This window comes from Camellia sinensis, chromosome 11, assembly GCF_055761805.1.
Source record: "Camellia sinensis isolate YWXY chromosome 11, ASM5576180v1, whole genome shotgun sequence".
NCBI lineage: Eukaryota > Viridiplantae > Streptophyta > Magnoliopsida > Ericales > Theaceae > Camellia > Camellia sinensis.
In genome coordinates this window covers 51,635,579-51,707,667 of record NC_138971.1, presented here as the reverse complement: position 1 = coordinate 51,707,667, position 72,089 = coordinate 51,635,579, and the positions used below count along the sequence as shown (strand labels likewise).

At 40.1% G+C, this 72,089-nt stretch overlaps 1 pseudogene; it reads right to left on the bottom strand.

Moving 5' to 3' along the window:
• Nucleotides 1-42,229: 42,229 nt before the first annotated feature.
• On the bottom strand, nt 42,230-63,869 carry LOC114300084 (glucan endo-1,3-beta-glucosidase-like; annotated as a pseudogene).
• Between the last annotated feature and the right edge of the window lie 8,220 nt (nt 63,870-72,089).

Here is a 72,089-nt window from a genome sequence, read left to right as displayed (position 1 = left end):
AAGAATGTCATCAAAACAAACATAATACTTGATACAAAAATTAGAGGATAATCATTCATGCTTGATCAAATACTTTTTCAAAACAAAGCAAAGCACAGCTTTTATCAAAACATTAGAACATAGCTTTATTAAAAATACCACTCACTTAGCTCTTCAGATGTAGGGATTAAGGCAAGGATCCAAGACCTACAAATACATGGCAAAGTCTATTGAATGCATTTCAAGAAGACAAGAAGAAATGCTCAAAGATGGTTGTGCAATGCATTCTTAAAACAAGCCTTACATAAATGAAAATGATATTGGCATTTCTTTCCAAAACCAAGTCAAGACAAAGCAAAACATGCGCTGGGAGTCAAAACACTGTTTTTCTTCTAGGGAAAACATGTTGGGTACCAACCAGGTCTTGGAATGGATGCACAGAGATGATGTAGGCTAAAATGGCCTAGCTGGGTGAACTCAGGGAGTCTTGGCCAAGGTCCCACACCTTTTGGCCGAGGTCCCACACCTCTTAGCCGAGGTGTGGTCTCCTAGGCCTAGGTGTTCGGTTGCCTGCCGAGATGTTACAAGGTGTCGGCAAGGGTGTACCATGGTCGGCCTAGGTTTGTGGTGGTCGGCCTAGGTGTGCATGCAAGATAGGCTAAGGTGCAAGTGATCATGCAAGGTAGGCCAATGTGAGATACGATGCTTGGCCTAGGTGTGAGATCTAGGCAAGAGTGGTCTCGGTGACCACACTTAGGGAAACAATGAAGTTTGGGTTTCCTCTTGAAGAACATGAAGAACATGAACATGAAGAACATGAAAAACATGAATGTTAAAATCATAACTTCTTATTCCAAAATCTGAGATTTCATGATATGAGTTCAAAAACATGGACTTGGGTACCCGTACTTGGAGATTTCATAAAAACAAACACAAAAACATGGATCTCGATACAAACTTTCGGATCAAAACATGGTTTTTCTTTAAGAACACATGAACATCACTTTCTCTTTCTAACACAAACTTTAAATCAATGCATGGCTCATGAATCATGCTAGATCATGCAATGTGATCATATCAACGTAAAGAACAACAAGAGTAGATCAAGAATCTAACCTCAAAACACAAATCAAAATGGTTCAAACTCTAAGGATCAAGCTTGGAAATTTATTCTCACTCTAAGAACTCCTTCTTCCTCTTCCTAGAGCTTCTCTCTCTTCAAAGGCAAAGATATGGTAATGATATGTTTTCTCTACTGCCAGCTGACTTAACCCTCTGCTGGGACACGTGGCAATGTCTGGTTGGATCTCCTAAAAAAGGTGCCAGAATGACAAGACAAGAGTATGACAAAGTGTGTATAACAAGCAAGGTGGCATAGGCACTCTAACAAGGAAATGATCTCGGATCAAGACATAGGCTTTGGGCAAGTAAGGTCTTCTTGATCTCGGCTAGGGAGGATAACACTTGACCTAGGTGTGCCACACCTCGGCCTAGGTCATACCAGTCTCGGAATAAAAGGTTGCTAGGTTCAAGGATCAAGGATCTAGGACGCCTAGATGATGACATCTCAGCCTAGATGATACATATCTAGGCCTAGGTGATGCACACCTCAGCCTAGATGATGACATCTCGGCCAATATGCCTAGGTGATGGGGGAGGTCAACCAAAGTGGTTCCAAGATGGTCCTAGGTGTTGGCGCTCAACAGCCGAGGTGTAAGAGGTTCAAAGGTGTGACCTAGGCTTGAGATGACCTAGGCTTAAGATGACCTAGGCTTGAGACACCAAGCAAGGAACAAACATGCATGTAACACTTAGGCAAAACACATAAGCACAAAACATGACAGGGACCTTTACTTAGGCAAAACAAGTCAAAGTCTACAAATGCAAGCTTAACAAGACAAAATCATGCAAATACACATGAACGTCGCTAAGACAAGAATGAGGGTTATTACATACATAAACAAAATACAATTCATATTTTCTCTTTGTTAGGCTTGCAGTTACTGTTGATAATATATGTCTCTTTTATCCACAATTCCAATAGGAATTATATATCCATATATATTTTCTTTCTTTGTAATCAGACACAATTAAAAGGTAAACTAAAAATGTAGTGATCCCAGTTTTGACCCTTCTTTCATGTTTTTCCACTTCAACTAGGCAGGTCGGGGATCGATTTTGACTCGGTCAACTTACGAGGGTCGAGCTCGAGCGAGGCATTCGAAAGCAAAAATGCTCGCTTTTAGAGTCCCGGTCAACTTACGAAAGCAAAAATACAAAATGCATTCGAAATTGCTTATGGGAAAGTGTATTTGATGCTCGAGCGCGGCTTTCCACGCGCGAGCGGACCCTGTTATATCAGTCCGTAAAATTAGGGTTTCATATCATTTCTTGCAACCCCTCTCTCTTTAAAACTCTCCAAAATCCTGATCTAGAGCTTCTCTCTCTAGAAGTCACCTTCTCTCTTTGATTTCTCCAAATCCATTGGGACTTAAGCCTAAGTTCTTCGCCAAAGTTGGTCATCACCTCGAGGGCTTCATTCTGTGCGGTGAAGATCGAGTTTCGACATCGTTGATTTTGGAGGTTTCATCTCATTTCTTCTTCAAAACTTGAGGTAGGGATTTTCTTTGAGTTATATATATATATATATGCAAGATCTAGATGGTTTTTGAAATCATCCTTTGATAGCTTCTGAAAATTTATTTTTTGATTTAAGAAGTTGAGTGATTTTAAAAGTGGGTTTGTCTCTTATTCTTTTAAAATAATTTTATGGGTTTTGATCTTTGTTGATTGAAGAAAAGATGATTTTCGAGAGTTTCTTTCCAAAAGATTTGAGCTGTGTAGTTTGGTGAGAAAACCTAGAAATTGGAGATTTTAAAAAGAGATTGAAAATCCATGGGTAATATTGTTATATTTATTTTTGTGTGCCAAAATAAATGATGTTTAGAAAATTTCTTATTTATATTTGTATAAACGATTAATTTTGTGGATTATGAGAATTGTTGTTCATTTTAGAAATGGTTATTCAGAATGTTGTTATAGTCTTAAAATGACTAAATTGTTGAGAATACTTGAGAAGAGGAAATTGTGTTGTCCCTTGGATGAATTGAAATAAAAGTATTTTTCATCTTGTGAAATTGCATTGAAGTGAGAAATGAGAATTTTGATCACAATGGGAATATTGTGTGGAGGTATTGAAAGTGGAAGAAATATTGCATTGCATTTTTAATTATTGCATTGGCATATCAATTCATTTGATAATGAAGAGCTTTGAAATTTGATTTGAAAACGTGCATTGAGAAAAGAATGCTGAGAAATAAGTTTTGATGAAATGGTTTTGGGGTAAATATGTTGGTAAGTCTTGATAGGTGGTGTAGATGATATTGAATAAGTTGGCCTGCGGGTCTGGGGTGAAAGACCGAAAAATCCGCGCGGATAGGTGTCGAGCCTTTTGGTTAATACCGGTAAAAAGGACAATTTGGTAGTACTCGTATAGTCTACTTGCAGACACCAGCCTAGGGATTACCAGAAATGTATTTACCGCCCTTGAAATAAATTGTTAAGTTTTGAACAATTGAAATTGCATGACATCATTGAGTATGATGATTTTCAAAAGATGAAAATGTAATTTATCTTCAAAAAGGACATAGCATGGCATGTGCATTTCATTTCTTGAGACTTGTATAAAATGTATATACTTTGTTAAGAATTTTCTACTGGGCTTTATGATCACCCTACGAGATTTTTATGTAGGAGAAGATGTGGTGATTCCACCCAACTAGAGGCGTGGAAGTATGTGTGTTGGGAGTACAATGCTCTCATTTTGCGTGACTCTGTTTTGTAAGCCCAGGGCTGTATTTGTATTGAGTTGAAACTCTATTTTGTATAACCAAGAATGTTCTTGAATAAATTTGCAAGCCTGTAGGGCACTTATTATTTGTTTTGCTTCCATTTCATACTTGTTATAAAATGCATGTTTGGGATTAGAACTGGGGCATTGGGATGCAAACAATATGTATTTGGCATTTGGAATTTAATGGAAATGGGCGTATGGATTAGTTAGCTATATATATGTGTTTGTCTATCAGATGGGTTTTGTTGCATAAAAAGATATATCATGCCCAATTTTCGGGGCGTTACAAAAATATAAATTAAATTATTTAATAATATCTGCATTTGCTGTTATTTTTTACGATAAAGTAACAGAAAAAAAAATTATAATAAAAAACTTATTATAAAGCACAAATAAATAATTAAATAAATAAAACAAAAATGAAGAAAACCAGGACATCTTGGAGTGAGATTGGTAACAAAATGACAATATGAAATAATTGGACTGTAATGTTAAATTCATTGTAGTGGTTGATGCATAATGTCTTCAGCATGTAGGAGGGTCTTTATAGCTCTTTTGGATCAATATTCTTTCATCTTGGTTTTGGTGTTTTGTTTATTTATTATTTATTTTGAATTTTTTACAGCTTAAAAAATTATTTTCATATTAAAGTTAATATGTGAAACTTAGTAATAATTTTCCCCATATTTACATTCTGAAAATTCATAGAAGAACTAAGACCTAAGGTAAGGGACTATATACATGTTCTTAGACAGAATCAATCAAGTAGATGGGAGAAACTAGTGCCTGTGACAATGCACAAATCTTTTGATATGTAACATTTGTTCTTATCTTACTCTTAATTATTATTTTTATTTTTCTAGCTCTTGGACAATTGAAGTTAATTGACTATAAACACAACATGACACAGAATGATTCATCATTGAAAAGTGATTACCTGTATCTACTTACTGCTGTCTACCTTGTTGTTTTTCATAAATCATTGTAATTATATTCTTTTTCTTAAAGTGTTTTTTGGTTGGTGAATTCTTTGAAATATGATCTATTTATTTCTTATCCTTTCATTACACAATGAGTGTGTTAAGATTTGCACTTTTATAAGTGTATTTTGTTTCTTTAATCCAATTGGTTGTGTCTTAATTAAAGGTGATAATCTTAGTGTGTTTCACTATTCTTATCCTCTTCTTTTTTTTTTTTTTGTCTCATTGTCCAGATTCCTGTGAACAAGAAGAACAAGAAAAAAGCTACAAAGAGGAGTTGGAAGAGCACCTTGTATCGCTAATTGCATCATTATTTGGTAAGGACAATTGGTTATTGACCCGTTCTGTAGCTAGCTTGTTGGATTATATAATTTTACAAGGAATTGCAGCTTCAATAGCATTTTTTAAAGCCTAAAACTAGAGATGGTTTTGCCAAATTTGTCTCAAATAAATGGTTTGGTTCTATTGTTTTTAGCAAGGTCTTATTTGGTAGATTTATTTCAAAATATTCGTCGCTTGAAGCTAGTATTGTACTATTTATAAAATATCATTGAAAATTATTTGCGACAGTAACAAGATGGTCGCTAGTACATCGTTGGTATTTTTTTTTTTACTTTTTTGCAATGGCAAAACATTAGTCGCCATAAGTAAGTTAGGCGGTTTCAAATAGTTCGCGACTACTATTTTGTAATTGCAAAAAGCATTTACCACCCCCACATTCACGACCCCCATTTGCAGTTCCATGGGTCGTCGCAAAAAGTCTTTTATGACTGTATTTCTATTATTTGTGATGGCATGCGGCAGTTGTAAAAAATGCTTTTTATAGTAGTGGTAGAAAATTTTTTAATAAAATATCTAGTTATTCAAAGAACCATATAGCATCATCACAACCAATCATGTTTAATTCAACTCATTATATTACTTTAAAAGAGAAAGTAAGAATCCACAATTTCTACAAATTTGATAAATTCAACACTGGGGGTAAATACACCATGAAGTCCCTAAAGAGAGTCCAAATATATATGTATACATAGGTTTACATCCAAAAATATCCGTACATTTTCCGGCTATTAATACGGCAAGAATGGATACCCAAAATCATTCATTTTTCCACTTTTACTGATTACAATATGGCAAGACCAGTGGGCACCTAAAAATATTTTTCTATATTCGTCCGGCGATAAGCTCTAGACATGGCAATTGGGCACATAGACTTCCCCGCATGGGTACCAACCATACACAACACTTTCCCAAAACTGACTCTCTACCCAGACTCACATGCTCTTTGCCTTCGCCTTGATAATCTTTCCAAAGTTTCAAAGTTATACATTCACTAACATAAAAGTTGTCTTTCACCATCCAAGCTATTATGGCAAATATGAAGTGACAATATCCAACATCTCAACAACATTCCAAGTTCACAATTTTCCTTTCAAATACCACTTTAATATTAGAAACCAATCATCAATTTAAAAAATTAAGGATCAATTTCATTTTCATTTCACTATTTCTAAAACTTCAAAATTAGGTTTTTTCCTTTCTTTTATTTTTTTTATAGATAGAATTTGGGGCTTTTGCCCCTCCAACATATATAATATGTATTTGGGGTCACTGCTGTGGTAAATACACAGCAGTGACTGTTGTGGTTCATTTTGTGGTGCATTATGGGATTATTTTTATGATCTGAACCGTTCATTTTGTAAGGTTTGTTGAGTACTTCAAGCCTACCAAAAATCATATTAATCGGATACCAATAACTATATGATTGATAACCAAAAAAACAAACAAGAAGTTTTTCTTTTAAAAAATAGTATAAAAATATGCAATTCGGTCATATAGTTGTTGATATCCGATTAATATGCTTTTTGGTAGGCTTGAAGTACTTAACAAATCTTACAAAATGAACGGTTCAGATCATAAAAATAAGCCCATAATGCATCACAAAATGAACCACAACAGTCACTGCTGTGTATTTACCACAGCAGTGACCCATAATCCATATAATATCAATCTTCATCAAAAACTTCCATAATCCATGGCTAAGGCCTTGTTTGGGAACTGGCTATTTTAGTTACTTTTTAGCTAAAATATGAGGTAAAAAAAATTTGTATGTTTGGGATGATTTTTTTGGCTTTTTACGAAAAGATGTGCAAAAAGTAGAGAAAAAATAGAATTTTTGACATTTTGGCATAAGTTATTGGCTTTTTGGTTTTTTTAGTAACTTTTTGGCTTTTAGGCTAAAATAGCCACTTTCCAAACAAGGCCTAAATGTAGAAATCTTAAGAAAATTGTAGGAAAAATACTATTTTTATAAGAAAACTTCAATTTATAAATTCAATTATTCATCAACTCATCAATGTCATGGCAATACCACATAATCATCTTCAAATCAAAGAGATACAAGGTTAAAAGTAGTCATACCTCAAGAATCAAGACAAAAAAGCTAGGTGTTTGAGGAACTCTTTGAAGAATCCAAATCCAATCAATAGAATCCAAGATCTCCAAGTGAACTTCACTTTTTGCAAGAGCTTTTAGCTTGAATCTTAATGTAATGAGAGATTTCTAGAGAGAAATAGCTAGGGTTTTCAAAGCTAGAGGGAAAGGAAAGAAGAGAGAAAAGAAAAAGTACATAAAATTGATCTAAAAGTCACTTTTTAAGTAGCTGATATCATGCAAACTACTTGAGTGGTCGTTTCACTGCTCGAGCGATAAATGAAACCTCTCAGTATCTTTGCCTACTAAACGAGATATTGGGGACCCCCTCATCTTTACTCAAGCAACCACTTGTTTGCTCTAGCAATCCTTAAACCTGTAAGACAAACTACTAGGAGCACCTCATCTCTGCTCGAGCGGTCTTTTCACCGTTCGAGCGGTCACCTAAAACGTATTGTCACAATTTTTCACTTTTCAGATCCACTCAATCTAAATATTTTGCCAAATTATAAAATTTAGAGAGTTGTTATTTAATCAAAAAATTAGACCCTCCCTATTTGTACTGCAAACTTAACGATAAACATATAAAAACTATCCAAATTGAATTTAATAATAAGTTTTGCTAGAAAATTTTATTTTTAACAATAAGCAAATTTCAATAGTATCATTTTGATTATATAATATTTGAACTCAAATTCTCAATGCAAAAATAGTTACATTTTTGTTCGTCAAACAGAAATTTAAATGACCAAAAATGGTGGTGTCCATGATTAGTAGTGGTGGAGGTAATATGATGGAAATTACTGCAATTTATCAAGAAAACATGAAAATAGTGATGATAGAATTACTTTTTTATACTCGTACAAATGCAAACAAAGACCATATCACCAAATATTTACTATTGTAGTCTTTTTGTTTTTTAAACCCACCTACAATTTACAACAGAAAATAAGCACTTTATTACTTTGGCCAACAACAATACCCAATTGAATTTCTATATACCACATTTTTTTAGAGAGTGAGCTTTGGTTGAAAAAAAGAAGAAGAGAGATCTCATAGCTATAGTTTTGCATCAATTTTAATCTAATAGTTGAAATCAACCAATTTCTATGGTTTGGTGGTCAGTTTACTGTGAAAAAAAATTAAATAAATGAATAATAAATAAATTGTATGCTGCTTGGTAAATAAATAAATTTAAACATAAATTTTCAAAATTTATAGGTAAATGAAATAATGAAATGTAAACACATAAATGCTACGTAAAATTCAAGCACAACAAAAGTATAATATTTTAAACAAACACCAACGAGTGAGTCTCACAACACAAAAACATATAAAAAAAAACCAGACGAAATATACCAACCAATGCTCTGCAATAGAAAAAAATAAATAACAAATTAAGCATACCATCCAGTGCTTTGCAGTACAAAGAAAATGCCAAAACAAATTAAGTACTCCAGCCAATATTCTGTAATACAAAGAAAATGTAAAGCAACAAATTAAGCACACCAACCAGTGCTCTACAATACAAAGAAAATGATAAATAAATAAAGCACATCAACCAATATTCTACAATACAAAAAAAAAAATGACAAATAACAAATTAAGCATACCAATCAATGCTCCACAATAGATAAAAAAATGACAAATAAATAAAGCACACTAGTCGTGCTTTGCAATACAAAAATAAAATAAATACATAAAATTGACAAAAATTGCGCAATGAACAATTATTTAATAGATTAATACGTATACAATCCAATCCTATATGAAAATAAATTATCAACTTAATATAAAAGAAACACCCTTCCTGACAAAAATATATAGAAGCAAAAATTCAAATTCAATCAAATAAAAATATGATTAATTTTCTTTAACCAAATTCAAGAGCACATTAGGAAGAAAAAAGAAAAAAGAAAAAAGAAAGAAAGAAAGAAAAAGACTATATCACCTAGTGTGTTACATTGACAAAAACAAACTCATAACATAAACCAATAATTCAAGTGAATATTATCTAACTATGTTGGCTTTTTGGCTTTCGAAGGTTATTTTTGTAATTGCAAGCGTGCCAGCAAGGATCAATCAGTCCTTACAGAAAATTAATTGCCAACCAATTATCAGACGATTGTGTTTTAGTTCTTTTAGCCTCAATGAAGAGGACTTTTACTGGTGGCTTGATTTAGGAGAATTAAGCAAGATAACAATTAAATGAAGAACAATTAAAGCATTTCATAAAAATGAAAAACACTTGCAATGATCCAAACTCAGCCTCGTAGAGGTTTACAGCAACAATCTACTACTTGAAACTACTCCTATGAATGAAGTGCAGTGTAGGAATTTAAAGTATAGGAATGTAAAGAATAGGAAATGTAAGACTGGAAATGTAAAATAAGTAGAATATGACTGGTTTTTTGGATCTGAGTCTGGGCTTTTTTTTTCTGAGCCTTCTCTGCTATTTATACTTTTCAAGGATGACCATCGAACAACATTTCAAACCATTGAATTGCTTCTCCATGATCGCTGATCATGTGGCCTTATAATTAGCTCCACTATGCCATCACTCGCAGTTAGGCTTCCCTCCTAAATTTGAATTTAAATGTGAGTAACTGTTGAAGCCACATCACCTTGCATCTCTTTGTTGACCCACTTCTACTCAGATCTTGTAATAACCAATACTAACTGCCACGTGTACAATCAGGATCGAAGACTTGAATAGTCTTCCTGTATTACCCTTATTCTACCACGCATCGAATTGTAATTGGCTTGTACAAAATATGTAGCCAACATTACTCCCCGCACTAATACACCCAATACTTGGTGATATTAGTGGATCGAGGTCTTTTATCCACGTCTTAGAACGTGCATGGGCTTTGCATTCTTCCAGAAATGTAACTGTCATTCATTATCTGCATTAAACTCTCCTTCAATATTTTGAACACCCCCACCACCTTAGTAATCGAACAGACTGATACTTTTTTATGGCCGAATCAATTTTCTCCTCCATTGATCGAGCACATGAAGAGTCATCTAATGATGTTGTTCCTCCTCAAAAGAACCTTCATGCATTAATTAGCCATCTTTACCCACCTTTCTATATTCAGGTCATGGATGCCGTCGCAAATTATCAACCATTGGACTATGAACACATTGCCCTTAATCTTTTGATTCAGAAACTTACAAATATGGACATGAGAAGTTCTTCTTCTGACTCACCCTTGGACTATGAACAAACTGCTCTTAATCCTTTGATTCAGAAAGTCGCAAATATGGACATGGGAAGTTCTTTTTCACAACCCTCTGCATGGGATAAGGCTGCAGCTTCTTCTTCCTCTGGGGTTTCTGACTAGACAAGCTGGTCAAAACCTGAGGCCTGTGATTAAAGGGAGCGAATTAACCATCACTTTGTCGAGTTTACTGACCTTTTAAAGTTCCTTTCCTATGCACGAAGCTCAGTCGTCTATCCTTACGTGCCCATCGACCGTCAACGCAGTTTGGAGGAGAATCTGCTTGTAGCATGGTACACATCCTCCATGCCTACAAAGATAGTGCATACTGCTCGACGTCCCGAAGAGGTACAAGGGTATAATCCATCGTTCTTAGCCCAGAAGGCGAAGCTTTGCTCTTCTGACTGGCTCGATTATATTAATGCCCTTGTTCCTTCTGCCCTTGCTCCTCCTCCTGAAGTGGAGGCTTCCTTACCTTCTCCTCCGCCAACTCCTTGCTGGACAGAGAGACTGAGGCTTGCTCTCTCTGCAGATAAGGTCTTTCCACCTTACAAGCCTCCACCTCCCCGTACTCCAGCTGAGCGGAAGCAAGCCCAATTCCTGTTTGCGGCCTTCTCTCACTTGCCTTTCAGTGTTATTAAGGACGAAGTCCCTCTCAAGAACCTTCGATGGGCTTGTGATATTCTGACTCGGGGTCATGTCCTCAATCCTCTCGCCCAAGCAGAGCTTCACATGTTTTTGGACCAACTTCCATTACTTCTCCACTGGCATCAGACCTCTATAGCCACTACTCAATCTTTGGACCAACTTTCGTCCCTTCGAGTTCATGCCCAGTATGAAGCAGAGTACTTCATTGAAGAATTCAAAAACTTCAAGAATAAAGATTCTGCATACTGGGATGACTTGGATATAGACGAGTTGGAACAAGGATTGAGAGAAACAACATTCGAAATAAAGGCTAAAGAGCTCTTTTATGAAGTGAGAGCACATCAACTTATGCAGCCAATCCTAGAAGAAATAGAGGATAGAATCAAGAAAGAACATAAATTCATTGATCATAATTGGACCAAATTTCACGATCTTGTTATTTATTCTATTCCCTACTTTTATGAGCTTGAATTTGTACCCAAAGAGGGCCGTTCAATGTAATTGCCTTTGCTTTAATACAACTAAGACTTTTCTTTGTTTGGCATTATTTCATCTTGTTTCCATTTGTCTTTAAAAGCAAATTTAGGGCTTCGAACTAGACAATCTTATCCTTCGAATCTGGACTCAATCATTTTAAATGAAACACTAAAAAACCAATATGAACTTTTCCAATTTATGAAATAAAGTTGACAGTTTTTGCTGATTTTCATTTAGAATTAGTACTTCGAATTTTAACAATCTTACCCCTTAAAGCTTGTTTTAATCATAACCAACATATGGTCATGGTTAGTATGATCAATCAATTTTAAATTGACATTCTTTCCTTCGAACAACAGTCCATACTTTCAAAAATATAGAAGCTCATTTTGAGGGCTGCACTATTTTAATTTGAAAAGACAATCTCTTTCTGTATATATATATATATATATAATCCAACTAATGCTTTTGATGTTTCGAACACCAATTCCTATCCTGAAGGGGTCTCAAGTTTTGCTTCGAAGGACATTACTCTCATTTAAGAAACCTAAAACAGGTCTTTAATCCCTTTGAAATAAACAAATACTTGAGCATTCTTACATTCTTAGGTATGGAATGTGCTTCGAAGTCGGCTTCTCTGTTTCGAAGCCGTTTGTTATTTGAATTTTGGCGCCAGAATCTGGTTTTGAAGTAAAATATTTTACTTTAAAGCTGGCATCAACATCTGGGATGTGTTTTTTTCCCTCCAAAAATATCAATATTGAAGGAAACTCTTTGTATTTGTACTTTTAGTACTTAACGAATTACGCGAACAAATACTTGAGCGTTCTTACATCCTTAGGTATGGAATGTGCTTCGAAGTCGGCTTCTCCACTTCGAAACCGTTGTTATTTGACTTTTGGCGTCAGAATCTGGCTTCGAAGCCAAATATTTTACTTCGAAGCAGGTATCAACATCTGGGATGTGTTTTTCCCTCCAAAAGTATCAATATTGAAGGAAACTCTTCGTATCTGTACTTTCAATACTTGATGAATTACACGATACATTTTCCAGACACAAAGGTTTTTAAAACCCTTTTATTTCGTGTTTTGAAATCACTTGCTTGTTTAACACACAAACCCTTTATCTCTACTGACTCTCTACTCCCTTTCCCAACTTCGTCCTCTAAGAAAGCTTTCAATTAATGGCTTCTTCTTCATTGAAAGTACCAGTTGTAGAGCGCGCGAGCCCGTCTATAAACCTGAAACGGATCATTGAGGCAGAATGTGAAAAGTACAAGGCCGATGAGAAAAGCGCCATTGATGGACGCATCTTCATCCCTCGACGTCATGAGCAACAAGACTATGTGCTTGGGCCCATCTTCAAGGAGATTCTTACTGAGCTTCCAGCATTATATCCACGTCTAGAAGACCACTGCCTCCTTTACGATGGTGGTCTTGACTGGGGAACCTGGAGGATGAACCATCCCTACCGATGCTGGCCCACGGTGAGACCGGAGTGGAAAAAATGGTATGATCGGGTTGTCCCTGCTAGGACTTTGGACCTTTAAGAGCTCTGCCTTCTCGATGTCCTTCGACTATCCAGGTTTACCATCTCAGAGAACCCTTTCCTAATTCCTACTGCCCTTTGCTTCTGGAATTTTGCTTTTAATTTTTTTCAATTCAGATATGGGATGATGGCCCCTACTGTTCTTGATATTTGCCATCTATTAGGATTGTCTCCCATTGGTACCCCCATTGGACCAGATTATCCTGACTTACCAGGCCCCTTTCCCTCCCCTCCCTTAACTCATCCTACAGTGACTTTGTCAAGGCTGAGAATAGAAGGGAGGGCCCTGTAACTGATAGGGAATTCTTTTCTTTCATACTATATTGGCTTTGCAAATTTCTTTTTTGCACTTCTTCTCAAAGAATTGTGCCTGAATTTGCCCCTCTTGCCAAAGTTCTTCTCCTACAGAAAAAGGTGGCCTCAACTCCATATGTTCTAGGTCATATATATAGAGCTTGTTCTCTTTTTTGTGAGAAACCCTTGGATGCCAATCAGGGAGGTCCATTTTGGATACTTCAGCTTTGGCTTTTTGCTTATTTTGCTGAACTACAGTCTAAGTGCCTTAAATTTTTTGAGCCAAACCCTTCTACTCATGGCATGAGGCTAGCCAATGCTTCACTTTATCCTTCTACTTCTGCTTTTTACTTCTCTTTCTTTCACTAACTTCTAGCTTCCATTCCTTCTTACAATTTTCGTCCCTTCAAACCCATTACTATTGGCCCATCTTGGTTGAAGAATTTTCTAAGTGATAGGTTCTGTACCTCACCTCCTCACAAAGATATATGGGCTTCTATTCTGATCCCCAGAGAGTTATTCATTGGGACTATGAACCCCAGAGCCTATAAATACATTGCTGAGCCCTATTGTCCTGCTCAATTTGCTAGACAATTTGGCTTCTCACAAGGGGTCCCAATACCTCTCTGCAGTAACACCAATCTAAGTCTTACTAGCAGGTATTTAAAGGTTCGAAGGTCCAGACTAGAAGAAGCAACTTCTAAGTTTATACAGGACTTGATCGATTTTGAATACATCCCTTTCATTCCTTAAGGTAACCCATTGAAAAGGTACCAAAACTGGTGGGTGACCAACTTGGAAGTATACTTGGCCATTGCTCCTCAAGACTTATTAATGGTGTTGGATGTGCCCCAATCCAAACCTAAAAGAGCTGGAGTTGCCACTTCTTCCACTGCTCTTACCACTTCAGTTCCTGTGCCTGCCACCACACAGTCTACTCCTGCTGCTTCCACTCCTCCTAGAGTTACTCGGGCTACTTCTAAGAAAGGTAGATACCCTTGTTTCTTCTCTTTTTGTCTTTTTTTATAATGCTTCTTAGCCTTATCTTTAGTTTTTCTTTTGTGAAGGTGGTGCGGGTGCTTCACAGGGAGATTCTCCTCAGACGACCCAAGCTTTACATCTCCTTAGGAGCAAATAGCAAAAAAAGAAAAGGAAACTCTTGCCTGATCCTGAAAAGGAAGCACCTGAAGTTCAATTGGCAGAAGAAGAAGAAGAAGCTCAAGAGCAAGAGGCACTCTTACAAAGAAGAAAGAGAGTAACTGTCTCTTCTTCTGATTTGGCTCAAGATCCTACTTATGAGACAACTGCCAGAGTAGTAGAGGAACTCACTTCTGAGGAACCTGAATCCCAGATTGAAGAGAGAGAAATTGAGAAGGAGCAGGCAATACCAATACAGAGAAAAAAGAGAAGGAAGATGACTGTCTCCCCTTTTGATTTAGTCGAAGACCCTATTCACGAGGCAGCTGCCAAGGCAGTGGAGCAGGAACATTCTAAGGCCATAATTATTTTTGAGAGAGCTGAGAAGAGACGGCAACAGCAATTCTTAAGAGATGAAGCTGCTGTTGCTGATGCAATCCAAAAGGAAACTGCAAGAAGGCAACATATTGTTGAGCACTATTCCCTTTGTAGCTCTCCTATTGTTACTATCACTTCTGAAACAAGTAACTTCTTTCAAGCCTCTACTGTTTTTCCTTGTCAGATTTTTGGTATTGAGACTTGACACTACTTTGTACTTCTTCTTTTACAGCAACAACTACTGAGCCTATTCTTCCAATAAGGACTACCTCAGTTTCAGTTGGAGTGGAACAAACTCAAGATGTGGAGAACATTCAAATAATTCTACCACTTCCAAGCCCTATATTTTCTATACCCTTCCTAAGGCCAAGTATTCCTGCATCATTTTCTTTTGGCTTAACACCATATCTTCCTTACTTGTCTTTTGATCTGTCTCAATTTAATTCTCTTTCGAGTTTTGCTCTTCTTTCTTCTCCTAAGGAAGTTCCAGCTATTACCTTCTCTTCGATGGTAGCTGATTCCCCTATAGAGGGTGCTGGCAGCTCTACAACTCGTAGTTTATTACTTTTGCCTAGTTCCAGCCCTTCTTCCATTGATATATTGGTGGCTAGAACCATAGAGACTGCTGAAGATGCTCCACCCACTTCTCCTATCCCTATGCAGTCCTTTGTGCCTTCCACCAAAGCCCTTTCTGCCCCCTTCATGTCTACGGATGAGGTAGACATTTTCGAAGCAAGACTAGCTAGTCTCTTTGACCTACCTTCTACCTCTCCAATAGCTAGTGATGAGACTGAGCCATTAGTTTTGGCTGATTCCTTATTAGAAATTTTTGAGAGCTTTTCCTCCAGTAATAAGCCTTCTTCACCTCTGATAGACTTGGACAACTGCCTAGAGCTATTGACATCTTTTTCGAGGATTCCCTTCCAGGCCTTAGAGAGACCTACAATAAGAAATGGCTTCCTTCAGTGCTGCAAGATTGTTGAGCAATCTGGCATGACTGTCTCAAGTCATTTATCCCAGGCAGCAGCCACTATTGACTTCTATATCAACATTTGCCATGCTGCCAAGGCTGCAGAGGAAAAATTGGTTGAAGATCAAAGCTTTGTTTCCACAGTGCATACTGATGTATCAGAACTAAAGGAACAACATTCTTCTGTTTCCTACTTTTGAACTCAACTACTGGAGAAGAAAGCTCGACTTGAGGAGGAGCTATCTGCAGTGAACCAGGCCTTAATCCGAACTGACACCAAACTGCAGATCACCAACCAAGGACTGGTTGACCGAAAGTAAGAAATGACCACAGCCATCCAGTTGTTCTCATCATTTAAGAATAGAACATCCATTGTAAAAGAACAACTGAGACATTGTAATGATTTATGGGCCAATTTATGGCAGAATGTATTCAACTCTTTATGAAGAACAAATTCTTATTTATCATTTGAGTATTCTCGTGTTCTTGTACTTAGTGTTTATTTTATTCCTTGTGTTTCCCAAATGGTTAGAAAATAAGGCTTCAAATATCTGCCATTAATCTTTTTGGGATGTATGTATCTATTCAAATTTTTCAAATGGTATGCTCCAAAAGGCAGGACTCTATGAATTTGATATGGTCCTTCCTAATTAGGTGACCATTTGCCAAACTTATGACTTTTAATCCCCTATTGGGAGTATTGTCTTTCATACCAAATCACCTTCATCAAAGCCAATGTATTTGACTTTTTTATTATAGTTTTTGGCTGCTTTCTTCTTTTGAACAAGAATCTTGTTTAATGCCAGAATTCTAGCTTCATCTATGTTTTCTAATTCCAAGCACATACTCTGATGGTATTGCTCAGGATCTAACTGGTTGGCATCTTACCCTCAAGGACTTAACATTAATTTCCACAAGTAACACTGTCTCATGCCCATATACTAAGGCATAAGGAGTGACTCCTGTGCTTGACCTTAGGGAAGTTCTATAAGCCCACAATACATCCAACAATAAGTTATGTCAATCCCTAGAATTGTCTTCCACAACCTTTTGTATTCCTTTTTTCAAGGACTTATTGGATGATTCAGTTTGACCATTGACTTGTGCATAATAGGGAGTGAAATTAACAAGGCTAATTCCAAACTCTGCCACAAAAGACTTTACCATCTTTCCAGCAAATACAGTCCAATTATCAATAGTTATAGTCTGTGGGATACCAAATCTATGGATTAAATCTTTAATGAATCCAATGACCACAGTCTGGTCTACAGCTTTGTATGGCTTAGCTTCAACCCATTTAGTGAAGTAATTAGTGGCCACTAAAATGAAACAATGATGCTTCGAAGAAGGTGGGTGTATTTTTCCCATCATATCCATGGCCCATCCTCTAAATGGCCAAGGCTTCACTACTGCATGCAGGTCAGTTATAGGCACATGCCTTATTGTGCCATGCTTTTGACATGCCTGGCAACCTTTTGCATATTCTATGCAGTCTTTAAGGATAGTTGGCCAATAGTAAGAATGCCTTCGAAGCAACCATCTCATTTTCACCCCAGGCTGATGAGCACCACAGATGCTTTCATGAACCTCAGCCATAGCTGTTAATGCTTCTTTTGGGCCTAAACATTCCAATAATAAACCATCTCTCCCTCTTTTGTAGAGAACATTACCATACATCATGTATTGCATAGATTGCAATTTAATTTTTCTGCTGGCCTTCGAAGATGGGCTAGCCAAGTACTGCATTATTGGATGCCTCCAATCTTGTTCTTGTAAGTCATTATGGTCGACTTCCAGGACCACATTCCTTTTATTCAAGGGTGGTATTAATTTTTGAAATGTTATTTAGCTTATGTCCCTTTGAGCATTATCCCTTCTCTTAAAATTTGAAGCTTTCTGAGCCACATCATTAGCTCTATTATTCAAGAATCTTGAGACATAAGTTACATTTGCTATTTGAAATTGAGAAAGCAGATGTAATGCAACAACATAGTATGGCAACATGCTTATACTTTGACATTTGAAAATCCCTTTCACATGGTTAACCACCAATTGAGAATCTCCAAATATGTCAACTGCATGAACTTGTAATCCAATAAGAATTTCCAATCCCACTATTAAGGCTTCATATTCAGCTTGATTATTAGAACAAGTAATTTCATCCACTTTGAAACCATGTGTGGTTTCTACTCCTTGTGGTGACTTAATCACTATACCAATTCCAGTTAGGCCATTGGCTTTTGATCCATCGAACCACATTTGCCTTGGCTCAACACTAGCCATACCAAGTTCTATTATCTCTTGGCTTTCTGTTTGAGATGGGTGGTCTGCCAAAAAATTAGCTAAAACTTGTCCTTTTACTGCCTTTTGGGGAACATATTCTAAATGAAATTCTGATAAGGCTAGTATCCATTTGCCAATTCTTTCCCTCAACATAGGTCTAGATAACATATACTTAACCAAATCTGTGGTTGCAATTACCAAGACAGTTGTAGGCAAAAGATAGTATCTTAATTTCATTACAGCAAAATACAATGCAAGGCACAACTTTTCTGCAGCTGAGTATTTACATTCACAAGAATTTAAAAACCTACTAAGGTAATAAACAGCTTGCTCCTTGCCTTCTTCATTGTCTTGGGTTAAGAAAGCTCCCAATGATTCTTCTGCTGCAGCTATGTACAACTTCAAGGGCTTATCACCCTTTGGTGGCATCAGCACTGGAGGGTTGGCCAAGTAGGCTTTGATACCTTCGAAAGCAATTTGATGCTCTACTGTCCACACAAATTCCTTTTCATCTTTCAGCCTTAATAAGGAATAAAATACTTTAGTTTTCCCTGCAGTATTAAAAATGAATCTTCGAAGAAAATTAACCTGTCCAAGGAACTTTTGTAATTCTTTCGTACTTGATGGAGGTCTGGCTTCAATGATGGCTTTGGCTTTATTCTGATCAATCTGTATTCATTTCTGGTGTACTACATAGCCCAAGAAGTTTTCAGATGATACGCCAAAAGCACATTTAAGAGGATTGAGTTTCAACTTGAACTTTTTCATTCTTTCAAAAGCTGCTTCTAAGTGAAACAGATGCTCCTCCATAGATTGGGATTTAACTACAATGTCATCAATATAACACTCTAAATGCCCTCCAACGAGGTCATGAAAGATAGTATTCATAGCCTTCTGATATGTAGCCCCAGCATTCTTCAGGCCAAATGGAATTTTAACCTATTCGAAGGTGCCAATATTCCCAGGACATCTGAATGCTGTCTTGTGAACATCCTCCTCTGCAATGCAGGTTTGGTTATAACCAGAGTGCCATCCATCATTGATAAAATTTGATGCCATGCTGAACTGTCTACCAACAAATCTACTATAGGCATAGGATACTCATCTTTTGGAGTTGCTAGATTTAAGTTTCTGAAATCAATGCATACTCTCATTTTACCATTCTTCTTAACTACAGACACAATATTGGATAGCCATTCAACATACCTGGCTGTCCTAATAAAGCCTGCCTTGAGTAGTCTAAGAATTTCCTCCTTAACTTTCTGAATCACTTCTGGACTCATTCTTCTTGGTTTTTGCTTGTATGGCTTGAAATTAGGCCTCATAGAGAGCCTATGTTCCACTAATGACCTGTCCAATCCTGGTAGTTCATTATAAGACCATGCAAAACAATCTTTATATTTTTTCAGAACAACCAATAACTGGTCTCTGTTCAGAGCATTCAAACAAGCACTTATATAGGTGGGCTGTTGTATAGAACCTTCCCCTAAATTTACCTCTTCTAAGGGGTCTTGTGTCTGAGAACTTTCTGAAGCTTCTTCTTTGATTCTTTCTGGCTTCGAAGCAATCTTCTTATTTTGTTCTGCACCCAGATTCTTTAATTCAACATCTTTACCCTCCTCCTCATAGACAAAGTCTGTCCATAAGACTTCTTCTTCCTGTATCTCCTGGACTTTTGTTTCAATGTCCAATGCATAGTATTTGTCAAGGGCCAAAACTCTGGTCTGTTACTGCTCCTACTTGCAGCCAATTATCATGGCTTCTCTCTCTTGCTCTTGCACTTTTTGGACTATTGATTTTACATCCAATATTGAGAACTTAATTAGAGCCAAAGACTTGACTTCTTGTGCTTCATCTCTTTGCCTACAACCAGGCATCATTGTCATCCTTAACGACAGCCTCTTCATCAGCACTTTCCTGGACTAAGTGCTTCAGGTGTGTCACTTCCTCATCAGCCGTCACTTCGGCTGAGCCATCAGGTTTCCTTAGTATACTGAGTGGTGTCACTCCCTCAATGTACAATTTGGCCTCTACGAAGTCCGCACAGGCTATGAAAGGTTGAGGATCTGCATTAATTTTCTCTGTCTCTCCATTGCCCAAGGCCATCATTATTTTTTGATGTAAAGAGGAAGGCGCACATTTGTTAGTGTGGATCCAATCTCTACCAAGTAAAGCATTGTACTTAGCATTACTGTTGATAACGAAGAATGCCGTCATACAGTCCCTGCTTCCCACACTCAGGTTGATGGGCAGAATTCCCTAAGCCATCTGTTTGTCTCCAACAAAGCCAATAATGGTTGTACTAGTTGGGATTAACCTGGGGTTCCTTTTCCCTAGTTTCTTCAAGGAAGATTTCGGTAGTAAGTTCACCGCTACCCCATTATCCACCAAGACTCGGTTCAATTGTATCCCATCGAAGAAGGCCTTGATATACAAAGGCTTGACATGCTGTGTCATAGAGTTCGAGGGATACTCAAAAGGATATGAGAGGTTAATACTTACCTCTTCTTCACTCTCATATTCAGTTTCCATTGGGGTAGCCATTCTGGATTCATCTTGCACCATACTTACTTGTGAGTCTTCACTAAAAACTGGAATTGGGTCAATTTCTTGCCCCTCTTGGTTCTCATCTCTAGCTTGGAATTCATGCGGTAGCATGTGTACCATATTCACTGACACTAAGCCAAATTAGATGGCTGGCTGTGCCTGTTTCTCCTCTTGGCCACCTTGTTCAGTTACTTCAGAAGCATCCTCCATGCTACATTCTGGCACTTCATTACTAACAGACTCTTTCAAATGATCTTTTCCGACTGGCTTTTCAACCAAAAATGTTTGTTCAGCCATAAAGGCTTCGAACATTTCTTCCTCAACTAATCCTTTCTTTTGGCCTAGGCCAACTTCTTCTTATGTCTCGCTATCACTCTCCATCAAAGCCTTCTCCAATCCTGCTAAACTAGACTTCTCTCTGGCTTTTAGTTCGGAGTGAACTTTGGCCAACTGTTCTCTGCTGCAGCCCATTTTGCCTTGTAGAGTTGGTTTTGGAGTATGGTCTGACTTTGGATTCTTCTTTCCTTCTGTCTGGACTAATGAAGAGCTCTCTCCACTTTCTTTCAGGTCTTTCTAATACTAAGTGTACCTACGCTGAATCTTCCTCCTTTGTGACCTCGAAATTACTAGGACCATATCTGGTTCATTTGTTTTTGGGTGTTTAAGCAATACCTAATTGTTTGGGGCCACCAAAGGAGGTTTGACCATCCTACCTTGGTTTCCAACAACATCTCTTTGGGTAAATACCTCCCTAGGTTTGTTCTGCATGACAAACCAATCTGGAACTCCAGGTACCCACGAACTTACTGACCCAGATGTTAAACTGTTCCTTTCTTCCTTCGAAGCCAACTTCGAAGCTGGCTGTGAAGGCCACTGCTTGGTTCTGACTTCATGTTTTGGGCCTAACTCTGGCCTTTGATAAAGGGGGCCACGTTCTGTCCTGCATGAGGCTGATCTAGGGGTCCAATCTCTAGCTTTGATTCCATGAATCAAACCTTTCTCCAGTCTCCTTTCAGAATGACTGCTCTCCATTCTGTAGTAATTAGGTGGCCTGGACTCATATAAAGGTCTCTTGCCTTTAAAATGCATTCTATCGACTGTTGGCTCAACCATTAATGACTGCTGCCTACCACTAGTTGGATACGGCTTTGTGTTATAAGCATTGGTTGGTTTAGGACGTCTCTGCACATTCCTGTAATATTGCTTCCCATCAATTAGAAGCCGTTTCAACCACTTATAACTCAGTTTGCACTTGGGACACATCCTTTGCATTACAGCTGACTCTAAGGAATCGTCATCCAGTGCTTCTTCATCAGAGTCTTCCCTCTGGTGTGAGAAGCCTTGTCCAATAGCTGGTAGATTTCCAGTGTCTTTCTTGATAGTTGTCTGGTTAGCAACATGCATTTGCACATTGACTTCTTCCAATTCTTTCAAGGACAAATTTTGGAAGTCTGGCACAATGACATTGGCTGCCACCTCTCCAATTTCTGGAAATGGATTACTGTCGATCCCCATGGTCTTTTCTGCTTTAGTTGGGAATTTTAAGCTTCCTTTCCGAATTTGTTCTTGGATCCTGTCTCGAAAAATAATACAGTTCTTAGTCGAGTGAGACCAAGAATTATGCCATTTACAATATACTTTTCCTTTAAGTTTATCTCGAGATGGAATTTTGACTCCTTTTGGTAACTTAAGGAAGTTGGCCGCAAGCAAATGATCAAAAATGTCATCTGTCTTAGTTAAATCGAAAGAGCATTTCCTATGAAGGTCTTTTTTTTTTTAAATTGCTGGTCAATTGTTGTATCCTTATGAATTAATGCTTCACAGATCATAGGTTCTTTCCCCACGATCTCTACTGCATCAATCTCATAATTAGGATCTCTATAATATGTCTTGTAAGATGCATTATTTCGATCTTGTTCCTCCTCTAGTAATGCTTCGTACCTAGACACCTTATAAGTCAATTCCACTAAGTCTCTGAACTCAGTTGAGTCAAACTTCTTTCGAAGCCTAAACTCTAAGTCATTGTGAGCCAATCTCACGAATTCTAGCTCTGGTAGGATGACTCTACATTTATTTCGAGCCCTTTTAAATCTGACAATAAACTGGGTAGCCTTCTCATCAGGCCTTTGACTCAATCTCGCCAAGTCTGCCATGGAAACCTCTGGCTCCGATTGGAAGAATTAGGCATGAAATGCCTCTTCTATTTTGTAACAACCCTCATTTTGACTTAGCCATGCTTGCATACATTCCTGTAACATCTTGTCTCGTGTTATTGCAAATCTTGTTTATCTTGTTTTGTCTTGCTTTGTTTAAGGTGTTGCTTGCATGATTTTGTTCCTTGCTTGGTGTGTAGCCGAGGTCATCTGAGCTTAGTTCACCTCTGAACCTTTGTATCTAGAACTGTTCTGGAACCGCGTGGTCGACCCCCCATCTTCACCTCGGGCATGTTTGCCGAGATGTTTTGCACTTAGTGATCCTTGTCCTTGGGCAGGTATGGCCTAGACCGAGGTGTGGCGCACCCAGGCCAGGGTGTGGCACAACTTAGTCAAGTGTCGTCCTCCCCAGCCGATGTCTTTGTTACCCTGTTGCCGAAGCTTTGACCTTAGCCGATATCATTACTTGCTGATGTGTCTTGCCTTAGCTTGCCGCATACGCTTTGTTATAGACTTGTCTTATCAATCAGTCACCTTTTGAGTTGAACCAACCCGGAAGCGCCACGTGTCCGAGCTGAAGGTTAAGTCAGCCGACAGGCCTGTGAACATATCATTCTTTTGTATCATTTTGTTGTAAGTTTTGTTCTTGAAGAGAGAGAAGCTTTAGAAGAGGGAGAAGGAGTTTTAGAGTGAGAAAGTAGAGTTCCGAGTTGACCTTTGGAATTTGAGCCGTTAGATTCGAGCTTTGAGGTAAGAATCTTAATCTACTCTAGTTGTTGTTATTGATCGTCTAGCTGCATTGCATGACCGAATCTGTTTTGCATGTCATGCATTGATTTGAAGTTGGTTTCGGAAGAGAAAAATAGTATTCATGTGTTCTTGAAGAAAAGTCTCGTTTTGATCCGAAAGTTTGGAACAAGAACCATGTTTTTGTGTTTGTTCTTGCATGATCTTGTTGTATGGGTACCCAGGTCCATGTTTTGAACTCATGGCACGAAATCTCAGATTTTTGTAACAAGTTATGATCTTTGCATTCATCTTCTTCATGATCATGCTCATCATGTTCTTCATGTTCTTTAAAGGGAAACCCAGGTTTCCCCAACTTTGCTTTTGAATGTGGCCATCGGGACCACACCTCGGCAAGGGGGTGTGGGACCTCGGCAAAGACCTGGTTGGTACCCAGTGTGTTTCCACGAGACGGAAGCAGTGTTTAAAACTCCCAGCATGCTTTGCTTTGTTATTAACTTGGATCTGGTGAGAATGCCGGGATCATTTGCATGCATGTAAAGCTTGTTTTGAGAATGAGATTGCCATGTGATTGTAGGTCCTTGATCTTTGCTTTGAGCCTACACCCGCGAAGATCTAAGTGAGTGGTATTTTTAATAAAGCTATGTTATACTGTTTTGATAAATCTTGCTTTGCTTTGTTTTGACGAAAGTATTTGTTAAGCATGAATGAATAGCCCTATTTGATGTATCAAGTATAAGCTTTGTTTTGATGTCAGCCTTGAAAAGTCCCTTGTGCTGGAGGACTCTAAACTTTCGCAGCACTAAGTATAAAAGGATACGGTCCTTTCTTGGAAAGACTATCGTGTTAAAGCGGGCTACGGGCCTAAGTAACACAAGACCATCATGTTAAAAAGAGCTACGGGCTTATGTAACACAAGTCCTTTGTGCTGGAGGACTATAAACTTTCGCAGTACCCTCGACTAATCGATTACGGATCGTGCAGTCTTTGTTTTGCTACTAACGGTTTACCGCGTGGATTTGTTTGTTCGGAAAGCTTGATTTGTGTTTTGCCGATGCCAGTAAGCATCCCTTGAGACTTGTAAGACTTGATAGATGAATACGGTTCATCTCTTGTTTTGATAAAGTTTTGATGTGTTTTGCTCTGACAGGAATCTCGGCTAATATTCGTATGGTCTTGGCATGTTTTGTTTTGAAAAGACTTTGGCTATTTTCATGCAAAACCTGTATTACTAGTACCATGCACTGAGTATCCAAGCTCACCCTCTCTATATATATGTAGGTGATGAGCAGGACGACAGCGACGCCTAGATGTGTTTTGCAAAGCTTGTTTTGGATTCTTGTCATGTCGGCTTGACTTGTTCTTTGTCGGAAAAATTTGTGTTTACGTCGGCGAATCTTGAAGATTATGCTTCTTTGGCTTGTAATCATTGTAATTGCACATGTCGACCTAGAAGCCTTTTGATCAAGATTCTGTTATGTATTTCGTTTATTATCAACCGAATGTGAAACTATGTCTTGTACGTCTTTAAGTTTGATTTATGCATAGCTCTTATGGACCACTTGTACTTTGATTTATTGCTTCCGCATTTGTGAGCCCCGTGTATTATGTTCTGTTTGAGTTTAACTTTTGTAGTTGGCCTTCTGTAATCTCGGATTACTGGCCATCACGGCACCAAACTTCTAGGGGCGGTTTGGGGTCGTGACAGAATGGTATCAGAGCACAAGTTCCTCGGTATACGTTATTCACACACTTTGAGTCCTAAAGAGCATAGGATTTCCCTTAGAAAGATGTTAGGATTTGCATCATGGTGCTTGCTATTTGAATGAGGTGTGCATTGTCTTGGCATACCTATTTGTTACTTGCCTACGTGGTTATTGGCTTACTTGTTTTAAAGTTACACTTTACATGCTCATAGCATCATGAGGAGAGGTAGACCTCCAATTGGCCGAGATCAGCCCAAAGACAGATTGGATAGACCGGAAAGATTAGTGGAAGGTTTGTCCCGCGAGTTGAGGCAAACGAGACAGCAGTATGCTAGTGCTATGTCGACTCAGGCCGAGCAGACCAACGGCCGAAATGTAGTTCCGCCTCCACCTCCTCCAGTGTCGCAAGTTCCTCCGCAGCCAACCTTATATGGGGATGGCACGATAGCTTTGATCAGGGAGTTCAAGAAAATGAAACCACCGAGATTCTCTGGGGGTATAGAGCCGATGAAGGCTGAGGCGTGGGTTTTGGAAATGGAAAAGTTGTTCGAGATCTTTCCTAGCACCAACGCTCAGAAGGTGACATTGGCAGCATTCACGTTAGATGATGACGCTCGCAGATGGTGGATGATGGTCCGAGAACGCAATCCAGACTTGACCTGGACCCGATTCTTGGAGTTGTTCTACAACAAACACTTTCCCCTAAGTGTTCGAAATCGCAAGGCTACCGAATTCCAGACTTTGACGCAAGGCAACCGAACAGTGGCGGAATACGACCGCGCTTTTACTGAATTGACGAGGTTTGCACCTCACATAGCCAGCGATGAATACATGAAGGCTAGGAAGTTCGAGAGTGGGCTTCACGGACCGATTCAAGACCGGGTTAACTTGCACAATATGCCGACTTACGCCGAAGTGTTGGACAAAGCCATTCTGGCCGAAGCTAACTTGAATCGATACCAGAGCTCGGGGGAGAACCAACGAAAAAGACAGAACTATGACAATCGCCGATCACAACTGGGCACCAAGAAGAAGACGAACATGGGCAGTGCTGGTAACCTAAGGCAGGAAGGTAATGCTAAACTGACGTGTTCGGATTGTGGGAAGCAACATTTTGGGGTCTGTCGTCGGACGTCTGGAGCTTGTTATGAATGTGGTGAAATAGGTCATTATGTGAAAGACTGCCCTAAGACAAAGGATGATAACAACAAGAAAGGTGAGAATATCTCGGGTTCCGTCCAGAAGGGTAATGTTGGAAAAGGACAAATGAGACAGGGCAAAGTATTTGCGCTAGTACCAGGAGACACTCAGAATGCTGAGACAGTGGTGTCAGGTATACTCCTAATTTGCTCCCAAAATGCCTATGTGTTGATTGATTCGGGTTCTACGCATTCGTTTGTATCTACTAAGTTTGCCGAGAAGATTAATAGAGAACTAGAGCCCCTTGATTATGTATTATCTGTGTCTACTCCATCTGGGAGATCTATGATTGTTGTATCCATTTATAGAGCATGTGTTGTTGTGATTGAGAATGTTGAATTGTTAGTGGATTTAATGCCTTTGGACATGACTCATTTTGATGTTATACTGGGAATGGATTGGTTAGTCGCAAATCATGCATCTATTAATTGTGTTTCAAAAAGTGTCACACTGAAACCCCCAAACCTAGCCGAGGTTATTTTCCAGGGTAAAGGGGTAGTGTCCCCACCTTACTTGATTTCGTCCATTAAGGCCTATAGGTTAATTCAGAAAGGGTGTCGAGGCTACTTGTGTAGTATACTGAGTGATCAGAATGGAAATGTTAATTTAGCCGACATCCCAGTTGTTAATCAATTCCCCGACGTCTTCCCAAACGAATTGCCTGGCCACTTAGCCGATAGAGAGATAGAGTTTACTGTTAACATCATATCGGGAACACAGCCGATCTCCAAAACACCCTACAGAATGGCCCCAGCTGAACTTAGGGAATTGAAACTACAATTACAAGAATTGTTGGATAAGGGATTCATTAGGTCGAGCACTTCACCATGGGGAGCACCTGTTTTATTTGTTAAGAAAAAGGACGGCACACTCCGTCTTTGTATCGATTACAGAGAACTCAATAAGGTCACTATCAAGAACAAGTACCCATTACCTAGGATTGATGATTTGCTTGATCAATTACAAGGAGCACGAGTCTTTTCTAAGATTGATCTTAGGTCTGGTTACCACCAGCTTAAAGTTAAAGCCGAAGATGTTGAGAAGACTGCTTTTCGGACAAGATATGGCCACTACGAGTTTTTAGTAATGCCTTTTGGGGTGACCAATGCCCCTGCGGCATTTATGGATTTAATGAACAGAGTCTTCAAGCCATATTTAGATGAGTTTGTAGTTGTCTTCATTGATGATATATTGATCTATTCCAAGAGTAAAGCGGAACATGAAAATCATTTGAGACTTGCCTTACAGATTTTGAGAGACCGGAAATTGTATGCTAAGTTTAACAAGTGTGAGTTTTGGCTTCCTACTATCTCATTCTTGGGTCATGTGATTAATGAAGAGGGTATCTCGGTTGATCCTAGCAAAATTGAAGCCGTAGTAAATTGGCCGAGGCCGACTAATGTATCCGAGATTCGTAGTTTTCTGGGTTTGGCAGGTTATTACAGGAAGTTTGTGAAGGATTTCTCAAGGATTGCAATTCCATTGACGCAATTGACTAAGAAGGGAACACTGTATGAATGGACTGAAGATCGAGAGTCAGTTTTCCAGGAACTGAAGACGAGGTTAGTTACAGCACCAGTACTCGTACTTCCAACAGGTAATGAAGAGTTTCATGTCTATAGTGATGCATCCCGTAAGCGTTTGGGTTGTGTATTGATGCAAAAGGGTAAAGTCATAGCATATGCATCTCGTCAGTTGAAGCCACATGAAAGGAACTATCCTACCCATGATTTGGAGCTAGCAGCCATCGTATTTGCTTTAAAGATTTGGCGTCACTACTTGTATGGAGCTTCTTGTCAGGTTTTTACAGATCATAAGAGTTTAAAGTACCTGTTCACTTAGAAAGAATTGAATTTGAGACAGAGAAGATGGCTTGAGTTGTTGAAAGACTACGATATGCAAATTCAATATCACCCAAGTAAAGCTAACAGTGTGGCCGACGCTTTGAGCAGGAAGTTAGATGGAAATTTGGCGTGTTTGACCATGATAACAGTGGAGCCGACTATTGTTGATGAAGTAAGAACAAGACAGATGGAGGATAAATTCTTCAAGAAAGTAGCCGAGGAGATTGTCACAAAGCCGAGATCAAGGTATACCATCGAAAATTAAGTGCTCAAGTTTGAAGAAAGGTTATGTGTGGCCGACATCCCAGAGTTGAAAAGGAGAATTTTGCAGGAAGCTCACGGTTCCAAGTTTGTTGTTCATCCAGGGAATAATAAGATGTATCAGGATATGAAACAGACGTTTTGGTGGCCAAATATGAGAAGAGAAATAGCCGAATTCGTATCCCAGTGTTTGCCTTGTCAACAAGTGAAAGCAGAACATCAAAGACCGGCAGGACTTCTTCAACCTTTGCCGATTCCTGAGTGGAAATGGGAACACATCTCCATGGATTTTGTAATTGGTTTGCCGAAGACACAGAAAGGTATGGATTCGATTTGGGTTGTTGTTGATAGATTAACTAAGTCAGCACACTTTTTACCTGTTAAGACTACCTTCAACGCCGATCAACTTGCCTTGTTATATGTGAACGAGATTGTTAGACTTCATGGAGTGCCGAAGTCAATTGTGTCAGACCGAGATCCTAAATTTGTTTCTAGATTTTGGCAGAGTCTACAGAGGGCTTTCGGAGCCGAACTGAGGTTTAGTATAGCTTTTCATCCCCAGACGGATGGGCAGACAGAGAGGACAATTCAGACACTTGAAGATATGCTTAGGCTTTGTGTATTGGACTTCCTAGGAAGTTGGCGAGCGCACTTGCCCTTAGTGGAATTCACTTACAACAACAGTTATCAAGCTAGCATCGGCATGGTGCCGTATGAAGCTTTGTACGGAAGAAAGTGTAGGTCGCCAATATGCTGGACCGAAATTGGAGACAGAGCTCTGCTTGGCCCCGAATTGATTCAAGTAACAACAGAGAAGATTAAACTTATCCAACAGAGGATCAAAACTGCCCAGAGCCGACCAAAAAGCTACGCCGACCAGAGAAGGTACGAGATAGAATTCGAAGTTGGGGATCATGTATTCCTGAAAGTTTCACCAATGAAAGGAGTTTTCAGATTTGGGAAGAAAGGTAAGTTAGCACCTCGTTATATTGGGCCATTTGAAATTCTTGACAAGGTTAACTCCGTTGCCTACAGACTTGCTTTGCCCCCTGAATTAAGCCAAGTCCATAATGTGTTTCATGTTTCGATGTTAAGAAAGTATGTTCGGGATCCACTGCATGTGATTGACTATTCTAGGACTGAAGTTAATGAGAATTTAGACTATGAAGAGAAGCCGATGTGTATCATCGACAGACAAATTAGGCAGTTGAGAAACAAGTCGATGCCAATGGTAAAGGTGGAATGGAAAGAGCATTACGGCAAGGATGCCACATGGGAAATGAAAGCGGAGATGAGAATTCGACATCCAGAATTGTTCTTGGAACAAGGTAACCTAAGTTTGGGGACCAAACTTTTTAAAAGGGGTAGGATGTAACAATCCTCATTTTGACTTAGCCACGCTTGCATACATTCCTATAACATCTTGTCTCGTGTTATTGTAAATCTTGTTTATCTTGTTTTGTCTTGCTTTGTTTAAGGTGTTGCTTGCATGATTTTGTTCCTTGCTTGGTGTGTAGCGAGGTCATCTGAGCTTAGTTCACCTATGAACCTTTGTATCTAGAACTATTCTGGAACCGCGTGGTCGACCCCCCATCTTCACCTCGGGCATGTTTGCCGAGATGTTTTGCACTTAGTGATCCTTGTCCTTGGGCAGGTATGGCCTAGACCGAGGTGTGGCGCACCCAGGCCAAGATATGGCACTACTTAGTCAAGTGTCGTCCTCCCTAGCCGATGTCTTTGTTACCCTGTTGCCGAAGCTTTGCCCTTAGCCGATATCATTACTTGCCGATGTGTCTTGCCTTAGCTTGCCGCATACGCTTTGTCATAGACTTGTCTTATCAATCAGTCACCTTTTGAGTTGAACCAACCCAGAAGCGCCACGTGTCCGAGCTGAAGGTTAAGTCAGCTGACAGGCCTGTGAACATATCATTCTTTTGTATCATTTTGTTGTAAGTTTTGTTCTTGAAGAGAGAGAAGCTCAAGAAGAGGGAGAAGGAGTTTTAGAGTGAGAGAGTAGAGTTCCGAGTTGACCTTTGGAATTTGAGCCGTTAGATTTGAGCTTTGAGGTAAGAATCTTAATCTACTCTGGTTGTTGTTATTGATCGTCTAGCTGCATTGCATGATCGAATCTGTTTTGCATGTCATGCATTGATTTGAAGTTGGTTTCAGAAGAGAAAAATAGTATTCATGTGTTCTTGAAGAAAAGTCTCGTTTTGATCCGAAAGTTTGGAACAAGAACCATGTTTTTGTGTTTGTTCTTGCATGATCTTCTTGTATGGGTACCCAGGTCCATGTTTTGAACTCATGGCACGAAATCTCAGATTTTTGTAACAAGTTATGATCTTTGCATTCATCTTCTTCATGATCATGCTTATCATGTTCTTCATGTTCTTCAAAGGGAAACCCAGGTTTTCCCAACTTTGCTTTTGAATGTGGCCATCGGGACCACACCTCGGCAAGGGGGTGTGGGACCTCGGCAAAGACCTGGTTGGTACCCAGTGTGTTTCCACGAGACGGAAGCAGTGTTTAAAACTCCCAGTATGCTTTGCTTTGTTATTAACTTGGATCTGGTGAGAATGCCGGGATCATTTGCATGCATGTAAAGCTTGTTTTGAGAATGTGATTGCCATGTGATTGTAGGTCCTTGATCTTTGCTTTGAGCCTACACCCGCGAAGATCTAAGTGAGTGGTATTTTTAATAAAGCTATGTTATACTGTTTTGATAAATCTTGCTTTGCTTTGTTTTGACGAAAGTATTTGTTAAGCATGAATGAATAGCCCTATTTGATGTATCAAGTATAAGCTTTGTTTTGATGTCAGCCTTGAAAAGTCCCTTGTGCTGGAGGACTCTAAACTTTCGCAGCACTAAGTATAAAAGGATACGGTCCTTTCTTGGAAAGACTATCGTGTTAAAGCGGGCTACGGGCCTAAGTAACACAAGACCATCGTGTTAAAAAGAGCTACGGGCTTAAGTAACACAAGTCCTTTGTGCTGGAGGACTATAAACCTTCGCAGTACCCTCGACTAATCGATTACGGATCGTGCAGTCTTTGTTTTGCTACTGACGGTTTACCGCGTGGATTTATTTGTTCGGAAAGCTTGATTTGTGTTTTGCCGATGCCAGTAAGCATCCCTTGAGACTTGTAAGACTTGATAGATGAATACGGTTCATCTCTTGTTTTGATAAAGTTTTGATGTGTTTTGCTCTGACAGGAATCTCGGCTAATATTCGTATGGTCTTGGCATGTTTTGTTTTGAAAAGACTTTGGCTATATTCATGTAAAACCTTTATTACTAGTACCATTCACTGAGTATCCAAACTCACCCTCTCTATATATATGTAGGTGATGAGCAGGACGGCGGCGACGCCTAGATGTGTTTTGCAAAGCTTGTTTTGGATTCTTGTCATGTCGGCTTGACTTGTTCTTTGTCGGAAAAATTTGTGTTTACGTCGGCGAATCTTGAAGATTATGCTTCTTTGGCTTGTAATCATTGTAATTGCACATATCGGCTTAGAAGCCTTTTGATCAAGATTCTGTTATGTATTTCGTTTATTATCAACCGAATGTGAAACTATGTCTTGTACATCTTTAAGTTTGATCTATGCACAGCTCTTATGGACCACTTGTACTTTGATTTATTGCTTCTGCATTTGTGAGCCCCGTGTATTATATTCTGTTTGAGTTTAACTTTTGTAGTTGGCCTTCGGTAATCTCGGATTACTGGCCATCACGACACCAAACTTCTAGGGGCGGTTTGGGGTCGTGACACATTTGTTGCCACGTTTGGATAGAGCCAGGTGTAAGGTTAATATACCACACAAATGCTCCCCCAGTTAAGGAATTTGGGAATAACCTTAACTTCATATAGTCATTAGTAAATTCACCACATTGAGCAACAAACCTAGCAATATGCTCCATTGTTTATTGGTTTCCATTCCCATAAAAAAGGGCAAAATCTGGTATCCTGAAACCTCTTGGGTATTCATGTACCCTATCTACCCATTCTGGGTATGATTTTCTGTAAACAGGAGTCTGGACCCCCCGAGCCATCGGTCCACATATCTCTCTAACAATGTCAGCAATTTGGTCCCTATGGACCATATTTTGTGCCTGCTGAACCACTACTGGAGGGACAAACACAGGATTTGGTGGACAACCTTGTACCTATGGTCCTCTTGGTCTATAAGGTGGTATATTTGGGACTGGTTGTCCCTGTGGTGCAGGTTGCTGTTGGGGGTGTGGGTAACCCCTTTGAGCCTGTCCTGCGAAAGGACCTGCAAAAGGTGCTGGAACTGGTGTTATGTCTCTTCCATTTGTAAGAAAACCTTCCAACCCCCCAGGTATAAATTCGAATAAGGGATTAGTGAACCCCCTCGTGCCAGGTATGGTTTCAAACATGGGATTTGGAATCATTCTTATGCCATTTTTTTTGTACTGGGCCAGATCCACCAATTTGCATGGCTTCACTGTTAAGTACTGAGGCATTTTAACCTGCTATAGGCCTTGAAATAGGTTCGTACCAAGACTGAGGTAATGGTCTTTCATAGTTCTGATTACTAGTTTGACCATTAGAATGTCCATTAACTTGCATAGGCTGTTTATCTCTAGCCAATCTTTGCTGAGGGACATTTAAAACTTCCTCCATGTGTCTTGCGTTTGTTGGTTGGTGGTTGTTCATTCGATCCAAAAAGGATGTTTCCCACCTTTCCATCGTGTTCATTAACAGCTGTCCCATGACATCTACTAGGCCACCCCATGGATTTATTGGCTGAGTAGATGGAACAGTGGATGGTTCAATTCCTTGGTCTTGTCCAATATTACGAACATGTGGTACTTGTTCTACAGTGCTGATCTGTTCGACCATAGGTTCTGATAAAATGGGAGTTTCCACAGGTTGTGTTATCACATTATCCTCTGGATTAGGTATCTTTACCTCTCCTTCCACGCCTTCTTCCAAGCATTCATTTTCTCATTGTCTTCTACGTCTAGCCATTTCAATAAGTCCCACCGGGTGTGCCAAAAATATATGTTGGCTTTTTGGCTTTCGAAGGTTGTTTTTGTAATTGCGAGCGTGCCAGCAAGGATCAATTAGTCCTTATAGAAAATTAATTTTCAACCAATTATCAGACGATTGTGCTTTAGTTCTTTCAGCCTCAATGAAGAGGACTTTTACTGGTAGCTTGATTTAGAAGAATTAAGCAAGATAACAATTAAATGAAAAACAATTGAAGCATTTTAGAAAAATGAAAAACACTTACAATGATCCAAACTCAGCCTCGTAGAGGTTTACAGCAACAATCTACTACTTGAAACTACTCCTATGAACGAAGTGCAGTACTGGAATTTAAAGTACAGGAATGTAAAGAACAGGAAATGTAAGACTGGAAATGTAAAATAAGTAGAATAAGACTGATTTTTTAGATCTGAGTCTGGGCCCTTTTTCTGGGCCTTCTCTGCTATTTATACTTTTCAAGGATGACCATCGAACTGCATTTCCAACCGTCGAACTACTCCTCCATGATCGCTGATCATGTGGCCTTATAATTAGCTCCACTGTGCCATCACTCGCAATTAGGCTTCCCTCATAAATTTGAATTTAAATGTGAGTAACCGTTGAAGTCACATCACCTTGCATCTCTTTGCTGACCCACTTCTACTCCGATCTTGTAATAACCAATACTAATTGCCACGTGTACGATCAGGATCGAAGACTTGAATAGTCTTCCTGTATTACCCTTATTCTACCATGCGTCGAATTGTAATTGGCTTGTACAAAATATGTAGCCAATACTAACATACATCTAAACTGAACTTAGTTATAAATTTCGCATAGATAAAAGGCTTTACAAAAATATTGTAAGTAATAAAATTCACATTGATAGAAAGCTTTACAAAATCTAGATCGCATTCAAACTTGTTCTTTCTCAGAATTCCTAGGAGCATCTCGTCACTTTCCAAAAGGTCTTTATATCAACAAACAGTGTAAAATAGATATATGATAACAATTTCCAATTGTCAAATTGCTATTTTTTAGCTTAACCAACTTTTAGGTGATAGTCCGTGTGGTTGTCCAGGTGATCGTCCAAATTAGCAATTTTAACAAATATTCGGGGGTCATCTGGGTGGTCGTCCACAATTTGTTGTCTGTCTCTATTTGTTGTGCTAACAATTTTAGTTATAGCAAAAATTTGTGACAAATTTGACACAAGATATAGCAATTGCTATTTTTAACAGCTCCAAGACCATACCGTTGGAGTACCATATTTTTCCACACCTGTTATATTTTGCCTTTAGCAACTCATTTAGCAAACCATTATGTTAAATTATAACTTTGACAATACTATTTTTGCATACTTCATTGGAGATGCTTTAATGGGTGTACATTAGTATTTATTTTTGTTCATGTCAACAATACCGTGCCGTCACCCATGAGTATCATAATACGAATTAGGATTAATTTTATTTTTTTCTTTATTAGGTAGCATGAGGTATAATTAGGGACCAACTAGGATTTCAATACCAAAAGGGCTGAAGATAAATAATTTTTTTTACCATATATACAAATATATATGTATATACAAATTATATATACACACACAAAAAAAAAATCAAATTCCACAGAACTAATCTCTAATGGGATAAAGAAATTTTTTTGATACAAAATAAAAAGAAAATGTATGATGGTAGAAGAATGATATATGTATCTTTTATATTAAGTTGTCATTTTATTTATAAAATAAGACATATATATATATATATATATATATATATATATATATATATTTTAAAGTACTATTGTAAACAAAATTTTTCAGGGGACATGACCCTGTAATCTTCTCCTAGTTTCATTCCTGAATATAATAGAATAAATTTGAAACTATATAGATTGAGAAAAAGAAAGGTATTAGAATTTTTAATGAAGTAGTTTATTAAATATTTAATTTTATACATAAATCTCGTGTATGGTAGGAATTAGATGTTAATTTTTTACCAATCAAAACGTATGTATCGTTCACACACTCAATTGGATTTCAAACAATGAATTTGTTTTTTTGCTTTCTACTTTTATTAATCAATAGGATAGTAATTATAAATATAAGAAGCGTTACATCTAGTAGACCATTAGCCCAACAATAGCCAAAAAGCCAACAGTGATCCAGCTAAAACTTGAGAATACAACCCTCATAATATAAAAGAAATATACACCACAAATATCAAACTCCTCTCTATAGGAGTATAACCCAGAACTTCATAATCACTAGGCCAAACACTCTGATTCAAAAAATATTTTGAACGCACCTAAAAGTGTAGATCTTTCTATTTTTCACCAATAAAAAAATCGGTACTCAAGCCAGAGGTTCAATTCTAAAACTTTTGGATCAATAGGTCGAAACTCTATTCTTTTGGGGGTCAAGAGGATAATTATAATTTGAAAAATCATTTTGTTCCTACCTACCTATCTATTTATCCACATGTCATCATACTATTTGTCCATGTATTACTTATTGATCCAACTAATCTACCTATTTGTTTAAAGAAAAATGATTCGTAGCTCGAATTTGAATTTGTCCGAAGCTCGAATTTGTGTTTGCCGGTCGACTGCTCGGACAACCACCCAGACAACTAGTGAAACACTTGTCTACCGAGGTTGTCACCCTTGTCGACTGCGGCTTTCACCTTTTTGCCGGTCGACTGCCCGATCGACCTCCCGAACGACCATCCGGATGACCGATGAAACACTTGTCTACCGCGGTTGTCACCCTTGTTGACCGCAGCTTTCACCTTCTTGCCCAATCGACCAAACAACAGGCAAGCCAAAATTTGGGCGATTTTAAGCAAACTCAAATTCAAGCTACCAATCAGTGCTATTGTTCAAATCATCACCACGCTATTGTCGGTAACTTTTCTAGCAATGATGACTTTATTGAAATTTTTTTGGAGATGGCAATTTTTTTAGTGGAAAAAAATTCTTTAAAAAAATAATTTGTATTTCTTATCAAACAATTTCATTAAACATGTCTCTATTACTAAAAAGGATCAAACTTTAGATTAAATAACATATGATCCTATGAATGTGGACTTTTCACCAATTATGTTCACAAAAATAAAAAATCTATATAATAAAACAGTTTTGTTTTTTAAAATGTCTCACTCTAACATTTGGTTAGAACGATTCAGATCAATCCATCTATGAGATTAACGGTTAGATTCACTTAATCAAAAATAATTTCCCGCTCAAAGAAGTTTCAACACTTTCCTAGCGAGTAATTATTTTGTACTTCTGGAGTACGGCCATGTGGTGCTCCATGATATTATGATTGGTGGAGAAGGTGGAGTATTATAATGTTCTGTTGGGCGATTAAGGAACATAAGAGAGTATGGTGAATGATGATTGATAAATGAGTATAAACACATGATACTCTAGAAGTACCTAATAATTTTCCCTTTCCTAGCACCTCCTCCTCTCTTTCCTTTGTTTTTTTTTTTCCCTGTTCTTTTCCTTTATTTTCTCTTCCTAACCATTTGCAATTCACTCCCCATATATCTCCCTCTCTTTGATTATTTTCTTTACAAAAGGTAAGATTCTATGTTTATGTAAATTTGAAAATGAGTTAACTATAATAATTGATTACCCTATATTGATGGTTCTTTTTCGCATGTATTATTGGATGCGACATACAAATATACATTATACATGTATTTTTAAAAAAAATTCTTTTCATGTGTGCCGTGCGGATTTTTTTTTTAAACTAATAAATGTGTCATGATGCCTAAAAAATTCTTAGTTTTTTAGACGCCAAATGTATTTTTTTAGTTTTAAAAAATAAAAATAAATTTTTTTAAAATTTAAAATTATACATGACTAAAGTTATATTTGAGTTTTTATTTTTAAAGATTTTTAAATTTCAAATTATATATGGGTTAAGTATGATAGGTTAGTTATAGCTATTTTATTTTTATTTTTTTTTTAATTTTTCTGTTAAGATTTTTTAAATTTCAAAATTATAAAAATTTAGATAGGCTAAAATTTCTATACTATGTGTATTTCTTAACATTTATTTTCTTTAATAAAAAATTTAGATTAATGTTTAATGTTTATAGAGCCTTTCAGAAGAAAAATACATTTCGATTAATATATAGTATATATATAGAAGATTTATCCTAAACTATGTATGCTTTGAACATAAAAATGAATTGAGCAATTATAAATAGATAGGACAGACATAAAATAGTTGTACTACATATGAGAATATTTTTTGTTACAACTTGCACCAAACATAGGAATGAACTTTCACCCTATACACACATGAGACTTGCATCACCAATAAAATGAAATTATTTTTCCACTATTCTACTGAAATGTAATTTTCCAAAAAAATATCAAGTCTTATAAATTTGATGGAAATGGAGTGATCATACCATAATTCGGTGTGACTCATTACACCCGATCATTTCTCTCTTGAATGGTAATAAGCCTTCCCGCAAGAATGTTGAAGAATCTAGAAGCTACTTGGTTTGAATTCAAACATCTAAAGACATAAACCTTTTGGTGAACCATGGCGACTATTGGTATTGTGAATAAATCCAAAAGGTGTGACTATTCCCGAAGGACACCTAAATGTGTATATAAACCCACAACAGTAAGGTTTCAATACACTGAAAAATCAACGATTTTTCTAGCTTTCAGATTATCGATATTCTTGCGTGATAAACAATCTTACGGAATAATTGATCATCGCCATTGTTAGTTTATTCCTTCAAAATTACCTTATGCAACTAAAGTATTACAGCGACCTAGGTGTAAGGTTTCATTGAAAAAAGAATAGGTTTGAGAGATGGAATAAGAAAGATCGATTTAATATTTCCTTTAGAAAGTTGGTGAGAGATGTTAGATAAGGGAGATTAGGAAAATAATTTTTTTTTCTCCATTTATTTATCTTTCCTTTTAAAAGGCATAAATTATGAAATTATTTAATATTTTTAAAATTGTTAGTTTAATGGGCTAGCCAATTGCATTTTTAAAATTTATTTTTAATTGTAAGAAGTTCAAAAATTTATTATAAAGTGATTGCATATAAACTGGAAGCGAAAGGAGAGAGGTACATTAATTGTATGAGAGCAATTAGTTTTGATTAATATTAAATTGTGTTATGAATGTCTTCAAGCACAGGTAATTCGCTAGACAACATCGAACTTCGAGAATTGTGTATGATTTCTCCGTAATTAGTGGTAACCACATTGAATTCTACACTAACGTGGGCTCACACCGCAAATTCTACACTAACGTGGGCTCACACCGCAAACAGTTGCCACATCAGTGACGTGGGCTCACACCGCAAATTTTCTTCGAATTTTCTTCTATGGACAACTCTCTCCTTCTCTGTCTTTGTTCTGTTTTGTGAAATAAAGTTGGGAAAATTGCATTTGAGTGGAATCATGAAAAAATAATCTTATTTTTATAACGGTGCAATTGTGCAAGTCTAACTTGTCAATGTCATAAATTTTATATAGTAAGTTTTTACAAAAAAATAATTTTAGGGTTGGCAAGCATATTTATCTGATTCATCAAAATTGAATGATCCGAACCAATTGGTCACTAAATAGATGATTTTAATGACGTTACCGACAATTTTCATGTATCTAGTCATGTCTAATGAAATAGCCAAAAAACCACTACAAAAATATTCTCTTTCTTCTTTTGTACATATTTTTGTAAAAAATTAAAAAGTCAATTAAAATAGCTAATTTTCTAAACAACCTTTAGTGATTTTGTTTGCTATTTATGAAATATGAAAATTGAGGTATTACTTTTATCCTTTATAAATTTTCGTATTCTAGGTTGTGGGTTTGGAATGAGACCTATAAAATGAAGTATATAAGGATAATGTTATGTAGGGGAGCCATTGCCCCACAAATAATGGTATGGAGGAGAATCATTTATCCATAGAGAGTCTCTAACCATGTATTTTTCGGAGCCCAAAAAAAAAAAAAAAAAAAAAAAAAAAAAAAAACCTAATACAATCTAGGATAAATTACAAATATACTCCGTAAGGTTTGTTAAAATATAGATTGTCTCTTTTAGTTCTGAAAATTATAAATACTTTATCGTCAAATTTTTGATAAGTAATTTTATTTCCACATTGATTCTCTTTAGTTCACACACTTAATGAAATTTTTTGTTAATACAATTTTGTCTTAGAATAAAAGTATCATCCTTTATTTTCTTTTCCCTAAACCCTAATTCTAAAACATCACAACCATCCTCCATTGCCAATGCTACTTCTCTTATTTATCATCCCCTTTGTCCCCCTCCACCTACGATTATCTTCCATCATGAACCATACACCCCTACAACTCTCCTTCCGCAAACCAACAACTTTTGAGGTTGATTGTAGGGGTCTAAGATGGGAATGGCTGAGCTAGGAGTGGTAGTGGTGTCGATGAAAGGTTGAGAGTGATAGCAACGGTGACGAATGAAGTGTGAGTGGATGGAAGAAAAACTACGGTATTAAAATTGAAGATGAGGGTATTATATTGGGATAAGAAAATATGTACTAAGAATTATTTTTTGATGTGTATTGATTGAGAAGATTTACATTAAGTGTGCATTGAGGGGAATGGGTGTGCAAAAATAGAATTACGCATTTTTCATTTAAAAAAAAAAAAAAAAAAAGTCCTTACTACTCCTCCTATACAACAATTAAATTAAAATTATTAATTATAATATATTTTTAAAATTATGAATTAATTTGATAGTTAATTAATGAAATGAATTATTTGCAATGCCATTAAATAGTAAAAGATTTGTCAATATTATTGATCTATAGTTGCTCGGGGGTTATCATCTCTCTCTTTCCATGCACAAAAGTCTGTGGATTGTAGAAACAAAAATTCTATGAATTCATTCTTATTAATATATAGAGGAAATATCATTTTGTCTCCCAAATTATCACGTGTTTTTCACGTTGACCCCCATACTTCGATTTATTTTAATTTAGTATCTGAACTTTCTACCCCTGCCGTCACCTTCCGTCTACAATTTTACGGAATGTGTTGATGTGGCACCAAAGTTCATTTAAAATTTCATTTTACCCACCAAACTATACTTTAAAAATCAATTAGCCCCCCACATCAGCACATTCCGTCCAATTGTGGACGGAAGGTGACGACAGAGTTCTAATTGATCAATTTGTTGAAATTTCAAGTACTAAATTGAAATAAATTGAAGTATGGGGGTCAACGTAAAAAACGCGTGATAGTTTAGGAGGGAAAATAATATTTCCTCCAATATATAATTTACTCTGAATGTATTTGTGTGATGAAAATTAAATTGATAAAATGTGAAATTTATGATTAAAATGAATTTAAATTATTATTATTTTTTTTTCTCTGAGTTTATAAGTCTAAATTTATACTGTTATTATTGTAAGTAATATGATTTTAAGAGCATCTCTCCATCTCAATAGCTACTAATTATTTGGTGGATAAAAGTGAGTACCATCTGAGAGGGCTAGGGAAGAATGAAGCATGAGCGCCAAGAAATCGAATAAACCGCGTGGTTTAGTTCGGTGGGTGGGTGATTTTTCCCTTTAAAAATGATTGAGAGCTCTAAAAAAAGAGTTTTAGAGATTTGTGTACATTTCAAAATTTTGTACATATTAAGAAAGTAATAATTTTGGTCTATTTTGGTAATTGGATTAAAAGTTAATTTTTTGATTTTTTTTTTGAATTTTTTAAGTCACTTCACTTCTTTACTTTTTTACACTTTTTTCAAAAAAAATTAAAAAAAATAAAATAATTCAAAAAACTAACTTTTAACCTACTTTCCAAAACAAACCTTTGGCCTATTTTGGCAACTCGGTTAAAAGTCAACTTTTTGGCTTTTTAATTTTTTTGGGTTATATCACCTCACTACTTTTTTGTACGTTTTTTTAAAAAAGCCAAAAAAAAGTTATAAAGCTAGCTTTTAACCTACATCCCAAAATAAAATTATAATTATTCGTGATATATGTTATGAAATTTTGTGATGAAGCTACGAATATTGAATTTATGATGTGTATCCTAAAGTTAAGAATTATAATATTATGACACTTTGTAATTTTTGTTATAATATTTTATCGTGAAAAAAATTAGGGGTATTGACCAGTAAATCCCATTTTATGGACTTGTAATCCATAAGGTCCTGAATGTTTTCTTAGTGACTGGGTGGTCCCTTAATCTGTTTGTTGATAGTTTTGCCACTGCTAGTATTATTGATTGACATTTGGTGTGGGTTTGTATGGGAGAAGGTGAATGGGTGTTTGTGTGTCACGCTGATCAAAAAAGCACACTAATACTTTTTTTTAATTTAGTAAGTGTGTAACACTCACAACATGAGACGTGGGTTGTGACGTGAACACAAGTAATTTGACACGTATATATATATATATATATATTTCTGAACTAAGTAATTTGACACAGTTTGACACGAGCAATTTGACACGAGTAACTGTGTCACGTTTCGGCTTTCCCACAGTTTGACCCTTTGTTTTCCAATTGCCATTTGTGACGTTCCGACGTGAACCTTACCATTGGTTGGGTTCACGCAGAATCTGATCAAACCCTTCTCTCTCCATCGCATACACAAACGCATCAATCGTCGCATGGAATAAATTATCATTAACCAAGTTCTGATCAATCTCTCTGTTCCTTCCCCGAAACAGAGCATAGTCTAGCGATACGAATTGTGGGTTGTTTGTGAAGCTGAAAAATGGGTACACATTGACCATCAATGGCGACCCAGTATCCTTCAAAAATTGCAGCAATGGACCCATTATTGATTGGTGATTTGGGTTGAAAGATGAGGCCGAGAGAGGGAATGAATTCATCACAATCGAAGCTGCGTGAGATGTTGAGAACTTGATTGTGTCTGATAAACCCAAAGTTTGAAGAGCTATGTATAGATTGTTCATGGCAAGGAATAAATACGGCGTGTAAAATGGGTCTTTGAGGAGGATTTCATTGCCTACGGCAATGTACTTGATTTGGGTGGGGGAGAAGTAGGAGAAGATGTTGGATCAGAGCCATTGGAGAGAAGGGTCTATGGTGGTGGTAGCGAGGGAAGGGAGGAGTTCGTTGGGGACTCCAATCATGAGGGAGATGCCTGTGCCGGATAATGATGTGAGTGTATCGGGATTGGGGTTGAAGAGGCAGACGGTGGTGATTCCATTTGATTTGAGAAGGTTGACGGCGGTGGAGGGCGGAGGGAGGTTGTTGGTCACTCAACCATAGCAAATTCTGATAGGTGCAGCAGTTGCTGCAAAAACAAGGGAAGCAATACAAGAATTTGGGTGACTCCATAACCCAAATTTGTTGGTCCATGCAGTGTTGTGTGACTCCATAACACAAAAACATGGATCCGAATTACCAAACGTGGATAAGGAAACGTATCCCACAAAATCTGCATTCAATCCCAACCTGTAAAGAAAAAACAAAAGAGAGTCAAACTCGTCCACACTCACATCACATAAATTTAAAACGGGACCTGGATGTCGACAAAACATACCAAACAGGACTTGCCAATCCAAGAGAATGAATGTGTGACCAGATGGAGTAATAGATTGGTAAATAGGACTTTCTGATAATTAATTTCCGCTTAAAAAATTATGACTTTTGTGATAAAAATGTTATGACATTTTGTGTTTATATTATCAAAATTTGTAAAATTTTATAAATAAATAAATAAATTATGGAAAGTACACCATATGCATCATTAACATCACAGTATCTTCCTTTCCTCTATACTTATTGTTGGTATGGTGTGTAGGATTGCCTGATGCATATTGAAATTGTGATAATTGATTTAGATCCCCTTTGGGTCATTGTATATGTACGGGGAGCAAATATTTCAGCAATCCCGTACTCCTTTCTTCCGAGCTCCGTCTCTGTCCAATCACCTGCGAGCAATTAACGGTGAGCTACCCGGCGATGTGTGGCCGGAAAACCCCTCTGACGGTCAAGTTAGCACACACCTTAGGATAAAGAGAAAGAGAAAAGAGTGTTAGAGTGTAGGAATTCGTTACAGAATGTTCGTCTCGCGTATGGGGGGGGCAGACATGCTTATATACCCTCTGCGCCCCATATCCACTCCCAGTCATCTCCTGACACGTGGCTCCCCTATCCCATCTGTCAGCGTAAACCTTGCTGAACATCACCTAATCTCAACTGCCTGTCTTCTCAGCTGGAGCTCAGCAGCCGAGCTGCTCTATCCACGGCCGTGCTGTGCTTCATACCCAAGCACTTCACTGGCTAAGCCCAAGGAGGACCGGGCTAGGCGGCATCTCGACAAAGCCTAGCCCGGGGCACCTCCTGTGGTCGGCCTTCCTGCCGATCAAATGATTACCTCGGCTGACCACACCTTTCCGGGCGCCGGTCACTCAGCTTGACTGGCTCCACCATCGCCTAATCAAGCAGCTCGGTCCAACCGAGCACTGCCTTGCCGAGCAGCTTCTTTACGGTCTGGGGCGGCACATACTTGGCCCAACTCTTGCCTGGCCCAAGTCCTGGCAGCCCATCTCCGGGCGGATCTCCGGTCATCTCGGCCCTATGCACCATTAGGCTCTCAATCTGCTCGGCCGTTACCTCGGCCCAATTCCAGATCATAAATCTCCCTCTCAGTATAGACTGCTGAAATCAATGTGTAGTTAGAGCTAATCATCTACATTTGCATATGCATATATGGAAACGTATGATATTTTGGTTACGTTGACAGTTTTATTGCTTTGGCTTTTGTTAGTCTATGGGATTCATCTAAAAAAGTTACATATATATATACACTAGCATATGCACGTACTAAATAAATAATTAAAAATAATTTTAAAATTAAATAATAACATAAAATTTATTTAAAAAGTATAGAAAAATAATTTAGAATGAATTAAATTTTAACCATTTTATTAGAATATATATATATATATATATATATATATATATATATATATTGCAGTTCTTATGTCATTAATTGTATATTTTAAATTCACAATAAGAAATAGATGTCATAAAATAAAAATAATTGGTAAAGATGAAAAAAATAGAATAAATTACAAAAAAATATATATTAATGATAAAATAAAAATAAAATTCATTTTATAAATTTTTTAGTTTTAGTTTATTCTATATTAAAGTTTGTCATAAAACTTAAACATACTCTTTAGAAATAAAATAATACACACACACACATATATATATTGATAAAATGTTAAAGTCGGTCAAAAGTATAGCCAACTTATACAAAAATTAATTAATTAAAATTTTAAATTTTATTTTATTTTTAAAATTTAAATTGTTTTCAATTGAAACATGCATAACATTATAATATTAAATGGGAGCATATGTTTACTTGGTTGTTTGGGAAGTGGGATTTTAGCTTAATTTAAGCTAAAATATACAAAATGACAAAATAAGCTAAAATAGTTAAATAAGACAAAATGTTACATCAAACCCATAATCATTTCATTTTTTCACTCACAAATATCACATCCAACTACAAAAAATCCAAACATCTTCCCAAACACAAAAATTTTAGCCTACTAAAATAACCAAAAACTAAAATAGCCTACTAAAATAGCAACTTTCCAAACGCCCACTTTATATAACTGATGAAACAACTCACTTTTTTCTTCTTTTTTTTTCCCGATGTGGGATTGTATAAAATAAAATTTAACAATTGTTCGGGTGGGATATTTGTTTCGAATCCAACAATATCAGTAATTTAATCTTTAATTTGGTCAATCTTTGGTTTATTTCAAATCAAATAAATCTAACCAATATATTTTAATAAAACTGTTAAAATCGCAGTTAAACGAACGAATCAGTCAAATAAAAAAATGATTTAGCCTAATCGGTTAGGTTAAAAGACCAACTAACTTTCACAAAAATTAATTAATTAAAACTATTAAATTTTATTTTAAAATCTAAACTGTCTTAAATTGAAATATGCACAACACTATTATATTAAATGAGAGTATAAGATTCACTTTATATAAGTGAAACAACTCACTTTTTCTTTCTTTTCCTGATGTGGGATTATAAAATAAATCATATCATAGACTAATTAGAGTTTTTATTTTAAAATTTAAGCTGTTTTGAATTGAACTATTATAGACAACCCATTTTTGACCGACCTTAAGACTCAGACGTCACCAACTGAGCGCTCGGTGATGTTGCATATTGTGCTCGTTCTGAGGTTGCGGAGTCTTGGCTGCGAGCCTTGCCTCCGGACTTCGGGGCTCTTTTGTGCTTTGCCTCCGTTTGCGAACCAGGTCCTGTTTTCTCTGTTTTCTCTTCCCGAAGGGAGGGAGAGGCCTTGTAGACCATCTCTCAGTGGCCGTAGGCTACGTTTTGTGGTCGTAGGCCATTTTTCCCGTTTGGAGCCCAGTTTCCAGTTTTCGAAGCCGTCGTCCGCGTGCCTCGGTTCGAGACCGCTTAACTACCTCCGTTTGCTCTGGTTTTTGGCACACACCTTGTTTCCTTCCTTTATAGGGACACTGTGGCCCGGGAGACCACCTTCGTGGTCATACGCCACTTCCGGTGCCTAACAGTCTGTTTTCGGGGGCCCAGACTGCGCGTTTTGGCCCCCGAACCTTCGTTTTGCATCTGTCTTGGTCCATTTTTGGTAAGGACCCTATTTTCATTGATAGGGAGGTGGTAGTATGGTGGGAGGCCACCTTTTCCCCTTGGAAACCAGCTTTCTCTTTTTCTCTCTCCTCCAGCCGATTTTTCTGACAGAAAGCTGGTTTTTCTCACTTTTGGGCCACAATTTCTGTTTTTTCATACCACCATTGTGTTGTGCTCATCTGGGAGGCCACCAATATGGGTAGGCCGACCAGTAATTCTTCATGACCCTTTTGAACCTTGCTAAAAAACTGGTTTTTCTCTCTCTTGGGTCATATTTTCTGGTTTTCCACCATACAACTGTGTTGCACTCATCTGGGAGGCCACCTTTCTGGGGTGGCCGGCCAGCATTTCTCCTTGAACCTTTTGACCCTTGGTCGGCCGACCAGGGGGAGTGGCCGGCCGACCACTTGAACTGGTCGGCCTGCTTCTTGCTTTTTGTTCTCTCTCAATGCATCACAGCTGTGCCAGCTAGAAGGCATTTGGACCATCCTCCGTACACGTGTATAGAGGATATTTGAAGCTTCCAAGAGAAGCTTTAGAGCCTCTCCTCTATAAAGGAGTGGCTTGTCTTCATTTGTGAGGGGTTCAACAATTTTGAAGGCTTATACACCTCTCTCTCCCTATATCTTTACACTTGAGCTCCAAAAACCCTAATAGTCTTGGCCATTTGCACACCAACCCTTAGTACAACACCTCCACCATCCATCCAAGAATCTTGGAGCTGATTTGCAGAGGTTAAAAAACTCCCATCTTGGTCCAGAAGTTGCTGGAAATCAGCTCTTCAAGGGTGAATCTCTATTTCCCCTTTTCTTGCCTTATTTTGCTCCATTGATTAGCCATATTTGTAAGAATTTTTGGACTTTTTCATAAACTGAAAAGTGTCTTCTTTTGAGTTCCTCTTGAAGTTTGATTAAGGACACTTTTCTGTTTGAGGCCATCTACCTCCTTGTATGCTCTATCCCTCTTTGTAGGCTTATTTTGCATCATATCTTAGTCCTATTTGTGGGCATTTTCGAGATTTTTCATGAACTAAAAAGAGTTTTATTTTGAGCTTATAAACATGTTTTATTAAGGTCATTTCCCTGTTGGAGGTCATCTACCCCCTTTCATGCTTTATTTCCTCATGTTTTGAGCTATGCATGTGAACATTTGCATTGGACTTGGTTTGGCCTTTTAGCCACTGAAATCCAGCAGATTTTCAGTGGCTTAGATGTGTCTTTGAACTTCAAAATCATAGAGGGGTGACCCTCTCACCCCTCATTCTCTTTACTAGCTTTATTGGCCTTCCAAAGGACCCCCATTTTTCATGCTTTGAAGTCTTGTTTCAGGCCCTATTATGTGAGTTTTGAGGTCTACCTTAGCTCTGTCCAGAGCCCTTTTGGCCATATTTTATGCCTAGCATGCATGTGTGGAGCAATCCTCCTTAAGGCCTTTCAAGGGGACCTTTCATTGCATACTTCCTTGAGCCATTTCAGGCCCTTTTTGGTGAGTTTTAGGGCTGTCATAATTGAGTTCAAGAGCTGGTTTTTCTATGCTAAGTGCCCTTGATGCATGTGTTGAGTAACCCCTTGCATGGCCCTCCAAAGGAGCTCATCATTTTTGCATGCATTGGATGCATTTCAGTGGTTATTTGGGCATATTTTAGCATATCATGTTCCTATTTTTGGCTGGTTTGGTGACCTCTCTTATGCTTCATGTACATGCCATGTAAACCACGCTTACTAGCCTAGTTTGCGTGTTGTTTTAGCCCCTCATGTTAGCACTTTTTGGCCATGCTTTGAACTAATATTGTGCATATTTTGGGACTTCCTTGGCTCTATTTTTATACTTCGTGATCAAATAATGCTTGCTTTGCATGATTATAGTTCAATGCATTTGCCTAGTTTTGAGTTTCGGGGCCTCTTTCATGCATTGGGTGCCATATTTCCATGATTCGGGACCATTGCGCATCATATTTCAGTGCTGGAAATTGCATGTTTGTATGCCATCTTTCATCCCTTGCCATGCTTTGGTAGAGTGGCATTTGATGCCTTAGGTTCGGTCCTTGGTATTTGTACATGTGTGCACGCATTTCGGTTGTCTCATTTTCATCTAATGGCCACTGATGTGAGTGTGGCTGAGGTCCACTCATGTTGGTGTAAGTCCATCATGCATTTTGTATGCCATTTCGGTCCATAGCATTGTGTATGCTGAGTTGCATGTTAGAGCATTGTGTATGCCATGTTACATCGAGCATTGTGTATGCCATTTCATAGCATTGCGTATGCTAGGTTGTATGTTAGTCGCATTGTGTATGCCATCTCATTTGCATTGTGTTTGGGATATGAGTTAGCCCAAGCACGGGAAACGAGGGACGTTTCGTACTCCGAGTGACGGAACGTGTCTCAATTCCCGGTCGCCGATACTTCGGATTACCCATGATGGAGTTTAGGTCTTGTTGTGTTTATATGTGCATTCATTTTACATTGATTCATGCAATTCGACTCCTCGGCCATCATGCATCGAGAAGCGTGATTGGTGGCACGAGGATCGAGGACTACATTCCCTGAAGAGTAGTCACGCATATATATGTGAAAATACTTTGCTGTGCCCCTTTCTGGCTCTCTGTTGCAGCAAATCAGAAATTAGCAGCTTTCTAAAGCCTTGCACAACATTCCGGCATTAATTGCAAACAGAGGCGAATCGGGGCATCGCAATGGATTTCCACACAAGGCAACTTGAGCATGCATCTTTCATCATTCGGAACAGAGCTGAGGCGGTCTATGGATTTGCATGCTAATTTACTTGCTTTCCTAGTTAAATTGTTAATTAATTAGGATTTTGTACATATTCGGACTGTAATTATTATTCAGACTGTATTATTTATTCGGACCCTCCGAGCGAGGGCACAATTGTAATAAGTGTGCGTCCGTGTGATGTATGTCTTCCAACCCCACGTCTTTCTCCCTTTTATTTACCAGCTTATGATTGTTAGATTAGGGCATGTTTCAATTAGCATACTTATGTTTGTATGTTTGCATCATTCATCTGTCTTGCATGCACCAGGCTCGGCACATTATACTAACTGCATTTGTATTTCAATTCCAAATTGAATATGTGTTAGTTGTAGCATCATCACATGCCATCTTTAGAATAGCCAAGCATATTGTAATTGCATTCCTGCATGTGTTGCATTAGGCATTTCTGTATAGTTAGGATCATGCATGGATTTCTAACATAGCTTCTGTTTTGGCTTGGAGTACTCGGTAAGTGTTTATGCTTTAGCATCCTTGCATGTGTGTAAGTGACTACCATGATAGCATGCTTACCATGAGGCTACGTGCTTACGTGGTATACCTGCCTGAATGCCTGTGGGTGAAGGTTGGGTTATTTGGATTGGAACAATTCATCAATTGTTAGTTTTAAGCCCACTTGAGAGTGACAAATCATCTTGTTTTCTAAGCCCACCCGAGGGTGGCAAAATCTTCATTTTAAGCCTACTTGCGAGTAGCAAACCATTTTCAAAACAAACATGAGATGTGTTGTTCTAATTCAGGAGATCCGGTCTATATTTGTATGCTGTGCGCATCACATAGTAAATCTAGACTAATAACCGGAATAAGCGCACATAATGTTTTCAAAACTAGATATCATGGTTAGTAGAGGCCAATCTTTGATCGAGCGAGCGGGAGTGCTCACGAAGTGACCTTCCCCAATCGTACCCAAGTGCCCGAGCCGGGGCAACTTTGATGATGACGAACACGTGGCCTTAGGCAACGAGTCAGGGTTTCCTAAATTTCCCAAACTAAAATATTTAGGTGGCGACTCTGTATTTGGCAAAGCAGTCCATGTTTGGCACTTCTTTTTAAAAAAATCTGTTTTCAAAAACGATTTTCCGGATTTGGACTCTTTGATGATCCATCGGTCTTGCATTGCACTCTGCGAGATTAGATACAGGACCGTGACATTGAGTCCTGAACTGTAGTGAGCCCAATGAACAAAACGGGGGGAATTTCCCTCCCGGGATGTTCGGGGACGTCTACAGTTTCTGGCGACTCTGCTGGGGACTTTGGAGAATTTGACTCGAACTCATGATATCTGGTTTTGACTACACTTACGTGTTTCTTTGCATTGCATTTGCATTAGTACGCCTAGGACACCGTGTTTGTCATATGCTATTCCTGAACGGTTTTTTGGAGGCTCGCTTTGCGAAGCGTGCCATAAGGCTGACCGGTTGCGGGCTCTTCCACGACGGGAACACAAACCCCGATTTTACCGGGGCACCCTTTTTGACCATTCGACCTAGTGCATATTCGGAATCCATAGTGACCATTTCAAACTAGAACAGGTTGCTTACCCGTTTATAGGTTGTTTGAAACTGCTGCGTGCGTAGTGAAACCCTAGCTCCTGACAAAATAGGACAGGGAAACCTTACCCCAACATAGGGGTGTTTTTTTTTTTTTTTTGGCTCTCACTTATTTGTTATGTGCTTTTAGAGTGCGTCTCTATAAGAATGCATGTATCAGTTTACAAGTTTGGACATCAGGCCTGCGGGCGCCAATTCAGTATTTTGGGTATCAGGCCTGTAGGCACCAGTTTAGTATTTTCGGAATCAGTTATCTGTGGGTATCAGATTCAGCTTCGAGGACAGTGATTTAGGAATAATGATAAGTCTTTGAGAACAGTGTATCAATTGCGCGTTAATTATACCCAACTGTGTGTTGTGTTTATTTACGCTGTTATGCTGTTCGTTTGTCTGCTCGTTTATTTCCTTATTATTGCTTTATTTATCTTTTGCTAGGGTAGTTTAGCACAATTGCTTCAGACCAAGCAAATATTCCCCAAGCACACTAGACAAGAGGTCGCCGACTCCATCGATCTAAGAATCGGGTCGACCGACAACTAGTGTATCATTCCCTACCCCCGGTTGTCAGACGGAGGTCGAGAAGACGCAGTGTATCCGAGCAGAGGTTGCCAGAGCAGTGGATTACCCCATCAGTGGACAGTCGGACTGAGATCTCAATTGTTGCTATAGAGATAAACCTCCCAGTAGTTCAAGCAGATCAGGACAGTATGGCGGGACCGACAGGAGTTGAAGAAATGATGCGCCAGATGTAGGAGACCATGAGAGCCATGCAGCAGGACGCTGTTCGCCAGGATGAGTTTGCCAAACAACAAGCCGAGATCATGGCCCAGCAGACAGAGTTAATTGCCAGGTTACAACAACAAACCGGGGCATCTGCTTCACACCCAGCTCCTCCCCCACCAGGAGTTCCAGTACCCGGGGAGGTACCAAATGTCCAGGGAGATACAGACATCCCGATGGGGTCGGCTCCGCCCCCGATTCTACCACAATTATCCAAGGTACCTACGCCTGTTAATCAACCGGACTCTCCCTTTGAGTTCGAGGTAGACCATACAGCATTGAAATTGAGCAAGTTCGAGAAGTTGTTCAAAAAATCCCAGGGGGTGAAGTCCATCCTAGACATCGAGGACGGATATACCAATGTGGCTGTGACGCTGCCAGATAGGTTCAAGATGCCACAAATCGACCGCTTTGACGGATCCGGGGATCCCATGGTCCATCTTCGGTTGTTCTCAGATATACTGCGATCGATGGGCCTCACCAGACCACAAAAGCTTTCACTATTCGGCCAGACCTTGTCAAGTGTGGCCGCTATCTGGTATGCAAAATTAGAAGATGATGTTAAGCGGAACTGGGACGATATGGCCGAGGTTTTCCTTGCACAGTACTCCTATAACACTCAAATCGAGATTACAACCTGTGATCTTGAGACAACAAGGCAGGAGCCTAAGGAGAGCTTTTTTGATTTTGTGGCTCGGTGTAGGGCGAAGGGCTCAATGATGACCCTAAAGCCTACAGATAAAGATCAAATCTGGATGATTGTGCGCAATCTCCAACCAAAACTGATGCAGAAAATGATTGTGCTCCCCTTCCCTACCTTTTCAGATTTGCACGAGATGGGGGTACAAATAGAGGATGCTATGAAACAAGGTCTGATTGACCAAGATAGAGAGCAACCCCGAAGGACCTTCAACCGCAACAACAACACAGGCACCAGCAATGCCGCAAATGTAGAGCTTTGGAGGTAAGCATGGTCACCACCATCCCCCTTCCAAGGCCCATGGCAGCTACACCTTTCTTCGGCGCGTCCAGAAGCAACACACAAACCACCAAATTCCAACCTCGAGGCCAGAGAGCCTTTACCCCACTGTATATGCCCCTGTCCAAGGCTTTAGGGGTATTAATCAAGAAAGGGCACTTAAAGCCGCTGGAGCCGAGGCCATTGCCAAATCCACTCCCTCCCTCTCATAACCCAACAAAATACTGCGCATATCACCACAACATGGTCACGACACTGACCAATGTTTTAGATTGCGTCATGAGATTCAAGATCTCGTTGACAAGCAGGTGATTGTGCCTCCAGAAAAACCCAATGTCACAACAAACCCTCTCCCACCACACAACCAAGCTCCACCTCCCAAAAGAATCAACTTTATCCAGACTAGGGTCGTGTCTTACGATCCCAGCATATATATTACCCCAACCCACGTACCCAAGCCGGAGGTGCTCCTTCCTAACTGCATTGACTTATGTATGTTGGACATCTCCAGAGCCCAACCCGAACCATTGGTGGTGACTGTTGAAGACAGAACAGGGGAGATTCCAGGGGAGAATGGGATTGTCGAGCCAGGATCTGAGGAATCTGGGAGTTTTGCTGAGGAAGTATACAGTCCGAGTGACTACATTCTATCAGTGGGCCAGGTTGGGCCGAACTTTGAATTGCTGGCGGGGGCAGAGCTTTGTATAATACAGGGAGATGAATCTGGTCAGAGGATAGATGACCTGGCAGCTGTGGAAGAGGGCTTTGCTAACCTTCAATTTTTCAATGAACAAGAGCCAGAGGGCATGGTAGTCAACTGGTCAGATTTTGAGGAGTCAGCAGAGGTCACCGGGTGGCTTGATGACCTGCCAGACGTTGTCGACGAAGCTCAGTTGGAATGGGGCCCGGCAGGGGCAAGAATATCAGTTGTGGCCGGAAGGGCTGGAAATCATAATGAATCGCCGGAGAGCGCCGGTGCTAAGAATTTCGCTCAAGACTTAGGCATTGTGAATGCGGAAATTGTTAAACAGCCAATTGTACTGACGCAGTTGGAACAAGAAAGGTTTGAGGATTCTGAGAGAATCAGGAAAGTTAAAGGCCCTGAGGGGACTAAAAGTGCTGTGTGCATGAGGATAGAGAATGCTGTGAGCATGTGGACGGAGAGTACTGCGGGTGCAATTGTACCAGAGCCAGACAGGTGTCTGTTGGCTACCGACGGAATGTGGTAGGAGGACAATGATTTATGTCTTGCCCACACAGATGAGGATTGGGAGAGCAATCAACCAGATGATACCTGGTATATCGGCGAAGTCGATCATATGACCAGGAGCAGGCGGTATTTCAAGCCCCCGTACTTAGACCAGCCAGAGGCATTTGGGAAAGATAAGGAGGCGGAGAAACAAAAAGAGAAGCAACTCGAAGAAGAGGCTGTACTGAAGCAGTTGAAAAAGATACAGGCAGACATCTCCATCTGGGGACTGCTTATGGCATCGCGAGTGCATCGACAAGTTGTCTTATCGGCCATGGACAAGGCCAAGCTGTCAATAGACACCACGCCCGAGCAGCTGGTGGACTTAGTTTTTCCGAGAGGGGCTACCCCGATGTTGACTTTCTCTGACAAAGAATTGCCACCTGAGGGTGTGAATCATAACAAGCCACTCTACATTTCTGTGGAGTGCAGAAACAAATGGATACCCGTGGTGCTTGTCAACACAGGGTCCGCCATCAATGTGTGCCCAGCAAGGACTGCATATGCAATCGGTTTAAAGACAGCAGATTTTATGCCGACAGCCCAGGTGATTCGGGCATATGACAACACAAGCAGAGAAGTAATGGGGACAGTGAGAATTCAGACCAAGGTTGGGCCGGGACAACATGAGGTAGACTTCCACGTCTTAGAAGTTCCTGCAACTTTCAATATGCTCTTGGGGCGGCCGTGGCTGCACCGGGTGAAGGCAGTTTCGTCCACCTTGCATCAGATGGTGAAATACCCCCATGGGAAGGGGGTAGCCATTATTTTTGGAAATTCATCGATCCATCCACCGCTGGAAGTATCTACACCAGTTTTGGAAATTGAGCACGGTATGGAGGATGTGTTCTTATCCGGTTTTACCCTAGCTGAGGCTCAGGTCGTGTAGAACATCTTAGTTGTTAATGAGGGGGTGCATGTCAGTGCTCAATCAGTATACCTCATGAACAAGCTTCAACACATCCTCGGGATGGGATTGGGAAAGAACGGCCGGAAGGGCGTCGCAGCATTGACCGAGGTGCCACACAACCCACATACCTTTGGCTTGGGTTATCTGCCCACTAAAGAGGATTGGATAAGGAAGGGTAAGGAGATGGCTGGGAGAGCCAGAGCAAAGAAGGCGGGGAAGCCTTTTAACTTAATGCACTGGCCCATTCAGGGTACCCTAAACGGACGCTTCGTTCGGGAGGGAGAGGACTTTCCGTTTTGTGGCTTTCCAGAGCCGTGGCTGAACGCGGAGAGGAAGTGCGTGCCAGGTTTTGAGATTTTCTTTGACCCACAGTTATCCGGGGATGACATTACCGAAGAGTAGATAGACCCATTAGCTGAGGTTGAGTAGAGCAAGAAAATAGAGTCTGAGGACGCCGAAAGTGAAATGGGGGTAGTGCTGGCGTGTCTACTTTCAGATCCTCCGATCGAACAGAAGTGCTTGGGGGATAACTTCTCGGTATGCGTGATCGGGAATGGAACGGCTGCGGGCCTACCAGCAAACATTTTGGATGCATCTATCGCACCCTCTCTCATTTGGCAGTATGAAGAGAGATTTTTGTTAAGCAGCACTGGGTCAGGTAGTTAGTCGGAATCTGATTCCTCCGGATCTGTTGAGTCGGAATCAAGTTCCAGCTCGATTGAGTCTGAGTTCAGTATTCCTGGGGATGATAACCCGGATACCACAGTCCTGTCCAGGTCGTCTTTTTCTTTCTCTTTTGAGTCTGTTGTAATCGAAGAATCAGATGATTTGGATGTGCTTAATGAGAATGATGTGGCTGTGGTTTCTGAGTACTTTTCTGTGCCCTTCATTTATTGCATTAACTTAGACTTTCAAAATTTTGATGAAAACGACGAGGAAGAAATTCATCCAGTTTTGCAACGCTTAATTGAACAAGAGTAGGAAAGATTTGTTAAACCCTTAATCGATGAAATCACTACTGTGAATATTGGTACTGAGGAGGACCCGCGACTGGTCTAGATCGGGTCCACGTTGTCTTCGGAGGAACGTGAGCGCTTAGTCGCTTTATTAAAAGATTTCAAAGACGTTTTCGCGTGGTCCTACGAAGACATGCCTGGAATCGATCTTGAGATCGTACAGCACCGGATCCCTCTTGACCCCGAGGCCCGACCCGTTAAACAAAAACTCAGAACGATCCGCCTGGACTGGGCCCTCAAGATTAAGGAAGAAGTCACCAAGCAAATTGACGTAGGTTTCCTACTGGTATCCGAATACCCGACTTGGTTGGCCAACATTGTTCCAGTGCCTAAGAAGGATGGCAGGATCCGGGTATGCGTGGATTTCAGGGACTTGAACAGAGCCAGTCCAAAGGACGACTTTCTCTTGCCCCATATTGATGAGTTGGTGGACTTCACAACAGGGCATACTTTGCTTTCGTTCATGGATGGCTTCTCAGGCTATAATCAGATAGTGATGGCACCTGAAGATCGGGAAAAGACTGCATTCACCACCCCGTGGGGGACCTACTGCTGCAGAGTGATGCCATTTGGGCTAAAGAACGCTGGAGCTACATATCAACGTGCCGTGACCACAATATTGCACGACATGATCCACAAAAAGGTTGAGGTGTATGTAGATGACATGATTGTCACGTCCAAAGAAAGAGACGGCCACTACACCCCCTTGCAAAAGTTCTTTCAAAAGATCAGAGAATTTCGGTTGCGGCTGAATCCTCAGAAGTGTACGTTCGGTGTTACAGCAGGGAAAATGCTGGGGTTTCTGATTACACAGAGAGGTATCGAAGTCGACCCTTCCAAAATCAAGGCCATCTTAGAAATGCCACCACCAAGGACTGAAAAGGAGGTACGAGGCTTTCTAGGTAAAGTGCAATTCATAAGACGGTTTATCTCAAAATTAACCTTGACTTGTGAACCACTTTTTGGTCTCCTAAAGAAAGAAAAGAAATTCCAGTGGGATGGCCGATGCCAAGCTGCTTTTGAACAGATCAAGGAATATTTACAGAACCCACCCGTGTTGTCACCGCCAGAGCCGGGGAGACCGTTGATATTGTACCTTTCAGTAACTGAGACCACAATGGGCTGCATGTTTGCGCAGGAATCAGAGGACAAAGTGGAGAGGGCCATCTACTATCTGAGCAAGAAGATACTAGAGTATGAGACTCGCTACACACCATTGGAGAAGGCTTGCTTAGCCTTGGTATGGGCTACCAGGAAGCTGCGGTACTACCTGTTAGCTCACTCTGTAATGTTGGTTTCGAGATTAGATCCCATCAAATATCTCTTTGAGAAATCGGCACTTACAGGTAGGCTAGCTCGTTGGTTGCTGTTGCTTTTCGAATTCGATCTAAAATATGTGACGCGCAAGTCAGTCAAGGGAAGAGCAGTAGCAGAGTTCTTAGCCGATCATCCAGTGGAAGGGGGTGAAGCAGTTGAGTACTTATTCCCAGATAAGGCCATTTTGCATATTGACGACGAGTTTTGGACGATGTATTTTGACGGAGCGTCCAACCAGTACGGGTATGGGATAGGAGTGTTGCTGATAGCACCCGACAATTCCCGTATCCCTCTAGCCTTCAAACTCTAGTTCAAAGTCTCGAACAACGAAGCAGAATATGAGGCATGCATTGCCGGTCTAGAAGCAGCCCTGGAACTAGGAGCAAAACGATTGGACGTTATTGGGGACTCGAACCTTGTTCTATCTCAAGCGAAAGGAGATTGGAAAGTCAAAGAAGAAAAGATGATTATGTATCACCTGACCTTGGATTTGTTAATTCCTCGATTTGAGAAGTTAAACTTCGCTCATCTGTTAAGAGAAAACAACAGGTTCGCAAATTCTCTAGCAACTCTATCTTCCATGATAGACATCCCGTTTGGAGTCCGGATGCGTCCAGTCATTATCGACCAGAAATTTGTGCCGACTTATGAGTCAATTGCTACTATAGATGAGGTTCAAGATGAGAACGCCTGGTATTACGATATTTGGAATTTTTTAGAGAAAGAAGCGTATCCACCAGGGGCAAATGCCAAGGATAAAAGGGCAATCAAAAGAATGGTCGTTTAGTTCATCATCTGTGGAGGTAAATTGTATAAGAGAGGTCATCTGGGAATGCATAAGCTGTGCGTTGAAGCTGAAGAATCAAAACACCTAATGGAGGCCATCCATGGAGGGAAATGCGGTGCACATATGAACGGGATAATACTGGCATGGAAAATCCTCAGACAGGGTTACTACTAGTCCACCATGGAGGAGGATTGTATCGGCTTTGTTCGGCGATGCCACAAATGTCAGATCCATGCAAACCGCATGAACATCCCGCCGTTGAAGCTGTACAATATAACTTTGCCATGGCCATTTTCAGTTTGGGGAATCGATGTGATCGGGGCTGTTACCCTGAAGGGGTCTAATGGGCATGAGTTCATCCTGGTCGCGATAGATTATTTCACGAAGTGGGTTAAGGCCTAATCCTATACAGTGTTAAAGGCGTCACATGTTGCAAAATTCATCAGAAACAACATCATCTGTCGTTATGGGGTCCCAAACGAGGTCATTTCAGATAATGGTTCCTACTTCAAAAAGGAAGTAATTGATTTGTTGGAAAAATACAATGTGGCTTTTCATAAGTCGTCTACATACCGGCCGCAAACCAATGGCGCAGTCGAGGCCGCCAACAAGAATTTCAAACACATATTGCAGAAGATGGTGGAAACCTACCGGGATTGGCCAGACAAGCTGCCGTTTTCTCTGTGGGGGTACCGGACTTCAATTAGAACTTCTACTGGGGCGACTCCGTATTCATTTGTTTATGGGATGGAGGCCGTTCTACCTATTGAAATTGAGGTTCCGTCTTTGCGAGTGCTGGCTAAATGTCAGATAGCCGAAGTAGATTGGCAATAGAGCAGATTTGAAGAACTCATGCTTTTTGATGAGCGCAGATTGAAAGAACTGTACCATGTTCAAGGCTATCAGCGTAGAATTGCCAGGGCTTTTGACAAGAAAGTTAAGTCCAGGAATCTAAAAGAATGAGATTTGGTGCTCAAGGACAACCGAGCTCCCATCCACGAGCCAAGGGGCAAGTTCAGACCCAATTGGACTGGTCCCTACATCATTAAGTCTATTTGGTTAGGTGGAGCTGTGGTTCTGATGGACCTAGATGGCCTAGAGTTCTCCCAACTGATCAATATGGACAAGTTGAAGAAATATTACCCCTGAGAAGCTCGCTAGGCCGAAAACCCGAAAGGGCGACTTAGGCAAAAATTAGAGCGTAAAAAATTTGAAACTATAAAAACTAAGCTCGTAAGGTTGAAAACCCGCAAAGGGCGGCCTTGGCAAAAGTTAGAGCGTCAAAGGAGAGTGAAAATACTCAAGTGAACCCCAGCCTGAACTACGTAAGGCTTGATTCCCATCTTTGGGATACGTAGGCAACTTCATCCTGAAGTTCAGCCATAAACTTTTCCTCGATCAACTTTGTCCATTTGATCATCTCGGCCATATTTGTCTATTTAGCATTTAAGAGTTCGGTTATGATCTCCAGTGCAGTGCTCTTCAGACTAGGGGCAACTTTCCGTTGCTGCGCAGTGTTGCGGTACTATTCAGACTAGGGGCAACTTTCCAGTTGCTGGGATCCGGGGTTGTGCATCTCAGTGACAGATTTCAGGCGTGTCCAGTTCTGATCCATATCGAAAATGGTTTTGAAAAATTTTAATAAAAGTTGACTTTGTTCAAAATTAATCTTTTTACAACTTAGACCATTTTTGGACCAAAGTGGAAAATTTTCAGTACCCACAACCTTCAATTTCATTGATTTCAATACAGAGTTCTCCTGCTCTTACATACAAATTGAAGTTTCTTTTTATTACAATCATAAAGAAAAATTGAAAGTACGAATAAAGTAATAAATCTGGGGCATAGCTAAGTCAGGTGTTCCTGCGCCTCCTCCCAGAGCTAGTCGAAGCCTCTAATACCAAAGTGGGCCCTTCATGTTCCTCTTCATTGAGCCAATCCAAGCACTCATCAGACAAAGTGCAACTGAAAGTGGGAGCGGGGGCCAGGAGCTCTCTAGTCCTCCATGCTGTGGCATACCGGGCAAGCTGTGTGCCTCGAACCGAGAATGCAGCAGGATACCTATCCCCTCTGGGGGGCAAGTCTGATCATGTCCAAATTGGTGCTGGAATCGGAATGAAAAATAGAAGACACAGTGTGTCATGCCAATCAATTGAATCCCAGGTTGACGGGTCATGTTGTAACTCATCGCCTGCAGATTGAGCCAAGGGCAGCGCCAAGCGATGCGGTTTGTAGACAAATTGCACATCCAGTTGTACCACCACCCCTCATCAAGGGCATCGACCAGGCATTGTCGAAAAAAGTAGCCGCGAGCTGAGTATGCGAGGCAAGACTCCACAATCTGTAACTTGTCCATCAACCACACCTGGGGAGGGATTGAAAAATGAGAGAATAAAGAATAGAGAGATGTACGATGAGAGAAAAGTAAGAAAAAGGCTTTGTGAGAAAAACCGAGCCTGAGGGCCGAGTGATGTGAGCAATACATATGTGAGATTGGGTGGGAAACATTACCTGCAATAGTAGTGGGCTCCCCGCAAGCCTAGCCGTCTCCCGGCAATGAAAAGCTTTTAAGCCCGTCAATGTCTCAGTCAATGTCATCGCAATGCAGCTCTTGCCCTCCTTCAAACCTTGGGCAACCTCGATCAACCGGACACTGGATCCTCTGGAACCTGAGGCAAGTAAGAAATGAGATAGCAAGCATAGGCAAAACGCGTGTTGCCGATAGCCCTGCCAGTGATGGTCGCCGTGGTCACCAGCATTAGAAAACCGGCAAACCAAGCTTGGGATGTCCAGCTCCCCATCATGAATCAATGATCGAGCATCATGCAAAGTGAGGCCGCACATTTGTCCTAAGGCTTGGACATGGCCGAATCGGAGTTGAGGCAAGATTTTCTCGTTGCGCTCGGACTCCATCAAAACTTGGAAATCCTCGAAAGTAGGACACATCTCTTGCCCGCTAAAGCTAAAGACGTGTGTTACCGGATTCCAAAACCTTACCGCGGCATAGAGGAAAGGAAGATGCAACTGAGTACGGCCCAACGTGAATAGTGCGTTCAAGCCAAAGCCCCGGAAGTTCAACTTTTCTGAGCCATCTAGAGAAGCAATCCAAGCTGTGAGATTTTGGGTGAGGAACGCCTCCATTTTGATGCAAAACTAAGATGAAATGAAAGAGCCACAAGGCTGGAGCTTTTAAAGAGGATAAGGCACTATTCGGGGGACACGCGTTGAAAATTTGGTGGCTGCCAGGCTAGGTGGTCGGCCGGCCACCTTTTCTGATAGGCCGACCACCCCTCTCTCCTCCAATACAAGAAGCTGGTCGGCCAGCTCCCTTAGGTGGTCGGCCATAGAGAGGAAGGTGGCTTTGGTCTTGTTCTAGCTTCTAGAAGAAAGTTCCTAGCATTTCCATGCATTGGGGGTGTTGAAGGTGCGAGTTTTCCTCTGTTTCGGATACGTTCCGTCACCCAGATCGTCCGAAATGCATTTGTTTATCAAGTTGTTGTTAAATCCTGCTTATCGAGTTGTTATTTTGCTTATTGAGTTGTTGTTTTGTTTATCGAGTTGTTTAGTTTATCGAGTTATTAAGTTTTGTCGAGTTGACGTGTTGTGTATATCGAGTTGTTACTCTTTGTTTAATCAACATTGTTGTGTCTTGCTTATCGAGTTGTAGGTTTAATCAACATTGTTGTGTCTTGCTTATCGAGTTGTAAACTTGTTAAGGTTTTGTTCTTTCTTAGTAAATTAAGTTGCTTTGTTTGTTGCGTCGGTTCACTACCTGACTTGGCAATTTTCAAATGCACAATTCCATTCAATCTCATTTTGTGCAAAATGATGCGATGCGATGCGAGAACATAAAATGCAACACTTATGGAACAAAAGCTGTTTCATTCTATCATGCTTCCTTTGTTACAAAATTTTACAACAAGGGTACAAGTTAGTAAAACTGCCTAATAATGTACAATGTGCTACAACTACTAGTAAAAAAGGCAAATAAAGCAGGACTATCTGTGCTCTCAAGCGCAAGAAAAAAAAGGCCCTCTTCGTCCTCTTCTGCGGAACAGCCCCTGCGTTGTCCCCATCAACACCACTATCTGAATTGGAGCTGCTGTCCTCAGAACCCTCCTCGGCATCACCTCCGCCCTCGGAACCGGACTCAGAGTCATCCTCTTTGCCGACGGATGTCTCTGACTGAGGATGCGCGGACTCCTCCTCCTCGCTGGACTCCTCCTCTATGATATGTGCTCTGCGCCCACCTCGTCTGCGAGACGACTCCCCTCTCCCAGCTCCTCGGGAAGGCCCAGATGGCCCGGCTTGTGGCCCGGTATATATCGGAGGCATCTGAAAAGAAAGAGTGCAATTTGAATGCATCAGCCAAAATATGTATATCAGATGCACAGATAAAAAAGCTACATTGAGTGGATGTATGCAAATATAGTACATGGATGTGGTGTGTGTCAGATGTGCTCTACGCATACAGTCGGTCAATCAATGCAATGAAATGTTCAAGTTCAGCATGTCATCAGAAGTATGATAAATGCAAGAAAACTAAAGAGTACCGAGACACCCATGATGGACAGTTGCGCCTCTCTCCGCAAGACCATGCCCTCGAGCGAGGCCACTAACCCGAGCAACCCCTCAGTATACTCCGTGGTAGGCTGCAGATGCAACTGCAAGTCATCAGTGAATGAATGAATGTCCAAGTATCTGAGTGATAAATCAAAGCTGTAAAGCATACCGGTGGTGAGTCAGGGTCTCTGATGTATGGGTGATCTGACATAGGAGGCTCTATCGGAATCGGGTAGGAAGTCCCGTATCGCCATCCCATCAACTCAGTCGGGATATCTGGCCGTCCAGCGTGATAATAAGTTGGGGGAATTGGGGGGACCAGTCCAGCCCCACCTCTAGATGTACCAGCCCTACTGGTCGAAGGAATGTCTCTAGCTCGGGTGCGACTCGAGGATGGCATGCCAGTAGACCTCCTCGTGGGAGTACGGACACCTGCCAATGGAGGCATCCAGTATGTATGACGGTAGGTCGCGTACTCCCCGTCCTCCAAGTGTAGCAATACATCGATGCCCAACCTGGCGTTAATGACACCCTGGGGAGTGAGCCTATCAGCGGACCGCATATCGTCCGGGGGTGCTGAAGGGATACTCTGCTCAAGAAAGTCCATAGTCTGGTGAAGGAAGCGTTCCCCCAAAAACCAGGCCCTACCAACTGGCCCCTCAAATAGGATCCTGTACCAAGAGGCGGCCCATCCTCCGGCAAGCAGAAATCGGAGGTCCCCACCCAAAGGCACCCAAGGCTGCCATGTGATCTGCAGATAACCAATGCATAAGCTGATTAGAAATCGTAGATATGCAAAATAAATCAAAGATGAAAACATGGAGGATTGAGAGTTCTGAATTACCTCTGTCGGCCGCACTGTATCGAAAAACTGCCGTAGGTAGGGGAGAGTCTCCTGGGCCCACGGCCGGTACTGGCCCTCAAAAATGAGTGAGTAGGGGGTCATGAGGGGCGCCTCCACCTTGAGCTCTGGGGCTAGCGTCGGGAAGTACGTAAAAACCCATAACTGTGGAAAACAGGGCAAAAACCATCAGAATACAGAATGCTGAGTGCAGAATCTGAATACAAAATACTGAGTGCAGAATGCGAGTACAGAATATAAAGTGTGCCATGCGTGCAATGTACAGATAATGAAAAGCAAAAATCTAAATCAAGAGGGCAGAAGGTACCTCCCAGGCTCTCCAGTAGCCGCCAACTATGTTTTCCCGTCCGCGGAAGGTCGCGCTTATGTAGCAATAGAGGGTAGCCAAGCTGGCGCCACCCCAGTCATACTGACTGACCTGCAAGAGGTCTACCAGGGCACTCAGCAAATATAGCCCAACGGTGTTCCCCCTATTGGCGAACAGAGTGGTCCCGAAGAGGAGCATCAAAAATCCTCAGGTGTACTGCGCTATCTCCTCGGGAGTCTTGGGCTCCCTCTGTCTGAAATATGAAGAAAACCAGGTGTACCAGACTCAGCCCAAGGATCGGTCGGCTGGTGGGCGAGCTCCTAATAGATAAATCCAAGCGGCCTCCTACTCGCCCATGTCCTCATCATAAGGGATCGTCCAGCTTCCCACGTCGAGGCCTGTTAACACAGCAAAGTCGAATGGGGTTATAGTCATGTCCCCGGCAGTTGAGAAATTAAAGGAATTGGTGGTGTCCCACCACCTCTCCACAAGGGCGCCCATCAACGTCCTGGTAGCGGGATAGCAAGATATCCCGGTACAGAAGGGCCCGAACCCTGCCTGATCAACCCAATCACGGACGGTCTCTGGGAGCTCTGCATACCACTCCCTTGCAGCAATGGAGCCATATCCCCGTGTAACACAGGCGGACACCTGCATTCATAATGAACACATGTATTCAGTTTCAGAATGAAATGAATAAGTTGCGTGCAAATGAAATGTATGAGCTGTGTGCAAATCAAATCAAATACAATGCTGTGAACTACGTGTTCAGTATGAGCTGTGCGTTCAGAATTGAAGTGTGTGCTGCGTGTTCACAAACAAATTTGGGCTGTGTGTTCAGATTTCAGAAATAGTGTGTGCTGCGTGTTCACCAACAAATGTGGGCTGTGTGTTCAGAAATTCAAAGTTTGGACTGCGTGTTCAACTCTCAACAAGTGTGTGCTGCGTGTTCACAATCAAATATGGGTTGCGTGTTCAACTCTCAACAAGTGTGTGCTGCGTGTTCACAATCAAATATGTGTTCAGAAATTCAAAGTTTGGGCTGCGTGTTCAACTTTCAACAAAATTTGGGTTGCGTGTTCAAAAATTCAATAGTTTGGGCTGCGTGTTCAACTCTCGACAAGTGTGTGCTGCGTGTTCACCTTCAAAATATGAGCTGCGTGTTCAGAAATTCAAAGTTTGGACTGTGTGTTCAACTTTCAACAAATGTGTGCTGCGTGTTCACAAACATAGTTTGGGCTGAGTGTTCAACTTTCAACAAATATGGGCTGCGTGTTCAGAAATTCAAAGTTTGGGCTGAGTGTTCAACTTTCAACAAATATGGGCTGCGTGTTCAGAAATTCAAAGTTTGGGCTGCGTGTTCAACTCTCAACATGTGTGTGCTGCGTGTTCACAATCAAGATATGGGCTGCGTGTTCAGAAATTCAAAGTTTGGGCTGCATGTTCAACTTTCAACAAATGTGTGCTGTGTGTTCACAATCAAATATGGGTTGTGTGTTCAGAATTGAAATGTGTGCTGCGTGTTCACAAACAAATATGAGCTGTGTATTCAGATTTCAGAGATAGTGTGTGCTGCGTGTTCACCATCAAATATGAGCCGCGTGTTCAGAAATTCAAGTGATTGAGCTGTATGTTCAAAATGCAAACAGAGTACTATGTTATAGACTAAGCATTCAGAACAAGCTGTGTGCTAGAATGAGCAGAAGTATGGTATGCGAATGTGTTCAGAGCGAACAAATAAGCATGCGTAGCATAAAATGCATGAAAAATGCAGAATTAAGGCAGGAAATGTAAAAAAGTGAAGTACATACCTCTCGTGCCTAATGAGAGAGATGGGACTCCGGCTCCCGCAATAGTAGGTCCACAGGTGCTCGAGCATCAAAGTCAGTAAAACGATAAAAAATCGCCCGAGGGAGGATGTGTGTCGGAGGGTCATACCTCTCAGGAATGAATGGCCGAACCCTTGGAGGTAAAGACATGATGTCAGGCTCACCTCCGGCACCTGGAGAACCTCTATCATGGGGAAAATGACCCGCCATCTCAAGAAATCTGCAAAAAGGAGCAAAAATGAGCAAAATGAGCCAAAATTAGAAAAAGTCAACAAAAGTCAACTCTCGGGAAATGAAAAAGTCAACAAAAGTCAACTCCTGAGAAAATCTTCCAAATGTTGAGACAAACTTACCTCAAGTGGTGAAAATGAGAAAAGAAGCTCCGAAATCAAAATTTAATCGGTTCAAAGTGAAGAGAACTAAAAGTTTTCGCGAAATAACTTTGCGTGGGGAGTTGGAAAACGCGTATAGAGCGCAGATCTGGGAGGGAAAATGCACTAGGAAGGGAGAGGGACTGATTTCGGACTTAGATTTGTGAGCAAAAAGTGTTTGGCTTTGTATATTTAAAGAAATGAGTGTGAAAGGACAAAATTGCCCCGGATTTGGGCTAGGTGGTCGGCCGGCAACCTTTTCTAGTTGGCCGACCACCTCCTGCACTCAAACCTGGTCGGTGGCCTCCAGTGAACTCCAAACCTGGTCGGTGGTGTTCCCAAGATGGTCTCCAAGGTCTCTGCAAATTTTGGTAGTGATCGGAGTCCCTGACACCCGAGAAAGTACAAGAAAAGTGCACTTTTCATCGCGAAATCCCTCCACGGGAACTTCAACTCCAACTTTCGATGCGCGTTTCATCGTCACTCGTCAAGGGCAAAATGTATCCTTTTTGAGCACGTTGTGACCTTTTCGGGAGGTAAACCGGAGGTCGCGATTGAGTCGCACTCGTCAAAACTTGCATTTCTTTGCTCGTTGTTTCGTGTCAAACATGCATTCGAGTTTGCACTTATCCTGCATTGTTATGCATGTCACTTGCATTATCATGCATACCACTTGCATTGTTGTGCACGTTTCATGGGTATTGTCATACCCTCACGCTTAACTTGCGTTGACACGCGCGTGTCTCTCGCATTGCGATGCACTTTCCCATCGGCACCTTGTTTGTCTACGTTCGATATAGCGTTGAACATGTGTTGCTAACTATGTTGTGCTTGTTAAGTTTCTCTCTTTTGCAGGCACAATATTGTATGTACGGTTCATTTGAAGCTGGTGCAACCAGACGCATCGCGCAGGTATTGTATCTTCTCCGTGTGAGACGTGGCGAGAATTGAATAATTCTTCGCATTCTTAAACTGCATGAAATGTAGTTGTTGCTTTGCATTCTTGCTTAAAACTGTTGCGTGTGCGCTTCATTACAGCTTGCTGCTTTGTATGATCATGAGTTACGTCCGGCTTTGTGCATATCATTTTGCATCTTGCCCCCTGCCTGAGGGCATGCCTACGGGCACATCTTTGTTATCTTGCCTGTTTGTCTAAGTCTTCGGCCTTGTCAAAAATGGGTCGTCTCTAGGCTTTGACATTCACTCCCGTCAATTACGACTTTCGAGTTCTGTCAAAGAGGGGCAACTGTAGACACCCTATTTTTGACCGACCTTAAGACTCAGACGTCATCAACTGAGCGCTCGGTGATGTTGCATATTGTGCTCGTTCTGAGGTTGCGGAGTCTCGGCTGCAAGCCTTACCTCCGGACTTCGCGGCTCTTTTGTGCTTTGCCTCGGTTTGCGAACCAGGTCCTGTTTTCTCTGTTTTCTCTTCCCGAAGGGAGGGAGAGGTGTCATAGACCATCTCTCAGTGGCCGTAGGCTACGTTTCGTGGTCGTAGGCCATTTTTCACTTTTGGAGCCCAGTTTCCGATTTTCGGAGCCGTCGGTCGTGTGCCTCGGTTTGGGACTGCTTAACTACCTCCATTTGCTCCGGTTTTTGGCACACACCTTGTTTCCTCCCTTTAGAGGGACACTGTGGCCCGGGAGACCACCTTCGTGGTCATACGCCACTTCCGGTGCCTAACAGCCTATTTTTGGGGCCCCAGACTGCGCGTTTTGGCCCCCGAACCTTCGTTTTGCATCCGTCTTGGTCCATTTTTGGTAGGGACCCTATTTTCATTGCTAGGGAGGTGGTAGTATGGTGGGAGGCCACCTTTTTCCCTTGGAAACCAGCTTTCTCTTTTTCTCTCTCCTCTAGCCGGTTTTTCTGACAAAAAGCTGGTTTTTCTCACTTTTGGGCCACAATTTCTGGTTTTTCATACCACCATTGTGTTGTGCTCATCTGGGAGGCCACCAATATGGGTAGGCCGACCAGTAATTCTTCTTGACCCTTTTGAACCTTGCTAAAAAGCTGGTTTTTCTCTCTCTTGGGTCACATTTTCTGGTTTTCCACCATACAACTGTGTTGCACTCATCTGGGAGGCCACCTTTCTGGGGTGGCCGGCCAGCATTTCTCCTTGAACCTTTTGACCCTTGGTCGGCCGACCACTTGAACTGGTCGGCCTGCTTCTTGCTTTTTGCTCTCTCTGAATGCATCACAGCTGTGCCAGCTGGAAGGCATTTGGACCATCCTCCATACACGTGTATGGAGGATATTTGAAGCTTCCAAGAGAAGCTCTCTCTCCCTATATCTTTACACTTGAGCTCCAAAAACCCTAATAGTCTTGGCCATTTGCACACCAACCCTTAGTAAAACACCTCCACCATCCATCCAAGCATCTTGGAGCTGATTTGAAGAGGTTAAAGAACTCCCATCTTGGTCCAGAAGTTGCTGGAAATCTACTCTTCAAGGGTGAATCTCTATTTCCCCTTTTCTTGCATTATTTTGCTCCATTGATTAGCCTTATTTGTAAGCATTTCTGGACTTTTTCATAAATTGAAAAGTGTCTTCTTTTGAGCTCCTCTTGAAGTTTGATTAAGGACACTTTTCTGTTTGAGGCCATCTACCTCCTTGTATGCTCTATCCCTCTTTGTAGGCTTATTTTGCATCATATCTTAGTCCTATTTGTGAGCATTTTTGAGATTTGTCATGAACTAAAAAGAGTTTTATTTTGAGCTTATAGACATGTTTTCTTAAGTTCATTTCCCTGTTGGAGGTCATCTACCCCCTTTCATGCTTATTTTCTCATGTTTTGAGCTATGCATGTGAGCATTTGCATTGGCCTTGGTTTGGCCTTTTAGCCACTAAAATCCAGTGGATTTTTAGTGGCTTAGATGTGTCTTTGAACTTCAAAATCATAGAGGGGTGACCCTCTCACCCCTTATTCTCTTTACTAGCTTTATTGGCCTTCCAAAGGACCCCCATTTTGCATGCTTTGAAGTCTTGTTTCAGGCCCTATTATGTGAGTTTTGAGGTCTGCCTTAGCTCTTTCTGGAGCCCTTTTGGCCATATTTTATGTCTATCATGCATGTGTGGAGCAATCCTCCTTAAGGCCTTTCAAGAGGACCTTTCATTGCATACTTCCTTGAGCCATTTCAGGCCCTTTTTGGTGAGTTTTAGGGCTGTCATAATTGAGTTCTAAAGCTGGTTTTGCTATGCTAAGTGTCCTTGATGCATGTGTTAAGTAACCCCTTGCATGGCCCTCCAAAGGAGCTCATCATTTTTGCATGCATTAGATGCATTTCAGTGGTTATTTGGGCATATTTTAGCATATCATGTTCCTATTTTTTGTTGGTTTGGTGACCTCTCTTATGCTTCATGTACATGCCATGTAAACCATGCTTACTAGCCTAGTTTGCGTGTTGTTTTAGCCCTTCATGTTAGCACTTTTTGGCCATGCTTTGAACTAATATTGCGCATATTTTGGGACTGCCTTGGCTCTATTTTTATACTTCGTGATCAAATAATGCTTGCTTTGCATGATTATAGTTCAATGCATTTGCCTAGTTTTGAGTTTCGGGGCATCTTTCATGTATTGGGTGCCATATTTCCATGATTTGGGACCATTGCGCGTCATATTTCAGTGTTGGAAATTGCATGTTTGTATGCCATCTTTCATCCCTTGCCATGCTTTGGTAGAGTGACATTTGATGCCTTAGGTTCGGTCCTTGGTATTTGTGCATGTGTGCACGCATTTCGGTTATCTCATTTTCATCTAATGGCCACTGATGTGAGTGTGGTTGAGGTCCACTCATGTTGGTATAAGTCCATAGTGCATTGTGTATGCCATTTCGGTCCATAGCATTGTGTATGCTGAGTTGCATATTAGAGCATTGTGTATGCCATGTTACATCGAGCATTGTGTATGCCATGTCATAGCATTGCGTATGCTAGGTTGTATGTTAGTCGCATTGTGTATGCCATCTCATTTGCATTGTGTTTGTGATAGGAGTTAGCCCAAGCATGGGGAACGAGGGACGTTTCGCACTCCGGATTACCCATGATGGAGTTTAGGTCTTGTTGTGTTTATATGTGCATTCATTTCACATCGAGTCGTTCAATTCGACTCGTCGGTCATCATGCATCGAGATGCGTGATTGGTGGCACGAGGATCGAGGACTACATTCCCTGAAGAGTAGTCATGCATACATATGTGAAAATATTTTGCTGTGCCCCTTTCTTGCTCTCTGTTGCAGCAAGCCAGAAATCAGCAATTTTCTAAAGCCTTGCACAGCATTCCGGCATTAATTGCAAACAAAGGCGAATCGGGGCATTGCAATGGATTTCCGCGGAAGGCAACTCGAGCATGCATCTTTCATCATTCGGAACAGAGCTGAGGCGGTCCATAGATTTGCATGCTAATTTACTTGCTTTCCTAGTTAAATTGTTAATTAATTAGGGTTTTGTACTTATTCGGACTGTAATTATTATTCGGACTGTATTATTTATTCGAACCCTCCGAGCGAAGGCGGTCCATGGATTTGCATGCATGGATTTCTAACATAGCTTCTGTTTTGGCTTGGAATACTCGGTAAGTGTTTATGCTTTAGCATCCTTGCATGTGTGTGAGTGACTGCCATGATAGCATGCTTACCATGAGGTTACGTGCTTACGTCGTATACCTGCCTGAATGCCTGTGGGTGAATGTTGGGTTATTTAGATTGGAACAATTCATCAATTGTGAGTTTTAAGCCCACTTGAGAGTGGCAAATCATCTTGTTTTCTAAGCCCACCCGAGGGTGGCAAAATCTGCATTTCAAACCTACTTGCGAGTAGCAAACCATTTTCAAAACAAACATGAGATGTGTTGTTCCAATTCAGGCGATCCGGGCTATATTTGTATGCTGTGTGCATCACATAGTAAATCTAGGCTAATAACCGGAATAAGAGCACATAACATTTTCAAAACTAGATATCATGGTTAGTAGAGGCCGATCTTTGATCGGGCGAGCGGGGGTGCTCACGAAGTGACCTTCCCCAATCGTACCCAAGTTCCCGTGCCGAGGCAACTTTAGTGATGACGGACACATGACCTTAGGCAACGAATCAGGGTTTCCTAAATTTCCCAAACTAAAATATTTAGGCGGCGACTCTGTATCTGGCAAAGCAGTCCATGTTTGGCACTTCTTTGAAAACAAATCTGTTTTCAAAAATGATTTGCCGGATTTGGACTCTTTGATGATTCATCGGTCTTGCATTGCACTCTGCGAGATTAGATACAGTACCGTGACATTGAGTCCTGAATTGTAGTGAGCCCAATGAACAAAACGGGGGGGATTTCCTTCCCGGGACGTTCGGGGACGTCTACAACTATGCACAACACTACAATATTAAATGGGAGTATAAGATTTACTTTATATAAGTGAAACAACTCATTTTTTCTTTTTCTCTCGATGTGGGATTATAAAATAAATTGTAAACTAATTAGAATTTTTTTTCTTATATGATTAATTGAGAGCTAGCCAATGGAAAAAAATTTAATTGTTTAAAATTAAGAAAATCAGTATGAGAAGTCGCGGTTAAACCAGCTAATCTCAGTCAAACTAAAAACGGTTCAACCTAATCGATTAGGTCAAATGACCAACCAACTTATACAAAAATAAATAAATTAATTAAAACTTTTACATGATATTTTAATTTTAAAATTTAAATTGGCTTGAATTGAAGCATGCACAACATTACAATATTAAAGTTCACTTCATATAAGTAAAACAACCCATTTTTTCCTTCTTTTCAAGATGTGAGATTATAAAATAAAAGTTTACAATTATTTGGACAGGAAATTTATTTCTAATCAAGCAATCTTAGTCGTTCAATATTTAATCAGATCATTCTTTAGTTGATTTTGAATCAAACAAATCTAATCAATATATTTTTCATAAAACTATTAAAATCGTGGTTAAACCAACGAATCAGTCAAATCGAAAATGATTTGGCCTAATTGGTTAGGTCAAAAGACTAACTAACTTGTACAAAAATTATTAATTAAAACTTTAAAATTTAAATTATTTTAAATTGAAACATGCACAACATTACAATATCAAATGAGAGTATAAAATTGACTTTATATGAGTAAAACAATTCACTTTTTCCTTCTTCTCTTGATGTGGGATTATCAAATAAATCATAGATTAATGAGTTAGCTTAATGGAGATTTTCTAAATTGTTTAAAATTAAGAAAATCAAGAAAAATTAATATGAGGTATTGAAACTCTCACAATACTTCTCACTAAAAACGGTTCAACCTAATCGGTTAGGTCAAATGACCAATCAACTTATATAAAAATTAATTAATTAAAACTTTTAAATGATATTTAAATTTTAAAATTTGAACTAGCTTGAATTGAAGCATGCACATCACTACAATATTAAGGTTTACTTTATATAAGTAAAACAACTCAATTTTTTCTTTT